Source organism: Ovis canadensis, chromosome 3, assembly GCF_042477335.2.
Source record: "Ovis canadensis isolate MfBH-ARS-UI-01 breed Bighorn chromosome 3, ARS-UI_OviCan_v2, whole genome shotgun sequence".
In the NCBI taxonomy this organism is placed as follows: domain Eukaryota; kingdom Metazoa; phylum Chordata; class Mammalia; order Artiodactyla; family Bovidae; genus Ovis; species Ovis canadensis.
The window spans coordinates 156,338,647-156,406,150 of NC_091247.1; the positions used below are offsets into that span (position 1 = coordinate 156,338,647).

The following is a 67,504-nucleotide window of genomic DNA, read 5'->3' on the forward strand; positions in this document are numbered from 1 at the left end:
CCTTTATGGCAGAAAGTGAAGAACTAAAGAGCCTCTTGATGAAAGTGAGAAAGGAAAGTGAAACTCAACACTCAAAAAGCTAAGACCATAGCATCTGGTCCCATAACTTCAGGGCAAATAGATGGGGAAACAATGGAAACAGTGATGGACTTTATTTGGGGGGGCTCCAAAATCACTGCAGATGGTAACTGCAGCTATGAAATTAAGACGCTCGCTCTTTGGGAAAAAAAAAAAACTATGACCAAACTAAACAGCATATTAAAAAGCAGAGACATTACTTTACCAACAAAGGTCCATCTAGTAAAAGTTATGGTTATTCCAGTAGTCATGTATGGATGTGAGAGTTGGACTATAAAGAAAGCTGAGCACTGAAGAATTGATGCTGTTGAGTTGTGGTGTTGGAGAAGACTCTTGAGAGTCCCTTGGACTGCAAGGAGATCCAACCAGCCCATCCTAAACGAAATCAGTCCTGAATATTCCTTGGAAGGACTGAAAACTGAAGCCGAAACTCCTACACTTTGGCCACCTGATGTGAAGAATGGACTCATTGAAAAAGACCCAGTTGCTGGGAAAGATTGAAGTCAGAAGAAGGGGACCACAGAGGATGAAACAGTTGGATGACATCACTGACTCGAGGGACATGAGTTTGAGCAAGTTCTGGGAGGTGGTGATGGACAGGGAAGCCTGGTGTGCTGCAGTCCATGGGGTTGCAAGAGTCGGACTTGACTGAGGGACTGAACTGAGCCTCTCTTGTTGCAGAGCATGGGCTCTAGGGCACGTGTGCTTCAGTAGTGGCAGTGCTCATACTCGATTAGCTGTTTATCTGAATTTCTCCTTAGTCCATTTTTAAGAAAACAAACAACAACAACAAAAGAACTTCTCTCGTTGTCCAGTGGTTAAGAATCCACCTTGCCAAAAAAGAAGCAGACACACAGAGAACAAATTAGTGGTTACCAGCGGGGAGAGGGAAGGAGGAAGGGTAACACTGGAGTAGGGAATTTTAAAAGGTTATTATAGGATTGTATGAAATGTGTGTGAAACTGCTGAAAATTGTAAAGCACTGTAAATTTTTTTAATAAAATAAAATACAAATTTTAATTTTTTTAAAAAAATCCACCTTGCAATGTGGGGGATGCAGGTTCGATCTCTGGTCAGGGAACGAAGATTCCACCTGCTGCAGATCAATTAAGCCTACATGCCACAGCTAGGACCAAATGCAGCCAATTAAATAAGCAAACAAAACAAAAAACCCAAGACTTTCCTTGTGGTTCAGTGGATAAGAATCTGCCTGCCAATGCAGGGGACATGGGTTCGATTCCTGGTGCGGGAAGATTTCACATCTGCTGGGCAACTAAGCCCAGGTACCACAACTACCGAGCCTGCATGCCTTGGAGACCAAGCGCCCTTACAGCCCATGTGGCACAGAGCCCTTGCTCCACAAGAGAAGTCCCTTCAGTGAGAAGCCTGACACTGCAACTGGAGAGTAACCCCCAGCTTGCTGCAACTATCGAAAGCCCAAGAACAGCAGCAAAGACCAAGCACAGCCAAAAGTAGAGAATAATTTTTTTTTAAAGAAATGTTTTAACAGTTTTATTGAGGTGTAAATAACATGCAATAAACTACACATTTTTTAAAGCATGCAATTTGATACATTTTTATGTATTCATACACTCATGAGGCCATCACCACAGTCAAAAGAATGAACATATTCTTCACTTCCAAAAGATTCCTCTTGTTCCTTCACCAGGCATGTGCTTTGAAAAGATTTTCTTCCAATCTTTTCATTATCGTAGCAGTGTTTTTTTTAAAAGCATAAGTTTTATAAATTATGTTAAATTTCAAGTTATTTATTTGTTGTTTTTTTGATTGTGCTTTTGCTTTTGTATCTAAGAAATCTTTGCCTAACAGGTCACAAGATTTTCTCTTATTTTTCTTCTTAAAGTTCTACAGTTTTAGGTTTTTCGTTTAGATCTAAAATCTGCCTTGAGTTATTTTCTGTATGTAGTGTGCAGTACTGATTCAAGTTCATTTTTTTTGCATACAGATGTCTAGTTGTTCCAGCACCACTTTTTAAAAGGCAATCCTTTCTCCACTACCTTTAAATTGCCTTTGCGCCTTTAAAATATTTTTCTATATTTACAGAAATGTTGCAAAAATAGTGCAAACAGTTCCATCACTAAGTTTCCCCAGTGTCAGTTTCTTAGTTTTGATAAATAGAGTTACATAAGATGTAGACATTAGTAGATTATTACTAACTAAATTCTAGGCTTTATTTAGATCCCACTAGTTTTCCCACTAATGTTCTTTTTCTGTTCCAGGATCCAATAGGGGCCATTACATTACATTCATTTTCTTGTCTCCTTATGTTTTCTTTCTTTTTTTTTTCCCCTTTGGTTTACTCATAAATCAAATAAAAATGCCCTTAGACCAAAGTCTTAACACAGATCAAAAAAAGAACATTGAGTATTATTCTAAAGTGCTAATAGTTGTGGCTATTAAAATTGTAAAGCAAAAAGCACTTCCTTGGCAGTCCAGTGATTAAGACTCCGTGTTCCCAATGCAGGGGGCCCGAGTTTGATCTCTTGTCAAGGAACAAGCCTGCATGCCATAACTGAAGATACTGCAAGAAGAAACAGACTCATTGCAGCCAAATAAACTAAAAAAAGAAGAAGAAGAAGAAAAAAAAAGGAAAGCCAACTGTATTTTAAAAAAAGATTTTAAAGCAAAACTATTTTCTTTTAGAGTTCATAATGAACACTGGCGTTCTTAAATAACAAATATTTCATAGGAATTATCAAGATAGCTGCTGCTTTCAATCCAGGAGCATTTGAGAAAATACTAAAATGAGAAAAGCTAATTTAACATTTATCCAAAACATGTTAATAAAAATTAATTTTAGAATCAGAAAACATGTATGAAATTAGGTGGTAAATAAGAGAAATCAGACAGCGAATAATAGCCCATTACTGGAGATGTTAAGATGTGGCAGCCCTGCTCAGTGGTTGATTGCTGTGTAATATGGTTAATACAGAAACCCTTATGAGTGATTTTTAACTTCCTTATCAACTGAAAACCAGCTGTGGCTTTATTCAACAGAGTGGGGCAACTCCTGGGTGATTTGAGCCTGTTGTTGAATGACATTTGTGATCAGTTTTATGATAAGAAAGCTATAACGAAAGATGTGAAAAAGTCTTCTTTTAAGACATGAACAAGTACACAACATGTGCTCTGTCTAGTTTCTTTACAATCATTGAGGAAAATGTAGTGACATTTTCCTCACTACTGGGATTTGTTGAGTTGGATTCAACATTTTGCAACTATTATTTGTGTTCTTTTCAGGTCCATCTGGCAGATGAAGTATTTTAAACATGCATGCCCACTTAGATGATCTACCCATGATAAAACTGTTCAAACATTGCAGCAGGAGTTCAAAAACATGCTAAGATCTCTGAACTATATTTTCAAAGACTTGAAGAGAAAACTGACAATAAAGAAAGTGCAACATGTTTTTTTCTAAAAGTTGATAAAGCTCAAATAAACTATTACAATTTTTAGACAAGCATAAATTTACAGGAAAGTTTAAAGAGAATATTATAAAGAACTATTTTTCCTGAATCATGTCAGAATGAATTGCTGAACTAATGCCCATTATATTCAGTTCAGTTCAGTTCAGTCGCTCAGTCGTGTCCAACTCTTTGCGACCCCATGAATCACAGCACACCAGGCCTCCCTCTTCATCACCGACCCCCGGAGTTTACCCAAATTCATGTCCATCGAGTTGGTGATGCCATCCAGCCATCTCATCCTCTGTCGTCCCCTTCTCCTCCTGCCCTCAACCCCTCCCAGCATCAGAGTCTTTTCCAATGAGTCAGCTCTTCACATGAGGTAGACAAAGTATTAGAGTTTCAGCTTCAGCATTAGTCCTTCCAATGAACACCCAGGACTGATCTCCTTTAGAATGGACTGGTTGGATCTCCTTGCAGCCCAAGGGACTCTCAAGAGTCTTCTCCAACACCACAGTTCAATTCTTTGGCACTCAGCCTTCTTCACAGTCCAACTCTCTCATCCATACATGACCACTGGAAAAACCATAGCCTTGACTTTTGTTGGCAAAGTAATGTCTCTCCTTTTTAATATGCTATCTAGGTTGGTCATAATTTTTCTTCCAAGGAGTAAGCATCTTTTAATTCCATGGTTGCAATCATCATCTGCAGTGATTTCGGAGCCCAGAAAAAGAAAGTCTAACACTGTTTCGCCATCTACTTCCCGTGAAGTGATGGAACCAGATGCCATGATCTTCGTTTTCTGAATGTTGAGCTTTAAGCCAACTTTTTCACTCTCCTCTTTCACTTTCATCAAGAGGCTTTTTAGTTCCTCTTCACTTTCTGCCATAAGGGTGGTGTCATCTGCCCATTATATTAGGTGTATTCTTATCAAATTATTTACTTTTAACGGAAGGATAATTGCTTCACAGTATTATGTTGGTTTCTGCCAAACATCAACATGAATCAGCTGTAGGTATACCAATGTCCCCTCCCTCTTGAACATCCCTCCCACCTCCTTCCCCATCCCACAACTCTAGGTTGTTACAGAGCCCAGGTTTGTGTTCCCTGAGCTGTATTCTTAGAAACAACAACATTCTCCTACATAACCACAATCAAAATTAGAGAACACTGATACTTTACTACCAACTCAAACCCAATTCAAGTGTTTATAATTATTGTGTTTTAGAGAAAAAGAATCCAATTTACTATCCACTATCTCACATTGACTTTGCCAATGTCTCTTTAGTCCATTCAGGCTATAACAGTTCCTAAGTATCTCTTGACTTTTATGACTTTGACAATTTTAAAATCACAGTAGTTTATTTTGTAGAAATGTCCCTCAATTTCAGTTAGTCGACTTTTCCTCGTGACTAGATTCAGGTTGTGTATCTTTGGCAGGAATATTACAGATACTAAGTTGTATTCTTTTCAATGAATCCTATCAGTTAGCACATGGCTTTCATTTGTCCCATTACTGATGATAATCACTTTGATCACTTCAATTAAGACAGTGTCTGTAAGGCACTTCCAATATAAAACTGTTTTCCCCTTGATCATTAGTAAGTACTTTGTGCAGAGATATTTGAAACTATGCCAATAACCCATTCCTTCTCAGTTCACCCATAAATTCAGCTTATTTGTTTATATCTATATAAGCTCATGCTTATTTTCACAGTGTGGTTCATAAAAGTTCATACAGTTCAGTTCAGTCACTCAGTCGTGTCTGACCATTTGTGACTTCATGGACAGCAGCATGACAGGCTTACCTGTCTATCACCAACTCCCGGAGCTTACTCAAACTCATGTCCATTGAGTCGGTGATGCTACCCAACCATCTCATCCTCTGTCGCCCCTTCTCCTCCCACCTTCAATCATTCCCAGCATCACCATCCTTTCAAATGAGTCAGTTCTTTGCATCAGGTGGCCAAAGTATTGGAGCTTCAACTTCAGTATCAGTCCTTCCAATGAATATTCAGGACTGGTTTCCTTTAGGAAGGACTGGTTGGATCTCCTTACATCCAAGGGACTCAAAGAAAGAGTCTTCTCCAACACCACACTTGAAAAGCATTAATTCTTTGACACTCAGCTTTCTTTATAGTCCAACTCTCACATCCATACATGGCTACTGGAAAACCCATAGCTTTGATTACATGAACCTTTGCTGGTAAAGTAATGTCTTTGCTTTTTAATATGCTGCCTAGGTTGGTCATAGTTTTTCTTCCAAGAAGCAAGCAGTCTTTTAATTTCATGGCTGCAATCACCATCTGCAGTGACTTTGGAGCCCAAGAAAGTAAAGTCTGCCACTGTATCCATTCTTTCCCCATCTATTTGCCATGAAGTGATGGGACCTGATGCCATGGTCTTAGTTTTCTGAATGTTGAGTTTTAATCCAACTTTTTCACTCTCCTCTTTCACTTTCATCAAGAGGCTCTTTAGTTCATTGCTTTCTGCCATAAGGGTGGTGTCATCTGCATATCTGAGGTTACTGATACTTCTCCCAGCAATCTCGATTCCAGCTTGTGCTTCACCAGCCTGGCATTTGACATGATGTACTCTGCATATAAGTTAAATAAACAGGGTGACAATATACAGCCTTGATGTACTCCTTTCCTGATTTTGAACCAATGTGTTGTTCCATGTCCAGCTCTGTTGTTTCCTGACCTGCATATGGATTTCTCAGGAAGCAGGTCAGGTGGTCTGATATTCCCATCTCTTTCAGAATTTTCCACAGTTTATTGTGATCCACACAGTCAAAGGCTTTGGCATAGTTAATAAAGCAGAAGTAGATGTTTTTCTGGAACTCTCTTGCTGATTTGGTGATCCAGCGGATGTTGGCAATTTGATCTCTGGTTCCTCTACCTTTTCTAAAAACAGCTTGAGCATCTGGAAGTTCACAGTTCACATCCTGTTGAAGCCTGGCTTGGAGAATTTGAGCATTTCTTTGCTAGCATGTGAGATGTGTGCAATTGTGTGGTGGTTTGAACATTCTTTGGCATTGCCTTTCTTTGGGATTGGAATGAAAACTGACCTTATCCAGTCCTGTGGCTACTGCTGAGTTTTCCAAATTTGCTGGCACACTGAGTGCATCATGTTTTAGGATCTGAAATAGCTCAACTGGAATTCCATCACCTGCACTAGCTTTGTTCATAGTGATGCTTTCTAAGGCCCACTTGACTTCGTATTCCAGGATGTCTGGCTCTAGGTGAGTGATCACACCATCATGATTATCTGGGTCATGAAGATCTTTTTGGATAATTCTTCTGTGTATCCTTGCCACCTCTTCTTAATATCTTCTGCTTCTGTTAGATCCATACCATTTCTGTCCTTTATTGTGCTCATCTTTGCATGAAATGTTCCCTTGGTATCTCTAATTTTCTTGAAGAGATCTCTATTCTTTCCATTCTTTTGTTTTCCTCTGTTTCTTTGCATTGATCACTGAGGGAGGCTTTCTTATCTCTCTGTGCTATTCTTTAGAACTCTGCATTCAAATGGGTATATCTTTCCTTTTCTCCTTTGCCATTCGCTTCTCTTCTTTTCTCAACTATTTGTAAGGCCTCCTCAGACAACTATTTTGCCTTTTTGCATTTCTTTTTCTTGGGGTCTTGATCACTGCTGCCTGTACAATGTCATGAACCTCCACCGATGGCTCTTCAGATACTCTGTCTATCAGATCTAATCCCTTGAATCTATTTGTCACTTCCACTGTACAATCATAAGGAATTTGATTTAGGTCATATCTGAATGGTCTAGTGGTTTCCCCTGCTTTCTTCAATTTCAGTCTGAATTTGGTAATAAGGAGTTCATGATCTGAGCCACAGTCAGCTCCCAGTCTTGTTTTTGCTGACTGTATAGAACTTCTCCATCTTTGGCTCCAAAGAATATAATCAATCTGATTTTGGTATTGACCATCTGGTGATGTCCATGTGTAGAGTCTTCTCTTGTGTTGTTGGAAGAGGGTGTTTGCTATGACCAGTGCATTCTCTTGACAAAACTCTGTTAGCTTTTGCCCTGCTTCATTTTGTACTCCAAGGACAAATTTGCCTGTTACTCCAGATATCTGTTGACTTGCATTCCAGTCCCCTATAAGGAAGAGTAAATCTTTTGGGGGTGTTAGTTCTAGAAGGTCTTGTAGGTCTTCACAGAACCATGCAACTTTAGCTTCTTCAGTAAAAGCATTACTGGCTGGGGCATAGACTTGCATTACTGTAATAGCAAATGGTTTGCCTTGGAAACAAACAGATTGATCTGTCATTTTTGAGACTGCATCCAAGTACTGCATTTCAGACTCTTTTATTGACTCTGACAGCTACTCCATTTCTTCTAAGGGATTCTTGCCCACAGTAGTAGATATAATGGTCACCTGAGTTAAATTCACCAATTCCAGTCCATTTTAGTTCGCTGATTCCCAAAATGTCGATGTTCACTCTTGACATCTCCTTGACTACTTCCAATTTGCCTTGATTCATGGACCTGATATTCCAGGTTCCTATGCAATATTGCTATTTACAGCATCAGACTTTACTTCCATCACCAGTCACATCCACAACTGAGTGTTGTTTTTGCTTTGGCTCCGTCTCTGCATTCTTTCTGGAGTTATTTCTCCACCAATCTTCAGTAGCATGTTGGACACCTACCGACCTGGGGAGTTCATCTTCCAGTGTCCTATCTTTTTGCCTTTTCATACTATTCATGGGGTGCTCAAGGCAAAAATACTGACGTGGTTTGCCATTCCCTGCCCCAGTGGACCACATTTTGCCAGACCTCTCCATCATGACCCATCTCTCTTCCGTGGTCCTACACAGCATGGCTCATAGTTTCATTGAGTTAGACAAGGCTATGGTCTATGTGATCAGTTTGATTAGTTTTCTCTGATTTTGGCTTTCATTCTGTTGGCCTTCTAATGGATAAGGATAAGAAGCTTATGGAAGTTTCCTGATGGGAGAGACTGACTGAGGGGGAAACTGGGTCTTGTTCTGATGGGCAGAGCTATGCTCAGTAAATCTTTAATCCAATTTTCTGTTGATGGGTGGGGCTGTGTTCCCCCCCTGTTCTTTGACCTGAGGCCAAACTATGGTAACAATGAAGATAATGGCAATCTCCTTTAAAAGGTCCCATGCATGCATTGCTGCACTAAGTGCCCCCGATCCTGCAGCAGGCCACCACTGACCCATGCCTCTGCTGGAGATTCCTAGACACTCAAGAGCAAGTCTGGGTCAGACTCTTTGGGGATCACTACTCCTTTCTCCTGGGTCCTGGTGCACACAAGGCTTTGTTTGTGCCCTCCAAGAGTCTGTTTCCCCAGTCCTGTGTAAGTTCTGGCAGCACTGTGGTGGGGTTAATAGCAACCTCCTCTAAGAGGGCTTATGTCATGCCCAGGTCTGCTGCACCCAGAGCCTCTGCCCCTGCAGCAGGCCACTGCTGACCTGTACCTCTGCAGGAGACACTCAAACACAGTCTGGCTCAGTCTCTGTGAGGTCTCTGAGTCCTGGTGCACACAAGGTTTGTCTGAGCCCTCTGAATGTCTCTGGCAGATATGGGGTTTGATTCTAAATGCGACTTTGCCCCTCCTACCGTCTTGCTGGGGCTTCTCTTTTGCCCCTAGACATGAGGTATCTTTTTTTTTTTTTTGGTGGGATCCAAAATTCTCCTGTCAACAATTGTTCAGCAGCGAGTTGTAATTTTGAAGTTCTCAAATGAGAAGATGAGTGCACATCCTTCTACTCTGCCATCTTCCTCCACCATGGACACCTTGGCTGAAAGACTAGTGCAGAAAGTGTAGCAAGAGGAGGAAGTTTGGGGAGATCGATGGTGGGGCTCCAGGTCCAGGGAGGCGAGGAAATGCACTGGAAGCCTGGTTGGTGGTCCTTCGCATGCCCAGTCTCGTCCGCTCACTCACTCCACTGAACAGGGGCCAAGCTTGGGGACAGTGGCACCTAAGGCCACAGTGGAGGTGCCCAGCCGGCAGGCCGGCCAGCCAGCTGCCTCAGCCCAAGAGGGGGAGAGCTCAGGGCAGGAGCTGGATGAGTGGGTCATGCTTTCTCTCCCTCAGGAACTGACAAAATCCTTTATTATCACTTTTTTTTTTTTTTTGCAGCTAACTGTATCCACAACATTCATTGTTGTGCCATAGGTCTCTAGAACTTTTCATAAAAAAGTGAACTTCATATCCACCCAGAAACAACTTTCTATTTCCCTCTCCTGCAAGCTCCTGGCAACCAATAGAGACGACTTTCTGTTTCCATTATTTTTATGGGAAATTTGGAATTGTAAGTTTCACTGGGGACTACACTAGATGTTTCATGAACGTGGAGTGATACAGTACTTTTCCGTTTGTGACTGGCTTATTTAACACAGAGTAACATCCTCAAGGCTCATTCATGTTGCACCACGACAGCATTTCCTTCTTTTTAAGACAGTAATATTCCATTGTTGTTTCTGTGGTGCACTGTTACAGCAGTGCTGGGAAACAAATACAGAATGTGTCTCCCCTGTCTCCTTGTTCCTTTCAGTTCAGTTCAGTCACTCAGCCGTGTCCGACTCTTTGCAATCCCATGGACTGCAGCCTGCCAGGCCTCCCTGTCCATCACCAACCCAGGAGCCTCCTCAGCAACTCATGTCCATCATGTTGGTGATGCCATCCATCCAACCATCTCATCCTCTGTCATCCCCTTCTCCTCCTGCCTTCAATCTTTCCCAGCATCAGGGTCTTTTCCAAGGAATCAGTTCTTCACATCAGGTGGCCAAAGTATTGGAGTTTCAGGTTTAGCATCAGTCCTTCTAATGAATATTCAGGACTGATTTACTTTAGGATGGACTGGTTGAATCTCCTTGCAGTCCAAGGGACTCTCAAGAGTCTTGTCCAACACCACAGTTCAAAAGAATCAATTCTTCTGCACCCAGCTTTCTTTATAGTTCAACTCTCACATTGATACATGACCACTGGAAAAGCCTAGTAGCTTTGACTAGATGGACCTTTGTCGGCAAAGTAATGTCTCTGCTTTATAACATGCTATCTAGGTTGGTCATAGCTTTTCTTCCAAGGAGCAAGCATTTTTTAATTTCATGGTTGCAGTCACCATCTGCAGTGACTTTGGAACCCCAAAAAAACAAAGTCTCTCACTGTTTCCATTGTTTCCCCATCTATTTGCCAGTTCTAAACAGAAGATAGAAGACACTTTGGTTCTTTCAGTTATCAAGTTCACTGCCCAGTATAATTCTCCACTTCTACAAAGAAATTCTATCATTAGAACTACCTACATGATTTCCCAAAAAGAACTAGATTCTAATTCCATATGCTAACTCACAAATTATCCTGAATAAATAAATATATATAAGGAGTATATCTGTGTGCATGCTCAGTCACTCAGTTGTGTCTGACTCTGCAACCTCATGGCCTGTAGCCCACCAGGCTCCTCTGTCCATGGGATTTTTCAGGCAAGAAAAATGGAGTGGGTTGCCATTTCCTTTTCCAAGGGATCTTCTCCATCCAAGAAAATGGAGGCAAATCAACTTCTCCATAGTATAAGTATGACTGTAATGTGTAAGACCAGAGTTATTGTGAGAGTTTGTGTCCCTGCCAAGTGTTTGCACTGTTAGAAACATAAGCTCTTCTTAAGTAGATAGACACAAAATTCTAGCAAAAGTTCATTATGCCCTTCAAGTCCCCTATGAGGACACAGGCTTACTATGTGAGAACAAATGGAGGCTCCATTGTTATGTCTATGGAGTCTTGATGAGGTCATTATATGAAGACTTTATATACTCTCACTACTCCTTGACCAGTAGTAGCTCACTGGGAGGTGGATATCTTGTAAAACTTTGGGCTTCTTGTGGAGGCTTCAATTATATACAAGGTAACATGTGGATGATGACCTTTTAAATGTGGCTTGGCCATTCCTGAATACAACATGACAGTAAGTTTGTGTAAGACTCCCAACATCCACTGAATAATAACATGCCCTTCTAGTTAGTTCCCATTTCTTTGCTTTTTACAACACTACTCTTTTAAGAACTTTCTCTCCAACCATTTCCTCCTGAATTCACTCCAGTCATAAGTTTATCTTCAACATTCCATTAAAATCATTCCACTCAAAGTCACCAGTGAATTAAAGATGTCAGACCAAAAGGTCAATTCAGTCTTCATTTTATCAAAACCCTCAGTAGCATGTGACACACTTCACTCCCTATTTTGTGAAACTTGGTTTCTGAGACAGTCAACTTCCCTTTCCCTCACCCTCTCCCTTCTTGCTTCCTCTGCTTTCCTTCCTCTTTATCCCTCACTCCCTCCTTGTCCTCCTGGTTTCACCCGCATCCTTCTCTCCCTTCTCTCCTCCTTTCTTCTTTGGTTCTCTTACCTCACAAGTTGCTATCTCTGTCTTTTTGGTTGCATCATTCTATTTCACCTATTTCTAGGCATAGGAGTCCCCTATGGTTCAGGCTGCTGACCTTTTTTTCATAATCCATCTTTCTCCTGGTGATCTCACCCAATCCCACTGCTTTAAATACTATTTAGACGCTGATACCACACACAATTGTATCTCTAGCCATAAAATTGTCATGAATTCCAGATATGCACAAACAAATGAGTACTTGCTATGTCCACTTGGTAGTCTAATCATTTTCTCAAACTCAACATGCCCAGCACAAAACTTTTTATTCCTTCTCTCATGAAAAAACCGTTCCCACCCCACCCTCCAGTCTTTATCTCAGTAGAATATGACTCCATTTTTTTTTTTACTATAGAGATATTCTTGATTTCTCTCACATTCACTTTTTGTCCATCAACAAATGAAGTTGACTTTATCCTTAAAATATATTCAGTCTAACTGCTTTATCACTGCTATTACCTCAATCAAACCACTTTAATTTCTAACCTACACTAATGATGCAAAATCATTCCAATTGTTCTGCCTGCTCCCACACCTGCTCCCTAACAGCTTCTTCTTCAGATAGCAACCAGTGATAAAAGGGGGATTTTGTCCCTCCTCTATTCATACCCTTCCATGTTTCCTGGAACAGCATGAGTAAAAGCTAAAATCTTTACATTCCCTATAAAGCCCTACCAATTCAAATACCTCCCAAAATCCATTTCCAACCATTCTCCTCTTCCCTCATTCTACTATCCTTTGCTGCTTCAAGGCAATGCCAAAGAATGCTCAAACTACCGCACAACTGCACTCATCTCACATGTTAGTAAAGTAATGCTAAAAATTCTCCAAGCCAGGCTTCAGCAATACATAAACCGTGAACTCCCTGATGTTCAAGCTGGTTTTAGAAAAGGCAGAGGAACCAGAGATCAAATTGCCAACATCTGCTGGATCATCGAAAAAGCAAGAGAGTTCCAGAAAAACATCTATTTCTGCTTTACTGACTATGCCAAAGCCTTTGACTGGGTGGATCACAATAAACTGTGGAAAATTCTGAAAGAGATGGGAATACCAGACCACCTGACCTGCCTCTTGAGAAATCTGTATGCAGGTCAGGAAGCAACAGTTAGAACAGGACATGGAACAACAGACTGGTTCCAAATAGGAAAGGGAGTACGTCAAGGCTGTATTCTGTCACCCTGTTTATTTAACTTCTATGCAGAGTACATCATGAGAAACGCTGGACTGGAAGAAACACAAGCTGGAATCAAGATTGCCAGGAGAAATATCAATAACCTCAGATATGCAGATGACACCACCCTTATGGCAGAAAGTGAAGAGGAAATAAAAAGTCTCTTGATGAAAGTGAAAGAGGAGAGTGAAAAAGTTGGCTTAAAGCTCAACATTCAGAAAACGAAGATCATGGCATCCGGTCCCATCACTTCAGGGGAAATAGATGAGGAAACAGTGGAAACAGTGTCAGACTTTATTTTGCGGGGTTCCAAAATCACTGCAGATGGTGACTGCAGCCATGAAATTAAAAGACGCTTACTCCTTGGAAGAAAAGTTATGACCAACCTAGATAGTATATTCAAAAGCAGAGACATTACTTTGCCGACTAAGGTCCGTCTAGTCAAGGCTATGGTTTTTCCTGTGGTCATGTATGGATGTGAGAGTTGGACTGTGAAGAAAGCTGAGCGCTGAAGAATTGATGCTTTTGAACTGTGGTGGTGGAGAAGACTCTTGAGAGTCCCTTGGGCTGCAAGGAGATCCAACCAGTCCATTGTGAAGGAGATCAGCCCTGGGATTTCTTTGGAAGGAATGATGCTAAAGCTGAAACTTCAGTACTTTGGCCACCTCATGTGAAGAGTTGACTCACTGGAAAAGACTTTGATGCTGGGAGGGATTGGGGGCAGGAAGTGAAGGGGATGACAGAGGATGAGATGGCTGGATGGCATCATTGACTCAATGAACGTGAGTCTGAGTGAACTCCGGGAGTTGGTGATGGACAGGGAGGTCTGGCGTGCTGTGATTCATGGGGTCGCAAAGAGTCGGACACGACTGAGCGACTGAACTGAACTGAACCCCCATCTCAGCCTGCCCACCTAGTGGTAGGTGCTTCCAACATGCTAGGGCCCCATTCTCTCCCAAGAAGTCTTGTTCTGGTCATCTCCATCTTAGCTAATTTCTTCAAGAAGCAGATTCCAACTGAGGTCATCATTCCAAAATGTGGAATCCGTTAGCATGAATAGCTGTTTTTTACAACAGTTTTTGAAAAAAAGGATGTACCATATCACATAAAGAAGATAGAAATGGCTTGGCACAGGCTTGGCACAGGTATAGAAGATAGAAATGGCTTCGCAGGTAAGTGCAAAACCTCACCCAGAATGGCTCTAGAGGCAGAAAACTCCAGAACAGTCTGCTCAGTGAGGGAGGGTGACTATTCTGTCTACATCCATATACATTGATTGTATCGCCCACTGCATCCCATCTAAGAAAACGAATACACAGAATGTACTTTTGTGTAGCCTCACATGTAACTCAAATTTCAGAATGCTTATCTTGGTACTGGCCATTGTTGGTAACTGCACTTCTCCCAACACCCACTCCATTGCCCTGGGACACTGCTGACCAGGCAGTCATCTTCCTTTAAGCCGTACTGTATTTTAAGGCTGTTCTGAGAGAAAGTAGTGTCATAAGCTCACTTCTGATAAATATAAACCTTATGTTTTACATTCATGTTATTTGAAAGTTTGAAATAAAACACATCAAAGCAATAGTAGTTTTAAAATACGCTTTTCCAAGCTACACATGCTTCTTTCCTTCTTGCTGACAATCTGATAGACCAGGAGACTGGTTATAACATTATCTATCTCTTACCGCCACAGCCTCAATGGACTATCTCCCCCTTCAAGTCAACTCATACTCAAACGAATCTTCAGATCTAAATATGAAATCAATTGTTTTAAAGTAGCACTTGTAATGTTTTTGAAGATGTACCTTAAGTAGCTTATACATTTGTTAGAAGCATTATCAAGTTATGATGGTAGCTTGATCTAGAATTCAGCTGGACTTATGTAACAATAGGCTATTTCTACCATTGAAATTTTAATGTGTATTAAATATACCTAAAATGTACATTAACAGTTCAAACCATTCCTATTCCTATTTTCCTAAGGTGGCAAATACGATATGCCACCTTAGGAGCCTCCTGCGGCATTCTCCCTTCATTGCATTCCACTGCCTCCCTGCCTCCAGAACTACTATGCTAAGTGCTGTTCATGATTTCTTTGATCTTTTCTACTGTTTTCCTTACATGCTGCTGCTGCTGCTAAGTCGCTTCAGTCGTGTCCGACTCTCTGCGACCCCATAGACGGCAGCCCACCAGGCTCCCCCGTCCCTGGGATTCTCCGGCAAGAACACTGGAGTGGGTTGCCATTTCCTTCTCCAATCATGAAAGTGAAAAGTGAAAGGGAAGTCGCTCAGTCGTGTCCAACTCTTCACGACCCCTGGACAGCAGCCCACCAGGCTCCTCCGCCCATGGGATTTTCCAGGCAAGAGTACTGGAGTGGGGTCCCATTGCCTTCTCCGATTTTTCTTACATAGGAATCTCTAATACACACTCAAAATTTTACCTGTTTTGGAACTTCAGATGAATAAAATAATACTGTGTGAATTCTTCTGTAACTTGCTTCCGTTGCCCATTTTTCTATTGAATTTCTGTTCTCTTATAAATCTGTAGTTTATTATATATTCTTGATATTAATCCTTTGTCAGTTTTATGTTTCAAGTATCTTTCCCCACTTTGGGGCTTGCCTTTTCTCTGTCTTTGTGGTGTCTTTTAACAGAAGTTCTTAGTTTAATTTATTCACATTTATCAGTATTTTCCTTTATGATTTGTACTTGCATCTTAAGAAATCTTTCTCTAAAAGAGAATTAATTTTATAAAATAAATAATAATTTTATTCTCATAAAATTATTTTTCTGTGTTTCCTTCTTAATAGTCTAGCCTTGCCTCTCCCATTAAGCCCACATTTAATCTACTTAGAATTAATATTCATATGTAGTATTAGGTTAAGATCTCATTTTTCTATTCCTGTATAATTCATAGCAATTTCCATCTTAGCCTAAACTCTACTTTTCCTATACATACGGCTTCTGATACCTCTATATTGTTCCATGGCCTATTTATTTATTCCTGTAGAAAATCTGCACTATCTTATTATAGGTATTCATATGTGATGGAGCAACTCTTCCCTTGTCTCTTTCTTGGTTATCATTTGCTTTTAATTCCATATAAAGTTTAGAATTAGATTGTCATATCCAGTAAGATGTGAAAAACCTCTTGGAATTTTAATAGGCTTTGCATTAATGCTAAGTCACTTTGGAGGGAATTGTCATACTTACTACATTAAACTTTCCTGTTCATGAACTTGATATGTCTGTTGACTTTGGGTCTATATTAGTGCCTTCCGTTAAAAGTTTTAAAACTTTCTCCAAAAGGGCTTGCACATGTTTCATTAGATTTAATACTAGCTACTTTATATCTGGTTTCTGTACTGATGTTGATTCTGATACTTTATCTGTAGTCTTCACACCGTCCCCCGTCTTCTGTAAGTAATGGCCGCTAAGTCCCACTGTCACATGCTCTAGATCGGCTCTTCTGATCCTAAGTGGATTACTGCTTTGCTACTGAATCTTCCTAAATTTATTTCCTCATCTGTAAAATGAGGAACACCAATGGAATTGATTTGATGCTTACATTAAAAATACCACATGGGAAAGTGGCCAGTATGCACTTGTCCTTTCAACTGCTTTCTTCCAAGACAACACATGGTTTTCTTTCTTTGTGTGCTCATGGAATTTTGCACATTGCAGTCATTTTGAGTATTTCTTGGGTATGTATTATCTTATTTTCTGACTCTCAAAGGGCAGAAAGAGTTTTACTTGCTTTATATCTCCTTTCTGAATGCAATGTATAGTATTCCATGCTATATGTGGCATTCAGAAAGGGGCATTTTGTTTTCTTCCTAGGGTTAAAAACAAAACTGATATCACATAGCTAAGTAAAATTAAGCCTACAATCTTACACCTACCCTGAGAATTCTATTCATAATGATATTACATGAACCGTGAACTTGCAGATGTTCAAGCTGGTTTTAGAAAAGGCAGAGGAACCAGAGATCAAATTGCCAACATCCACTGGATCATGGGAAAAGTAAGAAAGTTCCAGAAAAACATCTATTTCTGCTTTATTGACTATGCCAAAGCCTTTGACTGTGTGGATCACAACAAACTGTGGAAAATTCTTTAAGAGATGGGAATACCAGACCATCTAACCTGCCTCTTGAGAAATCTGTATGTGGGTCAGGAAGCAACAGTTAGAACTGGACATGGAACAACAGACTGGCTCCAAATAGGAAAAGGAGTACATCAAGGCTGTATATTGTCACCCTGCTTATTTAACTTCTATGCAGAGTATATCATGAGAAATGCTGGACTGGAAGAAACACAAGCTGGACTCAAGATTGCCAGGAGAAATATCAATAACCTCAAATATGCAGATGAAACCACCCTTATGGCAGGAAGTGAAGAGGAACTAAAAAGCCTCTTGATGAAAGTGAAAGAGGAGAGTGAAAAAGTTGGCTTAAAGTTCAACATTCAGAAAACGAAGATCATGGCATCCGGTCCCATCATTTCACGGGAAATAGATGGGGAAACAGTGGAAACAGTGTCAGAATTTAATTTTTGGGCTCCAAAATCACTGCAGATGGTGACTGCAGCCATGAAATTAAAAGACGCTTACTCCTTGGAAGAAAAGTTATGACCAACCTAGATAGTATATTCAAAAGCAGAGACATTACTTTGCCAACAAAGGTCTGTCTAGCCAAGGCTATGGTTTTTCCTGTGGTCATGTATGGATGTGAGAGTTGGACTGTGAAGAAGGCTGAGCACCGAAGAATTGATGCTTTTGAACTGTGGTGTTGGAGAAGACTCTTGAGAGTCCCTTGAACTGCAAGGAGATCCAACCAGTCCATTGTGAAGGAGATCAGCCCTGGGATTTCTTTGGAAGGAATGATGCTAAAGCTGAAACTCCAGTACTTTGGCCACTTCATGCGAAGAACTGACTCGTTGGAAAAGACTTTGATGCTGGGAGGCATTGGGGGCAGGAGGAGAAGGGGACGACAGAGGATGAGATGGCTGGATGGCATCACTGACTTGATGGACATGAATCTGAGTGAACTTTGGGAGTTGGTGATGGACAGGGAGGCCTGGCGTGCTGTGATTCATGGGGTAGCAAAGAGTCGGACACGACTGAGCGACTGAACAGAACTGAACTGATACTCTTCAAAGAGATGTTAAATATATTCCCTAATTAATCTGTATATAAATAGAAAATATGTTGCTACAAAATTCCTTCCCTTCTGTTTTTATGTGCACTAAGCAAATTTAGAAAGATTTTCAACATAAAGATAGAAAGGTTTTATTAAAGCTTTCATCAAAATAATCAGAGCATATTCTCATCATCATCTGATCTTTTGGTTTGTCTATACTGCTGTGACTTAACAGAAACAATGGTAAAGAAAAGAATCTTTCAGATCTTGGATGAGAGCCTGGCTTGGATTTGTCAGCTCTTGAGTTTGCCCTTAATTGGTTGTATTACTTGGGGTCTGAATGCATACACTTAATTGTTTCCTCAATTACAAGATGAAATTACTAAATTATGACTTATTCTTTTATTTCTTACATAAAGTTGTCACTAGATGACAGCACGCTAACATTTAAAAAATTTTTTAATACAATATTTTTTAATGTTTGAGTTTAAAGCTAAGCTAACATAAAAAAAATCACAAAATATTTTAAAAGATACCAATTTTCACCACTAAAAATCAGTATATTTTAAAGCACCTATTACTGAAAAAGATGTGAAGAAATATGCATTTTCACATACAGCTGTGGTGAAGGTTAGAGAGTAACATCATGTGTCAAAAATTCAATTGTTCAGATAAACAAATAGAAAAACTCCACAAAAAATAAAATTAAGAAAAAAAGAAAAACAAATTGCTCATACATCTTAAATCAAGCACCACAAGAAACTGCTTTTTGGAAAATGCGTTTAGATTTACTTATAAAGAGATTCATTATAGTATCCTTTATACAAATAAAAAATGTAGTGAAATAACCTGAATATCCAATGATAAGAACTGATTAAAATACCCTCCACGTAACCTGCCATTCATGGGAGTTGCAAAGAGTCAGACACAACTGAGCCACTGAACAACAACAACAACACATAACCTAGCATTACAGTTTGTCTATAAAACTGACTTACTCACACATTTATGTCCAGGAACTTTTATTACTAATTACTTTCCATGAGACCCAGTGCATGTGTTCCTAAACTGCATCAATAGTACTTTTTCCTGTGATTTCATAGCTTAATATTATGTAAACCAACAAAACATGAGTGCAAACACAAAGAAAATTTTGTTAAATGGTTTAGAAAGACTGGCTAAAGATGAGTTGCTTTAAAAATCACAGCTGGTGCTTGCTTTGGCAGCAAATATACAAAAATTGGAATGATACAGATAAGATGAGCATGGTCCCTGCACAAGGATGACACACAAATTTGTGAAGCATTCCATATTTTTAGACATGAAAGCCCATTTTATGACATAAAGATAATCATAGTTGATAAAGAAGTACATTCATTACTGAGAAGTACATTCATTACTGAGAAGTACATTCATTAATGAGAAAGGGGTCAATTCTCCAAGAAGACATAACAATTCTTAATGTTTATGTGCCTAACAACAGTGTCAAACTACAAGAGGCAAAAACAGAACTCAAGGAAAAAATACATCAATAAAATCATAGTTCAGAATGTCATACTATAAACCCAACAAGATGGCTATTATAAGAAAAAGAGAAAATAACAAGTTTAATCAAAATGTCTAGAAATTTTCATGCATGGCTCATGGAAATATAAAATGGTACAGCTGTTGTGGGCTTCCCTTATAGCTCAGTCAGTAAAGAATCTGCCTGCAGTGCAGAAGACCTGGGTTCGACTCCTGGGTTGGGAAGATCCCCTGGAGAAGGAAATGGCTACCCACTCCAGTATACTTGCCTGGAGAATCCCATAGATAGGGGAGCCTGGCAAGCTACAGTCCATGGGGTCGCAAGAGTCGGACACGATTCAGCGACTAAACCACCACCACCACCACAGTTGCTGAGGAGAAGCTTCAGGGTTCTTGAGCCACCAGGAAGATAGTTGCGGTAAAGTGAAGTGAAGTCGCTCAGTCGTGTCTGACTCTTTGCGACCCCATGGACTGTAGCCTACCAGGCTCCTCAGTCCACGGAATTTCCCAAGCAAGAGTACTGGAGTGGGTTGTCATTTCTCCAGGGGATCTTCCCAACCCAGGGATCAAACCCAGGTCTCCTGCATTGCCAGCAGACGCTTTACCGTCTGAGCCACCAGGGAAGCCTCAGTTGCGGTAAAAGGGAGTCTAAAATGATGTTGTACCTGCAGGGCTATTTGCAAGATGAAAGGTTACCAGGGCAGTTCTTACAGTAAAGGGGATGATCCAGCACAGAGGGAGAAACTCAGGATCGGGAAACCCTCAGCCTAAACTGGAGTAGGGGGAGGGCTGTGATGAAGACTGCATGTGGAGACACTGCCATCGGCAGGAGCAAGGCCCTTCATCCCAGTGATAACGGGGAAGGAAGGGAGGGTGAGCCCACGGAAAGACATGAGCTCTGTTATGGTGGCCAAGAGGGGAGGGTTTTATATGAGTTGCTTCTGTTCTGTCAGTGTAATGTGAGGCTGGGTCGTCTACCACGGGCAGAGTGTGGAAGGCCAGTGGTTGGCGTGTGCGCCAGGACTTTGAAATGAGAGAAGTAAATAGTGACAGTCATTTTGAGGAATTGGGACACCAACACAGGATTTCAGAGAAGTGACTAAGATGGGCAGGCTGATTAGAGGACCCATTTGAGATTTGTGTTTATGAATTTAGTGTGCGGGAAATTCCCTGGAGGTCCAGTGGTTAGGGCTCCAAGCTTTTGCTGTGGAGGATGCAGGTTCAATCCCTGGTCAGGGAACTAAGATCCCACAAACCTAATAGCACCGCTAAAAAAATTTAAAAATAGAGATCTATCAGCATGCTTATGTATTTTTCTTCAGCAATATTTAGCTATTTCTGGGTTTTGTAAGAACTTTCTTTTTAAGATGATATATACCCTATCTCTTTATGATTAAATCCATTGAGGAAAAAATGTTACTTAATGTGAATGTGCATTCTATGATTAAAGAGAATATACACACAGAAAAAAATCTAGCTGTTTTGGTACAGGTGAGGATGTAGGAAATACTAAGTGTCAGATAATCTTTTTCTCAAATATATATGTATGTATTTTTTCAGAGACACTAAATGACTTAACAAAGAAAGACAAAGTATAAATTGCAAAGCTTTTACTGAAAATGTACTTTTTATAGCATTCATGATTTCACACCTGTGATTAACTAGCAATGATTTCAATACTTACAAACTCTTCTGCCTCTGAATTTGTCATAATGCATGAAACTAAGCTTATAACATTAAGAAAAAACAACAGCTCATCTAATCCATCTTTATATCCTTCATGACAGCAAGATGCACAATTGAGTTCTTTAAAAGGGCTAAAAGTGATTGACATAAATTCTGAGCTTATTTTTAAAGCTGTGTAAATGCAACATTTTTAAGACAACATTTAAAACAAAGGTCACACTTTATGAAAACAAAATTCTTAAATCAGGCTTTCTTCATTTTTAGTCATTTGGCATTCTGCTCCATTTAACATTTTATATTGCCCAACAAAGAGTGATTATCTTTTACTGTTTTTGGAGATGACTGAACAGATGACCGTGTTACATGCCTACTACACAGGTGGGATCTTGCCTAAGATCAGTTTGCTTAAAGATATTATTTTGCTATATTTTTGTTGAATATTGGGGAGTACTTGTATGATTCAAGATTAAGTCTGTGCTATTTCTTTACGAACTGAATGCTCTGGATATATATTTGATAATTAAGATTTTAGACAAATATTCACCAGCATTAGGTCTATTAAACTGAAATACACTGTGGGCCTAATATCAAATAATAAATACATGAAGTAACATTAAGTATCTTAAAAGACCACATGATCCTTCTTCTGTAAAAAAACATTATTTGTTTGAAAGTATGACCTTTCCCTCAACTATTACTTCCTTAATATGAAAAAGAGACAAAATGGGTTGAAGTAAAAACTCCAGCATTACACTCCACAACCCTGAATGTAACTGGTGAGATCTTGGTTTTGACAATGACTTCTCCATGCCACCCTGTAGAGAAAGATGAAACAAATGATAATAAGGTTGAAACACAGCTTCACTGTATTACATATATTTCAAGTCCTTTGGGGAAACAACATAGTTTATCAATACATGAAATAAAAGCTACAGACAGATCCAAGTATTGCTATTTATTAACTGGAGACATGTATACCAAGGACTTCACATCTCCCCCAAACCTTCGCTGGGGCACAGAACATCTGAGTACAAATGTTGAGTCCTGTGTAGTTCACAGCACAAATGCAAAGTGCATTCCATATTTACTTAATTACAAAAATAATGTCAAGATATGACAAGGAATTAGTATAAGGTGGAGAATCTTAAAACCTCTAGAAATTCCCAAAAATAAATTGAGGAGTAAAAGAATAAGATTTTGAATCAGTTAAAGTAGATTGTTCCTATGTTATACACCATTTAGCATGAATCCAAAGCTGCAATTTTCAGTTCTCAGTACCATACTTTGATCTTTGGAAATATTCTCTCACCTCTTTCATAACAATAGGATAAAACAGCTCTCTCCTTTAATACTTAACACATACCACACTCTGTAATGGGAACTAACATAGTGTTGTACATCCATTATATTTCAAACACAAACAAACAAAGCAATAAAGTCTTAGAAAAAGAGGTCAAATTTGTGGTTAGGTAGAGTGAGGGAAGGGGAATTGGATGAAGGCAGTCAAAGGTACTACAAACTTCCAGTTATAAGATAAATAAATACTAGGGATATAATGTGCAGCATGGGGCTTCCCTGGTGGCTCAGCAGTAAAGAATTTGCCTGCAATGCAGGAGATACAAATTCAGTCCCTGGGTTAGGAAGATCTCCTGGAGGAGGGAAGGGCAACCTGCCTCAGTATTCTTGCCTGGAATAATCCCATGGACAGAGGAACCTGGCAGGTAACAGTTTATTGATCACAAAAGTCAGACAGGACTTAGTGACTAAAGAGCAAAAACAAATATAAAGCATGATAAATATAATTAACACTGCTATATTTTATATATGAAAAGTGTTAAAAAGAGAGTAAATCCTAAGAATTTTCACCACACACACAAATTTTTTTATTTCTTTAATTTTGTATCCATGTGAGATAATGGATGTTCACTAAATTTATTGTGATACTGTTTTCTGATGTAAGTCAAATCATTATGCTATACACCTTGAACTTATATAGTGCTTTATGTCAATTACATCTCAATAAACTGAAAGGGGAAAAAAAAACACATACCATGCTCTAATGCCTTGTGGATCACTGACAACCCTCTTTGCACATGCTACAGCTTGAGTGATGTCATCTTGCAGCAAAGCTGAAAAAGAGGTGGTGAGAAGTGAAAATAACATTCATAGAAATGTTAAGTTTAGACTCAGCCAGCTTTATTCTGTTAGGCTGAGGAAAGAACAACTAAAATAATTTTTAAGGGTCTGTTTATCTGTTTATGTTGGGAGAAACTCTTCATTCCATCCCATTTGGCATCTGTTTCTCATTTACCAAAGTCATTGGAAGCTCTGGAATTATTAATTAGCATGATAGAAGGTTTTCTTTTTACTAGGAACTATTAAAAAAAAAAAAAAGACAAACAAGCAGAAACTGGTCTAGCAGGTTTTTGCTCAGCAATTCAACACTGGAAATTGATTCTAAAGAAATAATAAGAGATGTACTGAAAGATATGTATACAAACTGTTTCATACCAATTAATAAGGGCATAAATGGAACTAGCCTAAATGTTTAACAGTAAGAGTTAGGTGGATACATTATAGAGTATTTATATTGTGAAAATCTATTCATTTTTAATAAACAATAAGGATTGGTATTTGTTGACAAAAATAATTTTGTGTAATAAAGACAAAATTGTAAAGCAGTGAATATAGTACAATTTCACTTCTGTTATGTGGGTACAAATGTGTATAATATAGCTTTACATTCATGTCCGGGATTGTTGTGTATTCCAAAAGAACATGTGGATACTAAAATTTCCCAATGGTCATACATGTCTGGGTAGTAAGAATTTTTATTCAATGACAACAGGTTATTCCAGAATACAAATTTTTTTAAATAAATTAACTGGATACAAAAGTATATTCTTAGACTCATCTTCACTATTAGGATTTGTAATATTTAAAAATTTAGCAGTATCAATTCTGCTATATTTCTCCAATATTTCAGGCACTAAAGATTCTACATGCTTTGGGAGGTTCAAAAAAAATGTAGGGGATATATGTGTACCAATGGCTGATTCACACTGAGATTTGACAGAAAAGAACAAAATTCTGTAAAGCAATTATCCTTCAATAAAAAATAAATAAATTAAAAAAAATTTTTTTTAAGATTCCACATGCTTTCTCTATTTTAAAAGGAAATCAATAGAATACTTGTTTCACCTCAATTAAGCAAATTTAGAAATTAACTTGTTAGAATGACAATTTTTATATAGGAGCTGTGTTTTTGGAGATTCGTTCTAAAGAATTTATAAATGAAATGTCATAATGTTTCTAATTCACCTTAAAATCACTCAGCAAAAAAGAAGTTTATATACATATATATATATATATACACACACATAAGTAAATATGCCAAAATGTTAACAACTGTTAAAGTACGTGATGAGCATATTGATGCTTATTATAGTAATGTTTCTAATTGTCCATATATTTAAAATATTTTATAGTAAAAAGTAAAAACAATTTTTTAAAAATACCACGCATATTCCTCCACTTTGATTAACTAGTAATTCTTTTGTTTTCCAATAAAGGAAGGTAGATTTTTTAAAAAAGACCACCCAACAAAATTATCACTAATCCTCCCCAAACAAGGAAAGTAGGAGGAATGGCATTGTTTTACAAAGTATCAATACGTCCAGTTACCATAAAGTGATAGGTCATTCCAGCAACTCCTGTATGTTAGCAAACAGCAAACTTTTATGATTAGAAACTTAAGAAATTAGGAGGAGGAGAATAGAGTTTCTAGATATTAAAATGGAGTTTTTATAGGTCCCTGATGAACCCTTCAAGATTTTTTTATTTCTATTGAATCTTGACCTATAGGATTGTTCCAATTTTCCCATAAGATGTTTATGGAAAAACCTGAACGAACTTTTTGGATAACTCAATAGGTATAACCAGGTGAGTCCTGTGCCATCACTCCACATTATCTTGTCTTACCGCTGCAGGGTATATGACAGGCATTAACTGCTCCTGGGGTTTTGCCATCATTACACCACCAGTGGCTATTGATTTGAAATATCCCATAATCAGTGCTTCTGTCTCCACTATTGTAGTTTGTAGCTTGTGTGTTATAACTGCTTTCCCATCTGGCCAAACACATCCCTGAAAAAAACATATTTTGAGTAATAAAGAGTGAATCATGTGACTTACAGTTCATAGCATAATCAGTTCTACTTAACTAGTTCTATTTTACTAATGACTTACTTTACAAGTATAAAGATGCATTTTACTTGTAAAGTGTTTTAACACTTTGGTGTTAAAGGTCCCTTCAGAGAATTCTTTTATTAGCAAATGATTTGGTAATACAAATGAAAAAGATAACATATTTTTAAAAATATCTTCCATTGCTATTACACTTTCCTTACTACTAACACCCAGGTAGGATTAAGCCTAGAACACAAAAATCAACAGAGTTGTTGAGTGGATTTGGTCATTAGCAGCAGATGCATATGCTAATGGAAAAATGCTTTTTATCAGAAAAAAATAAGGATTTTCTGGGAGAAAGAAAATTTATGATACCGAAAGTGAATTTGGGTATCAAATTATAATGCAGGCAAGAATCATAGAATAGGAAAGGCTGGGTCATCCATCCATCCATCTAGCAATTGGCTAACTCATTCAAAAATATTTATGGAGGAGAAATGTCTGAAATCAGTACGAAAACTACAGTGATGACATTGACAAATATGGACTAAAATACAAAGGAAATTTTCCTTACGGCACATCTTAAATTCTGTGGAAGAAAATGAAAAATAATTAATGAACTAGAGTCAGAATAATAAAATGTCATTTCATGCTGCATTTCAGGGATCCTTATATAGATATTGATTGAGGGGAAATAGTTCTACTGTCCCTGTTTTAAGAGTTCAATGGAATTTTTAAAAAACCTTGATGTTAAAAGTGCAACATCATGTTAGGGGGATTAAAAATGAGAAAAATACTGCCTTATTCAGAACCCAAGATCCAAATTAGAAATGGCTAGAGTCAAACAACAAGGGCTTGACAGACATGTTCCAGGTGCTAAAATGTATCTTATAGTCAGTCTACATGTGCCAGTTGTCGAATTTAGCAGCACTAGAGGAGTACATGGGAACCTTGCATGCTTAGAATGATGTAGAATTTGACCCACCATGCCTCATTCCTTCACCTGGTACATCTGATTCTAAAAGAACAAGTTGATACTTTTAACCATTGTAAGTGTATAAGCTTTTGAACTGTGGTGTTGGAGAAGACTCTTGAGAGTCCCTCAGAGTGCAAGGAGATCCAACCAGTCCATCCTAAAGGAGATCAGTCCTGGGTGTTCATTGGAAGGACTGATGCTGAAGCTGAAACTCCAATATTTTGGCCACCTGATGCGACGAGTTGACTCACTGGAAAAGACCCTGATGCTGGGAAAGATTGAGGGCAGGAGGAGAAGGGGACGACAGAGGATGAGATGCTCGGATGGCATCACCAACTCAGTGGACATGGGTTTGGGTGGACTCCGGAAGTTGGTGATGGACAGCGAGGCCTGGCGTGCTGTGGTTCATGAGGTCGCAGAGTCGGACACGACTGAGCGACTGAACTGAACTGAACTGAACTGAAGTGTATAAACCCTCCAAGAAAGAAAAAACATTCACTCAAAGACCCTTTCTTTTTGTTCATCCTCTATTAGTATCTGTTCTACACCTGGCTAACTATTTGAAAGGATGAAAAAGAGTTAACTTACAGTTTGCCAGGCTGATTCCCCTAAAGCCATCCATTCCAAATCTTTTCAGAGTTCTGGCAAGCTCACATCTCTCAAAGACCTTGCCTTGGACAGCGACCGAAAGGAGGAGAAGCCCCAGAATAAGGAGAGCCTTCATGTTGACTGAGAAGCCAGACCTCCAGGCTGACCAGGGGAGCTGGCCCTGCTTTTTAACATCTTTTCACTTCCTTCTTATGCGACTGGTTTGGGAGCTCCACCCTCTGAGACATGCGGAAAACAGGAAATGTTTATTGGTTCACTAACTTTAAAATTTTCTTTCTTATGTTTGAAGAGGGACATTCTGACGTCCTAAGAATTAATCTGCAATAAAATAGTGAAATGACATTACTTAAAGACATTGCTCAGGACTAACTGGGATTAGCACTATTGCCAAAAGTGGAACTTTTTCCTATTTTATTATGAATTTGAGCAAGTATAAAAAAAAACCTGAATGAACATTTGACTCAACTGAAAATGAATTCCAATCTTTCATTAAATCTTTTTTCATTAAGTTGCTTTATGTGCCTTCTGTATGTTGCCTTCGTCTTTTTCCTTTAAGATTATTTTATATACACTTTCCACAAAAGAACACTGCATGTTGTTCAGATAGGTATATAGTACAACACTATGTTGTTCGGCCAAATTCCATTGCTAACTTCTTGGTTACTCTTGTAAATTCTTAATTTATAAATCAATGTTTCGCTATTAGAAGTAAGCCTCATGCAAATAACATTCTTAACTCCATGAACTGTGAACTTCCAGATGTTCAAGCTGGTTTTAGAAAAGGCAGAGGAACTAGAGATCAAATTGCCAACATCTGCTGGATCATCGAAAAAGCAAGAGAGTTCTAGAAAAACATCTATTTCTGCTTTATTGACTATGCCAAAGCCTTTGACTGTGTGGATCACAACAAACTGTGGAGAATTCTTCAAGAGATGGGAATAATAGACCACCTAACCTGCCTCTTGAGAAACCTGAATGCAGGTCAGGAAGCAACAGTTAGAACAGGACAGGGAACAACAGACTGGCTCCAAATAGGAAGAGGAGTACGTCAAGGCTGTATTCTGTCACCCTGCTTATTTAACTTCTATGCAGAGCACATCATGAGAAACGCTGGGCTGGAGGAAGCACAAGCTGGAATCAAGATTGCCAGGAGAAATATCAATAACCTCAGATATGCAGATGAAACCACCCTTATGGCAGAAAGTGAAGAGGAAATAAAAAGCCTCTTGATGAGAGTGAAAAAGTTGGCTTAAAGTTCAACATTCAGAAAACGAAGATCATGGCATCCGGTCCCATCACTTCATGGCAAATGGATGGGGAAACAGTGGAAACAGTGTCAGACTTTATTTTTGGGGCTCCAAAATCACTGCAGATGGTGATTGCAGCCATGAAATTAAAAGACACTTACTCCTTGGAAGAAAAGTTATGACCAACCAACATAGCATATTCAAAAGCAGAGACATTACTTTGCCAACAAAGATCTGTCTAGTTAAGGCTATGGTTTTTCCAGTGGTCATGTATGGATGTGAGAGTTGGACTGTGAAGAAAGCTGAGCACTGAAGAATTGATGCTTTTGAACTGTGGTGTTGGAGAAGACTTTTGAGAGTCCCTTGGACTGCAAGGAGATCCAACCAGTTCACTCTAAAGGAGATCAGCCCTGGGTGTTCTTTGGAAGGAATGATGCTAAAGCTGAAACTCCAGTACTTTGGCCACCTCATGCGAAGAGTTGACTCATTGGAAAAGACTCTGATGCTGGGAGGGATTGGGGGCAGGAGGAGAAGGGGACGACAGAGGATGAGATGGCTGGATGGCATCACTGACTCGATGGACATGAGTTTGAGTGAACTCTGGGAGTTGGTGATGGACAAGGAGCCCTGGAGTGCGATTCATGGTGTCGCGAAGGGTCGGACATGACTGAGCAACTGAATTGAACTGAACTGAACTCCTTTCTGACAAAGCCTTACTTCACGTTTTCATGTTAGAACATAAAGTCATTGTAAAGCAAGGGAATTTTACAGCAACAAAAACCAAAAAACAAAAAAACAGAATATGCCACCCCAAGAATCTTCCCCTTTGACACAAGAAAAATTTTGAGCTGAAGGCAATGCAGAAGAAGAAGATCCAAGAAAAGTTCTCTGTTCTCCCCCTATTTTCCTGAAAGCAGCACATAAATTTGTGCAAGAATTAATCATCAATATCCCTAGACACATATTAGGCCCAAGTAAGTGCGGGGGACGACCCGTGAAGGGTTAAGTCTTGGGAGCTCCCTGGCAGGTATGCCGGGCCCTAGGACACGTGCCTAAGCTCCCTGTCCCGCCACCCTCAAGAGTTTTTATAACCCTTAAGGCTCCAAGATGTTTGGTTTCGGCAACATTTCATAGAAGATAGATTATCTTATTGTGTATACTTCATAGAAGATAGATATTCTGATTGTGTTCTATATACAATGGTAAGGGTCTGGTGATTGTATCCTGAGATTAAAAAACAACCTTGTGAGTGCCTTAAGTCACGTACTTTACCCTATATATACCGCAGCACAATAAAGCAAGGTATCAGCCATTTTGGTCTGATCCTCTCAACCCCATCTTTTGTCTCTCTCTTATTTTCTTAGCGGGGACGCTCCATTCTCTCCCTGTGCAGGTGCGACTCTTGCTTGTGCTGGCCGCGGCAGGTGGCGCCCAACGTGGGGCTCGAGCTCGACAGTTCTCCTCGCCACTACTCTTATTAATTGAAAAGAGTGAGTATATGAGTAAACAAGTGAATTAAATTGAGGAGGAGTAGTAAGGTATATAGTTGAGAGTATAAATATGGGACAGACGCATAGTCGCCAGTTGTTTGTGCATATGTTATCTGTAATGTTAAAACATAGGGGAATTACTGTTTCTAAACCTAAATTAATCAATTTTCTTTCATTCATCGAGGAAGTTTGCCCTTGGTTCCCCAGAGAATGTACAGTAAATCTAGAGACATGGAAGAAAGTAGGGGAACAAATCCGGACTCATTATACTTTACATGGCCCTGAAAAAATCCCTGTCGAAACTTTATCCTTTTGGACACTAATCCGTGACTGCCTGGACTTTGATAATGATGAATTAAAACGTTTAGGAAATTTATTAAAACAGGAAAAAGATCCTCTCCATGTTCCTGATTCGGAACCCAGGTATGCTGTTCCCGAGGGGGTTGAAAGCGACCCTCCGTTTTCTAACTTATTGCGTCCTTCGGATAATGATGATTTACTTTCATCCACAGATGAGGCAGAATTAGACGAAGAAGCTGCTAAATACCATCAAGAAGATTGGGGTTTTTTAGCACAAGAAAAAGGGGCGTTAACATCTAAAGATGAATTGGTTGAATGTTTTAAAAACCTCACTATTGCTTTACAGAACGCAGGAATCAAGCTTCCTAGTAACAATGCCAAATCTCCTTCTGCTCCGCCTCTTCCCCCTGCTTATGCTCCTTCTGTTGTGGCTGGTCTCGATCCCCCTCCAGGGCCCCTTCCACCGTCTGAGAACATGTCTCCGCTACAGAAGGCATTGAGACAAGCACAGCGACTTGGTGAGGTTGTCTCTGATTTTTCTCTTGCTTTTCCTGTCTTTGAAAATAACAACCAGCGTTATTATGAATCACTGCCTTTTAAACAACTGAAAGAGTTAAAGATTGCTTGCTCACAATATGGTCCTACTGCTCCATTCACCATTGCTATGATAGAAAATTTGGGTACTCAAGCTTTACCCCCAAATGATTGGAAGCAGACAGCTAGGGCATGTCTCTCAGGGGGAGATTATTTACTATGGAAATCTGAATTTTTTGAACAATGTGCTCGTATAGCCGATGTTAACCGACAGCAAGGTATACAGACCTCCTATGAAATGTTGATTGGTGAAGGCCCTTACCAGGCTACTGATACTCAACTTAATTTCTTACCTGGTGCATATGCACAAATATCAAATGCGGCTCGGCAGGCGTGGAAAAAACTTCCTAGCTCCAGTACTAAGACAGAGGATCTTTCAAAAGTCCGGCAGGGACCTGATGAGCCTTACCAGGACTTTGTGGCACGGCTCTTAGATACTATAGGTAAGATAATGTCAGATGAAAAGGCTGGGATGGTGTTAGCAAAACAATTGGCTTTTGAAAACGCTAACTCTGCTTGTCAAGCTGCTTTGAGACCTTATCGAAAAAAGGGAGATCTGTCTGATTTTATTCGCATTTGTGCTGACATTGGACCCTCCTACATGCAAGGCATTGCTATGGCAGCAGCATTACAAGGAAAAAGCATAAAGGAGGTACTTTTCCAGCAGCAAGCCCAGAACAAGAAAGGACTTCAAAAGTCAGGTAATTCGGGTTGCTTTGTTTGTGGTCAGCCTGGCCATCGGGCTGCAGTGTGCCCTCAAAAACAACAAAGCCCTGTTAACACTCCTAATTTGTGCCCACGCTGTAAAAAAGAAAAGCATTGGGCGCGGGATTGCCGTTCCAAAACGGATGTTCAAGGTAATCCTTTGCCCCCGGTTTCGGGAAACTGGGTGAGGGGCCAGCCCCTGGCCCCGAAACAATGTTATGGGGCAACACTGCAGGTTCCAAAAGGACCATTGCAGACCTCTGTCGAGCCACAAGAGGCAGCGCGGGATTGGACCTCTGTGCCACCTCCTACACAGTATTAACTCCCGAGATGGGGGTCCAAACCCTTGCCACAGGAGTGTTTGGGCCTTTACCTCCAGGGACAGCTGGACTGCTTTTAGGGCGCAGCAGTGCATCTTTAAAAGGAATACTTATTCATCCTGGTGTGATTGACTCTGATTATACAGGAGAGATAAAAATATTAGCCTCCGCTCCTAACAAAATTATTGTAATCAATGCAGGACAGCGTATAGCTCAACTTCTTTTAGTTCCATTAGTCATACAAGGAAAAACAATTAACCGAGACCGTCAAGATAAAGGTTTCGGGTCCTCTGATGCCTTTTAGGTGCAAAATGTTACCGAGGCACGACCAGAACTTGAGCTACGCATTAATGGTAAGCTTTTCCGCGGAGTGCTTGATACAGGGGCCGATATTAGCGTTATTTCTGATAAATACTGGCCTACTACATGGCCTAAACAGATGGCTATTTCCACTCTCCAGGGTATTGGCCAAACTACCAATCCAGAACAGAGTTCATCCCTTCTTACTTAAAAAGATAAAGATGGACATACAGGCCAATTTAAACCTTATATTCTGCCCTATCTTCTAGTTAATCTATGGGGGCGTGATATATTGAGCAAAATGGGTGTTTATTTATATAGTCCTTCACCCACTGTGACAGATTTGATGTTAGATCAGGGCTTACTTCCAAATCAAGGTTTAGGTAAACAACATCAAGGCATCATTTTGCCCCTTGATTTAAAATCTAATCAAAACCGAAAAGGCTTGGGGTGTTTTCCCTAGGGACCTCTGATTCTCCTGTGACACATGCCGATCCTATTGATTGAAAATCTGAGGAACCGGTATGGGTCGATCAGTGGCCCCTAACACAGGAAAAACTTTCTGCCGCACAACAGCTGGTGCAGGAACAGCTGAGACTTGGGCATATTGAACCCTCTACCTCTGCTTGGAATTCCCCAATTTTTGTTATTAAAAAGAAGTCTGAAAAATAGAGATTGCTACAAGATCTTCGTAAGGTAAATAAAACAATGATGCATATGGGAGCCCTACAACCTGGGTTGCCCACTCCTTCTGCTATACCTGATAAATCCTATATCATTGTTATAGATTTAAAAGATTGTTTTTACACTATTCCTCTTGCACCTCAAGATTGCAAAAGATTTGCTTTCAGTTTACCCTCTGTTAATTTTAAAGAGCCTATGCAACGCTATCAATGGAGAGTTCTCCCGCAAGGAATGACTAATAGCCCTACGCTGTGCCAAAAATTTGTTGCTACAGCAATAGCTCCGGTTCGTCAACGTTTTCCTCAGCTATATTTGGTTCATTATATGGATGATATATTACTAGCTCATGCTGACGAACATCTATTGTATCAAGCTTTTTCGATTCTAAAACAACATTTAAGCCTTAATGGTCTTGTTATTGCTGATGAAAAAATTCAGACTCATTTTCCTTATAATTATTTGGGTTTCTCCTTATACCCTCGCGTTTATAATACCCAATTAGTAAAACTGCAGACTGACCATTTGAAAACTCTAAATGACTTTCAAAAACTTCTAGGAGACATTAATTGGATACGCCCTTACTTAAAATTACCCACTTATACCTTGCAGCCATTATTTGACATCCTTAAAGGTGACTCTGACCCTGCGTCACCCCGAACACTTTCTTTAGAAGGACGAACTGCTTTACAATCAATAGAAGAAGCTATTAGACAACAACAGATTACTTATTGTGATTACCAACGATCATGGGGTTTGTATATACTTCCTACCCCCCGAGCACCCACAGGGGTTCTCTATCAAGATAAACCTTTGCGATGGATATATCTATCTGCTACTCCAACTAAACATCTGCTCCCTTACTATGAACTTGTTGCAAAAATTGTAGCAAAGGGACGTCACGAGGCCATCCAATATTTTGGTATGGAACCCCCCTTCATTTGTGTTCCTTATGCTTTAGAACAACAAGATTGGCTTTTTCAATTTTCAGATAATTGGTCTATAGCTTTTGCAAATTACCCGGGACGGATTACTCATCATTACCCTTCTGATAAATTGTTACAATTTGCTAGCTCTCATGCCTTTATTTTTCCAAAAATAGTTCGCCGACAACCTATTCCCGAAGCGACACTTATATTTACAGATGGATCTTCTAATGGAACTGCAGCTTTAATCATTAACCATCAAACCTATTACGCACAAACCAGTTTTTCTTCTGCTCAAGTTGTGGAATTATTTGCAGTCCACCAAGCGTTGCTAACAGTACCTACTTCCTTCAATTTATTTACAGACAGCTCCTATGTGGTCGGTGCCTTACAGATGATTAAAACTGTTCCAATTATCGGCACCACCTCTCCTGAAGTTCTTAACTTATTTACATTGATTCAACAGGTTCTCCATTGCCGCCAACACCCCTGTTTCTTTAGACATATTCGTGCACATTCCACCCTTCCTGGTGCCCTGGTACAAGGCAATCACACTGCGGACGTTCTTACTAAACAAGTGTTTTTTCAATCAGCTATTGATGCAGCCCGAAAATCCCATGATTTACATCACCAAAATAGTCATTCTTTACGGTTGCAATTTAAAATTTCCAGTGAAGCTGCACGGCAAATTGTTAAATCTTGCTCTACTTGTCCTCAATTCTTTGTTCTCCCTCAATATGGTGTCAACCCTCGAGGTTTACGCCCTAATCACCTCTGGCAAACAGATGTTACTCACATTCCTCAATTTGGGCGTCTTAAATATGTTCATGTCTCTATTGACACTTTTTCCAATTTTCTCATGGCCTCCCTTCACACTGGAGAATCGACACGTCACTGTATTCAACATTTGCTGTTTTGCTTTTCTACTTCAGGAATCCCACACACCCTTAAAACAGATAATGGACCTGGTTATACTAGCCGTTCTTTTCAACGTTTTTGTCTTTCTTTCCAAATTCATCATAAAACAGGAATTCCTTATAATCCACAGGGACAAGGTATTGTGGAACGAGCCCATCAACGCCTTAAACATCAATTATTAAAACAAAAAAAGGGGAATGAACTGTATAGCCCCTCACCGCAGAACGCCTTAAACCATGCTCTTTATTTTTTTTTTTTTTTTTGGTATTTTCATGTGTTTTTTTTTTTTTTTAATTTTTAGTTTTTTATTTTTTAAATTTTAAAATCTTTAATTCTTACATGCATTCCCTAACATGAACCCCCCTCCCACCTCCCTCCCCAGAACATCTTTCTGGGTCATCCCCATGCACCAGCCCCAAGCATGCTGCATCCTACGTCAGACATAGACTGGCGATTCAATTCACATGATAGTATACATGTTAGAATGTCATTCTCCCAAATCATCCCACCCTCTCCCTCTCCCTCTGAGTCCAAAAGTCCGTTATACACATCTGTGTCTCTTTCCCTGTCTTGCATACAGGGTCGTCATTGCCATCTTCCTAAATTCCATATATATGTGTTAGTATACTGTATTGGTGTTTTTCTTTCTGGCTTACTTCACTCTGTATAATCAGCTCCAGTTTCATCCATCTCATCAGAACTGATTCAAATGAATTCTTTTTAACGGCTGAGTAATACTCCATTGTGTATATGTACCACAGCTTTCTTATCCATTCATCTGCTGATGGACATCTAGGTTGTTTCCATGTCCTGGCTATTATAAACAGTGCTGCAATGAACATTGGGGTACATGTGTCTCTTTCAATTCTGGTTTCCTCGGTGTGTATGCCCAGAAGTGGGATTGCTGGGTCATAAGGTAGTTCTATTTGCAATTTTTTAAGGAATCTCCACACTGTTCTCCATAGTGGCTGTACTAGTTTGCATTCCCACCAACAGTGTAGGAGGGTTCCCTTTTCTCCACACCCTCTCCAGCATTTATTGCTTGCAGATTTTTGGATCGCAGCCATTCTGACTGGTGTGAAGTGGTACCTCATTGTGGTTTTGATTTGCATTTCTCTAATAATGAGTGATGTTGAGCATCTTTTCATGTGTTTGTTAGCCATCCGTATGTCTTCTTTGGAGAAATGTCTATTTAGTTCTTTGGCCCATTTTTTGATTGGGTCGTTTATTTTTCTGGAGTTGAGCTGCATAAGTTGCTTGTATATTTTTGAGATTAGTTGTTTGTCAGTTGCTTCATTTGCTATTATTTTCTCCCATTCAGATGGCTGTCTTTTCACCTTGCTTATATTTTCCTTTGTTGTGCAGAAGCTTTTAATTTTAATTAGATCCCATTTGTTTATTTTTGCTTTTATTTCCAGCATTCTGGGAGGTGGATCATAGAGGATCCTGCTGTGATTTATGTCTGAGAGTGTTTTGCCTATGTTCTCCTCTAGGAGTTTTATAGTTTCTGATCTTACATTTAGATCTTTAATCCATTTTGAGTTTATTTTTGTGTGCGGTGTTAGAAAGTGATCTAGTTTCATTCTTTTACAAGTGGTTGACCAGTTTTCCCAGCACCACTTGTTAAAGAGATTGTCTTTACTCCATTGTATATTCTTGCCTCCTTTGTCAAAGATAAGGTGTCCATATGTGTGTGGATTTATCTCTGGGCTTTCTATTTTGTTCCATTGATCTATATGTCTGTCTTTGTGCCAGTACCATACTGTCTTGATGACTGTGGCTTTGTAGTAGAGCCTGAAGTCAGGCAAGTTGATTCCTCCAGTTCCATTCTTCTTTCTCAAGATTGCTTTGGCTATTCGAGGTTTTTTGTATTTCCATACAAAGCTTGAAATTATTTGTTCTAGTTCTGTGAAAAATGTGGCTGGTAGCTTGATAGGGATTGCATTGAATTTGTAAATTGCTTTGGGTAGTATACTCATTTTCACTATATTGATTCTTCCAATCCATGAACATGGTATATTTCTCCATCTATTAGTGTCCTCTTTGATTTCTTTCATCAGTGTTTTATAGTTTTCTATATCTAGGTCTTTAGTTTCTTTAGGTAGATATATTCCTAAGTATTTTATTCTTTTCGTTGCAATGGTGAATGGAATTGTTTCCTTAATTTCTTTTTCTACTTTCTCATTATTCGTGTATAGGAATGCAAGGGATTTCTGTGTGTTGATTTTATATCCTGCAACTTTACTATATTCATTGATTAGCTCTAGTAATTTTCTGGTGGAGTCTTTAGGGTTTTCCATGTAGAGGATCATGTCATCTGCAAACAGTGAGAGTTTTACTTCTTCTTTTCCAATTTGGATTCCTTTTATTTCTTTTTCTGCTCTGATTGCTGTGGCCAAAACTTCCAGAACTATGTTGAATAGTAGTGGTGAAAGTGGACACCCTTGTCTTGTTCCTGACTTTAGGGGAAATGCTTTCAATTTTTCACCATTGAGGATAATGTTTGCTGTGGGTTTGTCATAAATAGCTTTTATTATGTTGAGATATGTTCCTTCTATTCCTGCTTTCTGGAGAGTTTTTATCATAAATGGATGTTGAATTTTGTCAAAGGCCTTCTCTGCATCTATTGAGATAATCATATGGTTTTTATTTTTCAATTTGTTAATGTGGTGAATTACATTGATTGATTTGCGGATATTGAAGAATCCTTGCATCCCTGGGATAAAGCCCACTTGGTCATGGTGTATGATCTTTTTAATGTGTTGTTGGATTCTGATTGCTAGAATTTTGTTGAGGATTTTTGCATCTATGTTCATCAGAGATATTGGCCTGTAGTTTTCTTTTTTTGTGACATCTTTGTCAGGTTTTGGTATTAGGGTGATGGTGGCCTCATAGAATGAGTTTGGAAGTTTACCTTCCTCTGCAATTTTCTGGAAGAGTTTGAGGAGGATAGGTGTTAGCTCTTCTCGAAATTTTTGGTAGAATTCAGCTGTGAAGCCATCTGGACCTGGGCTTTTGTTTGCTGGAAGATTTCTGATTACAGTATCAATTTCCGTGCTTGTGATGGGTCTGTTAAGATTTTCTATTTCTTCCTGGTTCAGTTTTGGAAAATTGTACTTTTCTAAGAATTTGTCCATTTCTTCCACGTTGTCCATTTTATTGGCATACAACTGCTGATAGTAGTCTCTTATGATCCTTTGTATTTCTGTGTTGTCTGTTGTGATCTCTCCATTTTCATTTCTAATTTTATTGATTTGATTTTTCTCTCTTTGCTTCTTGATGAGTCTGGCTAATGGTTTGTCAATTTTATTTATCCTTTCAAAGAACCAGCTTTTGGCTTTGTTGATTTTTGCTATGGTCTCTTTTGTTTCTTTTGCATTTATTTCTGCCCTAATTTTTAAGATTTCTTTCCTTCTACTAACTCTGGGGTTCTCCAACTCTTCCTTTTCTAGTTGATTTAGTTGTAGAGTTAGGTTATTTATTTGACTTTTTTCTTGTTTCTTGAGGTATGCCTGTATTGCTATGAACTTTCCTCTTAGCACTGCTTTTATAGTGTCCCACAGGTTTTGGGTTGTTGTGTTTTCATTTTCATTAGTTTCTATGCATATTTTGATTTCTTTTTTGATTTCTTCTGTGATTTGTTGGTTATTCAGAAGTGTGTTGTTCAACCTCCATATGTTGGAATTTTTAATAGTTTTTCTCCTGTAATTGAGATCTAATCTTAATGCATTATGGTCAGAAAAGATGCTTGGAATGATTTCGATTTTTTTGAATTTATCAAGTTTAGATTTATGGCCCAGGATGTGATCTATCCTGGAGAAGGTTCCATGAGCACTTGAAAAAAAGGTGAAATTCGTTGTTTTGGGGTGAAATGTCCTATAGATATCAATTAGGTCTAACTGATCTAATGTATCATTTAAAGTTTGCGTTTCTTTGTTAATTTTCTGTTTAGTTGATCTGTCCATAGGTGTGAGTGGGGTATTAAAGTCTCCCACTATTATTGTGTTATTGTTGATTTCCCCTTTCATACTTGTTAGCATTTGTCTTACATATTGCGGTGCTCCTATATTGGGTGCATATATATTTATAATTGTTATATCTTCTTCTTGGATTGTTCCTTTGATCATTATGTAGTGGCCTTCTTTGTCTCTTTTCACAGCCTTTGTTTTAAAGTCTATTTTATCGGATATGAGTATTGCCACTCCTGCTTTCTTTTGGTCTCTATTCGCGTGGTATATCTTTTTCCAGCCCTTCACTTTCAGTCTGTATGTGTCCCTTGTTTTGAGGTGGGTCTCTTGTAAGCAGCATATAGAGGGGTCTTGTTTTTGTATCCATTCGGCCAGTCTTTGTCTTTTGGTTGGGGCGTTCAACCCATTTACGTTTAAGGTAATTATTGATAAGTATGATCCCGTTGCCATTTACTTTATTGTTTTGGGTTTGGGTTTATACACCCTTTTCGTGTTTCCTGTCTAGAGGATATCCTTTAGAATTTGTTGGAGAGCTGGTTTGGTGGTGCTGAATTCTCTCAGCTTTTGCTTGTCTGTAAAGCTTTTGATTTCTCCTTCGTATTTGAATGAGATCCTTGCTGGGTACAGTAATCTGGGCTGTAGGTTATTGTCTTTCATCACTTTAAGTATGTCTTGCCATTCCCTCCTGGCCTGAAGAGTTTCTATTGACAGATCAGCTGTTATCCTTATGGGAATCCCCTTGTGTGTTATTTGTTGTTTTTCCCTTGCTGCTTTTAATATTTGTTCTTTGTGTTTGATCTTTGTTAATTTGATTAATATGTGTCTTGGGGTGTTTCGCCTTGGGTTTATCCTATTTGGGACTCTCTGTGTTTCTTGGACTTGGGTGATTATTTCCTTCCCCATTTTAGGGAAGTTTTCAACTATTATCTCCTCAAGGATTTTCTCAAAACCAAGCTCCACCCAAGGGCCAACAAGTTCCAAAACAAGACATACCACGCAAATTCTCCAGCAACACAGGAACACTCCCCTGAGCCTCAATATACAGGCAGCTCAAAATTATCCCAAAACCTTTGATGTCTCATAACCCATTACGGGTCACTCCATTGCACTCCAGAGAGAAGAAACCCAGCTCCACCCACCAAAACTCCAACACAAGCCTCCCTAACCAGGAAACCTTGACAAGCCACTGATAGAACCCCACCCAAAGTTAGGAAGCTCCATAATAAAGAGAACTCCACAAATTATCAGAATATAAAAAGGCCACCCCAAACGCAGCAATATAACCAAGATGAAGAGACAGAGGAATACTCAGCAGGTAAAGGAACAGGAGAGTTGCCCACCAAACCAAACAAAAGAGGAAGAAGTAGGGAATCTACCGGAGAAGGAATTCCGAATATTGATAGTGAAAATGATCCAAAATCTTGAAATCAAAATGGAATCACAGATAAATAGCCTAGAGACAAGGATTGAGAAGATGCAAGAAAGGTTTAACAAGGACCTAGAAGAAATAAAAAAGAGTCAAAATATAATGAATAACACAATAAATGAGATCAGAAACACTCTGGAGGCAACAAATAGTAGAATAACGGAGGCAGAAGATAGGATTAGTGAAATAGAAGATAGAATGGTAGAAATAAATGAATCAGAGAGGAAACAAGAAAAACGAATTAAAAGAAACGAGGACAATCTCAGAGACCTCCAGGACAATATGAAACCATGCTCTTTATGTTTTAAATTTTTTCACTTTAGACGCAGAAGGCAATTCAGCAGCCCAGCGTTTTTGGGGAGAACGATCCTCATGCAAAAAACCACTTGTACGATGGAAGGATCCACTTACCAATCTGTGGTATGGGCCAGACCCTGTACTAATATGGGGACGAGGGCATGTTTGTGTTTTTCCACAGGATGCCGAAGCGCCGCGCTGGATTCCGGAAAGGCTGGTACGCGCGGCAGAGGAACTCCCTGACACATCAAATGCAACGCATGACACTGAGCGAGCCCACGAGTGAGCTGCCTACCCAGAGGCAAATTGAGGCGCTGATGCGATATGCTTGGAATGAGGCTCATGTACAACCTCCAGTGACACCTACTAATATACTGATCATGTTATTATTATTGTTACAGCGGATACAAAACGGGGCGGCTGCGGCTTTTTGGGCATACATTCCTGATCCGCCTATGATTCAATCCTTAGGATGGGATAAAGAAACAGTACCTGTATATGTTAATGATACAAGTCTTTTAGGAGGAAAATCAGATATTCACATTTCTCCTCAGCAAGCCAATATCTCCTTTTATGGTCTTACTACTCAATACCCTATGTGCTTTTCTTATCAATCACAGCATCCTCATTGTATACAGGTGTCAGCTGATATATCCTATCCTCGAGTGACTATTTCAGGCATTGATGAAAAAACCGGAAAGAGATCGTACCGTGACGGAACCGGACCCCTCGACATTCCGTTTTGTGACAAACATTTAAGCATCAGCATAGGAATAGACACTCCTTGGACTTTATGTCGAGCACGAATTGCATCGGTGTATAACATCAACAATGCCAATACCACCCTTTTATGGGACTGGGCACCTGGAGGAACACCTGATTTCCCCGAATATCGAGGACAGCATCCACCCATTCTCTCTGTAAACACTGCTCCTATATATCAGACAGAACTATGGAAACTTTTGGCTGCTTTTGGTCATGGCAATAGTCTATATTTACAGCCCAATATTAGTGGGAGCAAATATGGTGATGTGGGAGTTACAGGATTTTTATATCCCTGAGCTTGTGTTCCTTATCCATTCATGTTGATACAAGGCCATATGGAAATAACACTGTCATTGAATATTTATCATTTAAATTGTTCTAATTGCATACTTACTAATTACATTAGAGGTGTAGCCAAAGGAGAACAAGTTATAATAGTAAAACAACCTGCTTTTGTAATGTTACCTGTTGAAATAACTGAAGAATGGTATGATGAGACTGCTTTAGAATTGTTACAACGCATTAATACGGCTCTTAGCTGTCCTAAAAGAGGTCTGAGCCTGATTATTCTGGGTATAGTATCTTTAATCACCCTTATAGCAACTGCTGTTACTGCTTCTGTATCTTTAGCACAATCCATTCAAGCTGCTCATACTGTAGATTCCTTGTCATATAATGTTACTAAAGTAATGGGAACTCAAGAAGATATAGATAAAAAAAATAGAAGATAGATTATCAGCTTTATATGATGTAGTTAGAGTTCTAGGAGAACAAGTTCAGAGCATTAATTTTCGCATGAAAATTCAGTGCCATGCTAATTATAAATGGATTTGTGTTACAAAAAAGCCTTACAATACTTCTGACTTTCCGTGGGATAAGGTGAAAAAACATCTACAAGGAATTTGGTTTAATACTAATGTTTCTTTAGATCTTTTACAATTGCACAATGAAATTCTTGACATCGAAAATTCTCCAAAAGCTACTTTGAATATAGCTGATACTGTCGATAATTTTTTACAAAATTTATTTTCTAACTTTCCTAGCCTTCATTCACTGTGGCGAAGTATAATTGCTATGGGCGCGGTTCTGACTGTTGTGCTTATCATAATTTGTTTAGCTCCTTGCCTTATTCGTAGCATTGTTAAAGAATTTTTACATATGAGAGTTTTAATACATAAAAACATGTTGCAACACCAACATCTTATGGAGCTTTTAAAAAATAAAGAGAGGGGAGCTGCGGGGGACGACCCGTGAAGGGTTAAGTCTTGGGAGCTCCCTGGCAGGTATGCCGGGCCCTAGGACACGTGCCTAAGCTCCCTGTCCCGCCACCCTCAAGAGTTTTTATAACCCTTAAGGCTCCAAGATGTTTGGTTTCGGCAACATTTCATAGAAGATAGATTATCTTATTGTGTATACTTCATAGAAGATAGATATTCTGATTGTGTTCTATATACAATGGTAAGGGTCTGGTGATTGTATCCTGAGATTAAAAAACAACCTTGTGAGTGCCTTAAGTCACGTACTTTACCCTATATATACCGCAGCACAATAAAGCAAGGTATCAGCCATTTTGGTCTGATCCTCTCAACCCCATCTTTTGTCTCTCTCTTATTTTCTTAGCGGGGACGCTCCGTTCTCTCCCTGTGCAGGTGTGACTCTTGCTTGTGCTGGCCGCGGCAGTAAGGACTAGAGAACTCTGGAAAACAACCTATACTGACTAGCTATTATTTTCCATTAGTTTCTGATGTATTTATTGTACCACTACTTGCTGCCCTTGGAAGCCCAGTGCTCTTTGCCTCTGTCTTGTAGTTCCCCTAAAAATATATTGTTCTTTGGTTAAGATGATCTGTAAGTCCAAGTCCTATACACCTCTTTGAGTTACTCATCACTTTCATTTCTCATAAGTATATATGAGATGTACATGTTAATATAATCATTTCCTTTTCTCTTGTTAAGCTGTCTTTTTGTTACAGAGTCCCAGCCAAAAACCTAAAATAGTGAAAGGAAACAAACATTTCCCCCTGTACAGTTTCTGGTGAGGAGGATGGGACCGTGAAAGGCTAGAACACTCCATTCTCCCTGGAGACTGCAGTTGAAATATGGGATAACAGACAGCAGACCAGCAGAAGGTACAGATTCTTACCATGTCAGTCTCCCAGCTCTTTCTCTGTAGTGCACAGACAAGAGAGGAGGATAAAACTTTCTCCTTTTCCCTTCCTTTCCAAATTCACAGTGGCAGAAGAAAAACATTTGTGAAAACAGACCTTGAATTTTGATTCTTGTGAATTTGTGTTTGTTAATCAGCCCCTATGGTTACTGACTCTTAGCCTCGCAGGAAGAGTTACGTTTTCCTTTGTCATCTGTCATAAGGATGAAAAACCATAAGATGAGAATCTCCATTTGTTTTGTTTTCTCTTCTGAGAACTTGGCTTTGTCACCAGTGAGAATACTCCCTTTGTGGGGTTGGGGGGGTGCAGGTTGTCAGGCTTGCATCAGGAGTTAGTCAGCCAGCCAGCTAGCAGCCTAAGACATGAAGGGACAGGCAATATTCTCTTTGTCCAACCATGCTGGCTGTCAGGGAAGTTTGTCTTAATGAAGTGTCTCAGGTCATAAGAGGCCTTTAGGGCCTCTACCTTTGCTGCCTGGTTTGTGAAGGAAAAATTCTCCTCTCAGTATCACCTTTCTGGTAGCATAGGTTAGGAGGTCAGTTATGTAAGGTGTCCCACTTTGCAAGACATAGAGCTTTCTTTGTCACCTGAGACAAGGAAGGTCTTTGTTTCTTAGGCTTTCTCTGGAGTGGCTCTGCATCTTGAGAGGCCTACGGTTTCTTAAGGGACAGCTCTTGCATCCTAATAGTATAAGTTCTAATATTGGTTTTAAGCTCTTGTAAGCCCTAATATTGGTTTTAAGCCATGAAAAAGACTCACTGGCTCAGACTCACAATTGGAATAGATATATTGAAGACTTGAACTTTTAGACCTAAAAGGACTTTTAAGATAGCTCTCATCTTAAACAAGTGTCCTACAGGTACCAATGGGAAGATCAAATTGAGAAAAAAAAAAAAAGGAAAGAAAGAGAGAAAAGATAGAAATAGATACAGAAGATACAGGGTTTTCCTGGTGGCTCAATGGTAAAAAATCTGCCTGCCAATGAGGGGGACCCTGGGTCAGGAAGATCCCTTAGAGAAGGAAATGGCTACTCACTCCGGTATTTATGCCTGGAAAATCCCATGGACACAAGAGGAGCCTCGTGGGTTACAGTCCACAGGATTGCAAAGAGTCAGACATGACTGAGCGACTGTGTGAAAGAAAATGAAACACTTCCTTAACTTTCTCAACAAGGTTAGGAGGGGAATATCAGAGGACTGTCAAGAGCTACAGTTGGCACTCAAGCAGGTATAAAACTTACAGAAATATTGATAGCCAGGAAATAGCTTTGACAAAGGTCCAGAAAAGGCACATGAAGGTTTGATTTATTGTCCTTTACTTTGTAAAGCCAACCCCATCAGGTCCATATATCCCATATTTTGGGCCTGCACTACCAAAAAAATGTCAAAATTATTGAGTTATCCTATCCTACTGTTAAACAAAGGAAAAATGTAATAATAATGATCTTAGATTTCTGATAAGGGCAAATATACCCTTGAGTTCCATCTCACATAAAACCTACAGTCCCGTCTCTGACCCTTGGAAATATTGATCTTATTGTATCTTTGAAATGTAAGCACCCAAAGAGATCATTGTTGCTAAAGCAATTCAGTTCAATTCAGTCACTCAGTTGTGTCCGACTCTGTGACCCCATGAACCACAGCATACCAGGCCTCCCTGTCCATCACCAACTCCCGGAGTCCACCCAAACCCATGTCCATTGAGTTGGTGATGCCATCCAACCATCTCATCCTCTGTCGTCCCCTTCTCCTCCTGCCCCCAATCCCTCCCAGCATCAGGGTCTTTTCAAATGAGTCAGCTCTTCGCATCAGGTAGCCAGAGTATTGGAGTTTTAGCCTCAACATCAGTCTTTCCAATGAACACTCAGGACTGATCTCCTTTAGGATGGACTGGTTGGATCTCCTTGCAGTCCAAGGGACTCTCAAGAGTCTTCTCCAACACCACAGTTCAAAAGCATCAATTCTTCAGCACTCAGCCATCTTCACAGTCCAACAATCACATCCATACATGACCACTGGAAAAACCATAGCCTTAACTAGACAGATCTTTGTTGGCAAAGTAATGTCTATGCTTTTTAATATGCTGTCTAGGTTGATCATAACTTTCCTTCCAAGGAGTAAGCGTCTTTTAATTTCATGGCTGCAGTCACCATCTGCAGTGATTTTGGAGCCCCGAAAAATAAAATCAGCCACTGTTTCCACTGTTTCCCCATCTATTTCCCATGAAGTGATGGGACCGGATGCCATGGTCTTAGTTTTCTGAATGTTGAGCTTTAACCCAACTTTTTCACTCTCCTCTTTCACTTTCATCAAGAGACTCTTTAGTTCTTCACTTTCTGCCATAAGGGTGGTGTCATGTGCATATCTGAGGTTATTGATATTTCTCCCGGCAATCTTGATTCCAGCTTGTGCTTCCTCCAGCCCAGCGTTTCTCATGATGTGCTCTGCATAGAAGTTAAATAAGCAGGGTGACAATATACAGCCTTGATGTACTTCTTTTTCCTATTTGGAACCAGTCTGTTGTTCCCTGTCCTGTTCTAACTGTTGCTTCCTGACCTGCATTCAGGTTTCTCAAGAGGCAGGTTAGGTGGTCTGGTATGCCCATCTCTTGAAGAATTCTCCACAGTTTGTTGTGATCCACACAGTCAAAGGCTTTGGCATAGTCAATAAAGCAGAAATAGATGTTTTTCTGGAACTCTCTTGCTTTTTCCACGATCAAGCAGATGTTGGCAATTTGATCTCTGGTTCCTCTGCTTTTCTAAAACCAGCTTGAACATCTGGAAGTTCACGGTTCACATATTGCTGAAGCAATTACAGGACCGGAAACAAACAAATATGAGAGATAGTTTTTTAAGAAAACAAACCGTTTGATATTTTCATAAGCTCCCTTGCCCCAAATTTTGTCCATAGCCTCCACAAGATTATTCATTAAAGACAAGTAAAATTCTTAATAGTCTTTTCCACAAATATTGGCAAAAGGCTTTAGCCACCTGAGTGGGTAAATTTAACTTGTTCTATCTGCCAAAAATGCCATTTAGGTCTTCTATAAGCTAGAAAGTTTTTGTACTACTGTACTGGATATGTGGCTAAAATTTTTAAATGAAAGCTATGAGATCACAGTTTGCATCTGTCTCTATCTATATATCCATGTATATCTATGTATGTATGTTATGTATGTGTGATATTTTTATTCCTCTAGATAGTATTTGTAAAAACTTGTGAAAGATCTCTATTTAACTGGCTTAAAGACAATACAAGCACTTATTTAAACTAAGACTAGTTAAATAAGTTCATGTTGTCTCTACTTTATGCTTGAAATTATAAAATTTTAAATTCTACCTAAGAACTAAATTTACAATAGAAATTATTTCCTTAATGTATGTCAATATGGTAGAGAAAAAAGTCATCTTTAAATTATTAGGTTCTTTACTTCTGTAAGTTTTGCTACTTGCCTAGTTTGTCAACAAGGAAAATAACTTAAAATGGTTAATTTTTAATATCATTAAATTTTCATGGCAACTCTAGCATAATTGTTAAGTACACGTGAATTAAATAGATATAAGTGGTAGAAATGTTTGTAAATGAATTTTGTAGGTATCATTAATAAAATGTGTCTGCTTAAAAATAGTTTCCAAAATCTTTTTGTAACATTAACTTTAAACGATATTCATAGATATCTAGTTCATTTCCAAATAAAATAGTGAAATATTAATTGCCAAACACATGTTTAAGTTTATATGCTTTTCACCTCTTATTACAGAGAAACTAAAGGTATTTGGGTCTGTTAATAACATGTTGTTTTTACCACTTAAAAAAAAATTGTACTATAAAAAGGCATATGTCTTTAAAAATCACAAAGTGATATATTCCTGGAAATTCCCTGGTAGTCCTGTGGATAGGACTTGGCGCTTTCACTGTTGTGGTCTGGGTTCAATTCCTGGTTGGAGAACTAAGATCCTGTGGCGTCCACACAGCACAGCCAATAAATAAAGACATAAAAATTTAAAAGAGCAAATAAGATAAAAGATAAGGGTTCTAGTAAACAGGATTTTAATACAGGAGAAAGGCGAAGGGAAATTATTGAGATGAAGGCAACAGTAACCCTAAGGACAGGCTTCCCTCGTGGTGCAGGGGATAACAATCCTCCTGCCAACAGCGGGCATGCGGGTTCGATCTCCAACTGGGAAGATTCCACATGCCGGAGCAACTCAGCCCGGGTGCCACTACTCCTGAGCCTGCCAGTGGCAACTATCAAAGCCCAGGTACCTAGAGCCTGTACTCGGCAACAGAAGCCAGCACAGTGAGAAGCCCAGGCACCACAATAAAGAGTAGCTCCCCACCCACTGCAACTAGAGAAAGTCCACGTGCAGCAGCAAAGACCCAGCACAACAAAAAATAAACATTAGTTGACTAATTTTTAAAAACCCTACTACAAATGTGTGTTATAGACAAGCTTAAAAAAAAAAATGTCCTGGAATGTTTGAAACTATTGAAAGGAGTTTGACAACTCTGACTGAGATCTGGGGCGATGAATTAATACATGAATAAGTAAATGGAAGACTATGCAACCAAAAAGTAAGGCAATTCCAAGAAAACTAAAACACAAGAAAAGAAGAAATACAACCAAATTATACGATCATAGTATACTCATCTGTGAGAGTTTGTACATGCTTGTAAAGGGGAACAAGACATGGGGAGTCCAGAGAGCTAAATCTTCACCTTCCTTGGTGGAAATCAGTAGAAAATATCCATGACTGAAAATAAAAAATGAATAGAATAATCATACTCTTGACATATATGGCCATAATAATAAAATAGAACTAAAGAAGCTAAAAATAGCTAAGAAGTTGAAAGACATTGCCTCTAGTGTTGGGAATTGGATAAGAAAGTTTAGGGCTATCTTTCAGCATTTAACTTATAACACCTCATTTGACTTTTAAAAATGTGCGTATGTATTTTATGATTAAAAAAATTTTTAAACATCTTATGTAAGAAAAAGGACTAAAAGATACACACCAGAATGTTTACACTGACACTTTTCAGAATTTTATTCAACTTGTATATTTTGGCATTTTCCAAGTTTTGTTCTTTCAGCATATATTACTTTTATAATTAGCAAAATAATAAATAATTACACATACAGAGAGGAGTGTGCAGAATCACTAAAAAAAGAATGATTTTTTTGAAGTCCTCAACATTCCTCTGTGTATATGAACTCACCCATATTGGTAGAAATATTCTGCCAATTAACTTTAAATTTATCCTTCTTTCATGCAGCTCATCTGTACCCAGATCAGTGGTCTCTTAAGCTTCCATAGAAAGGAGTTAAATATTAATTTTCAATGAACTTCATGAGATGCATTAAAATGGCATATAAGCTATAGAAAAAGAAACATGAGAGAATATGTCAGAACAATGCTGTTTTGTTTAGGATTTTTATTGTATCATTAACTTTCTTAAAAGACTGAAAAATACTCTTACAAGAATAGAATTTATATTTCTTGGAATAAGAGATAAGTTGCCAAGCTCTTGGAACACTGTCCCATCCAGGCCTTCATTTGGGAGATTATATTATTGAAGGAGGATAAAGCAGGAAGAAACATTTCCTGAGGCCTGGGGTACTTGAGGAGGCAAATTTGGCCAGATCTGAGATGATAGTGGTGACAGGCTTGAGAAGTGGCAGGGCCCTGCATCCCACTCCATGGGGGTCCCAGAGCAATGGTAAGAGGTCTCTTGGATGGCATGCAGCTGCTGGGAAAGTGAACATGAATTGCTCTCCCTTGGGAATCAATAAAGCTTAAAAAAATATATTTATTTATTTGGTTATGCTGGGTCTTAGTTGCAGCAATGTGAACTCTTAGTTGCAGCATGTAGGATCTAGTTCATTGACCAGGGATTGAACCCAGGCCCCCTGCATTGGGAGCACAGAGTCTTAGCCACTGGACCACCAGACAAGTCCCTCAATGAAGCTTCAAGAAGGGGCTTCTGCCTTCGAGTGAACCATGTCAGCCTGGGTAATTATCATCATATGAACATCTCAGTGATGGACTGAAACTCTAAGGTCTTCCTCAAGTTTTCTGGGCTTTGTCCTTTCTTGAGATGCTTGTAAGCTCCTGGGCAGGGGATAAGCTAAAGTTTTACAACACCATCACGGACTCACCTTTTGGGGAAATGGGGCTTAGAGACAAATTTTGTTAGATTTAGAAAAATAAAGCAAAGTGATGGTTCTTGCACCCATTTATAGTATAGCAAATTTAGACGCTCTGCACTATTTGACCTAGACTTACCTTCTCTGAATGTGACTGGAGAGTGGGAAGTGAGATGGTTCTTGAGAGCCCTAGAGATGAAACTACTTTCCTGAAAATGGCTCTTCGATTTAATGATTTTGGTCACCACTGACCCTGGAGGTAAGCCACGGTGTTTTTAATTTTCAGCGACTCAGACCTCTCTGTCTTGATAATCTTTTTTCACTATAATCTATCCCATCATTTTTTGCTGTTGTTGTTCCTGCAATCTGGTTTTTATTTTCTTGTCATTCAGTCACTCAGTTGTGTCGGACTCTTTGCAACCCCATGGACTGCAGCATGCCAGGCTTCCCTGTCCTTCATTATCTCCTGGAGCTTGCTCAAACTCATGTCCATTGAGTTGATGATGCCATCCAACCATCTCATCCTCTGTTGGCCCCTTCTCCTCCTACTCTCAATCTTTCCCAGCATCAGGGTCTTTTTCAATGAATCAGCTTTTCGCATCAGGTGGCCAAAGTATTGGAGCATCAGCTTCAGCATCAGTCCTTTCAATGAATATTCAGTACTGATTTCCTTTAGGACTGACTGGTTTGATCTCCTTGCAGTCCAAGGGACTCTCAAGAGTCTTCTTCAATACCACTATTCAAAAGCATCAATTCTTAGGCACTCAGCTTTCTTTATGGTCCAGCTCTCACATCCATACATAACTACTGGAAAAACCACAGCTTTGACTACATAAAACTTTGTTGGCAAAATGATGTCTCTGCCTTTTCTAAATTAAAATCTATTTGTGTCAATACATGAAGGACATGAAAAACTATATGAAAATAGCATAACCTCAGAAAGTATCAATAACTGACACTGGTGAAAAAAAAAGACTGTATTAATGAAAAGAGGCATTGGAATGAGTTTTGTCAAAGATTGTAAATAGTCACTTGCTATAAAGCAGTGCCGTTCCGTGGTCAGGGCAGCTGCACTCCTCTCATTAGCCAGCTGACACTGTCCTTGTGTAGTTTGGCTCTGGGGTGCAGAGGACCTAGTCTCATCTCTGCTGTGGCAGCATGGCTGCTAGGAGAATTTGGAAGGGTGGGTGAGTTGGGAGGGCTGGGAGTAAGGTGGAGGACATAACTGGGCTTTCCCAGGGAGCCCAGATGCTGAAAGCTTAAGATGGAGTAATTTCTTATTCAACTAATGGAGATATGTAATGGCCCTGTGAAACAGGACCAGCATTCAGCTGCTCCCAGCAAGTCCAGCATCCTAGCCACAGGTCAGAGTGGCTCTCCGTGGGGACATTCCCTGACTCAGGGCAGTGCTTCACCCTAATCCAAAGCTGGCATTTTGTTGGCCAGGTTCTTGGGTCATTGAAAAATGGTAAATGATTTGTGTTTGCCTAATCCAAACCAGTGTGTCTTTTTCAAGGATTAGTGATCACTTTCTGTTCTTTTAGCTCTCAATGTCTCTGTAATTTAAGTTCCCGCTCTTTGCAAAATAGATCAAACAAGCAAGATGCTTTCCTGCATCTCATAACACCACCCAAACTCCAGAAATCATCTAACTTTTGTACTTAATTTACTATGTAGTCTTGGTGTTTTTGTGTTTTGAGTCAGATACTCAGTTCATGGGCTTTCCAGGTGGCTCAGAGATTAAGAATCTGCCTGCCAAGCAGGAGACGTGGGTTTGATCCCTGGGTCAGGAAAATCTCCTGGAGAAGGAAATGGCAACCTACTCCAGTATTCTGGCTTGGGAAATCCCATGGACAGAGATGCCTGGCAGGCTACAGTCCTTAAGGTCGCAAAGGAATCAGACACAACATAGCGACTAAAAAACAACAATCTGTTCATACTGAGAAAAATACTACTACTTAATATACACAAGAGAAATTATTTCCACTGTGGTGTCAATACTGTGCTATAAAAGTTATTGTGGTCTTGCACAGAGCCACAACTTACTGACCCATGAATTGATCTTTAAGCCTAAAACAGTACCAGCCTAGTAATATGCCAGGTACTTTACTGCTAATCACAGAGGAGATTCTACCATTCCTCACCCTTGCCATGCATCACTCTCTTTCGTCTTTGTTCCTGCTGTCTCCTCAATGTGCTGTGCAGACAATGGAAGAAATAATAGGTGCTGGTGTCAAAGACAACGCTGGGGGGTGAGCAGAACCAGACCTAAAAGCTTAATCCCTGAAACAGTAAAGTTCAGCAATTAATCCCAAAGACAATGGAAACTATTCATGAGTATTAAACTGGAAAGTAACTGGATCAAAATCTTAAAACAAAGTAAATTAACACTCTCGATTGCATTCAGGGACTGCTGCTAGAAAACTATATGAGTAATTCAGATAGCAGATGAAGTGGGAAGTGGATAATAGAACTAGGAGAATTCAAGAGATATTTAGGAGGTTTGAATAATCAAGACTGGAGACTATTTTGAGACACAGGGATAAAAGGAAAGGTATATAATGTTAGCTTTTTTTTTACTCAAATGCTTGCAATGTGTTAGCCACTTAATAAACATTATTTATAATTCTTTCAGGGGTCTTAAAGATAGGTATTATGTCCATTTTACAAATGAAAAACTATGTCTCCCAGAGAAGAAAAGTCCTGCCCAGAGACATACAGATGGTGAGCGGGGGAGCTGGGAGTTAGATTCAGGTCAGGTCCATGGTCTTTTCAGTTTACCTCCTTACCTTGAAGTTCAAGTGAAAGGGAAGAAATTCTCTCACAACACAATTCTCACCCCTTAACACACTGTAACTTCTTTGTCTACCTCTTGCTGATTTTAGTTCCCAATATAATTATACAAATCCATTTTATGTGTTTTAAGTGTTATTTTCATCTAAGAGGTTGATCTAACTCCAGGCAATGCCATTAAACAATCAGAGACTATTTCAAAATCAGTATTCTTTTTTTGTTAATCAGAGATGTTATTTATTTTTGGCTGCCTGGGTCTTAATTGCCACAGGTGGGCTCTCTCTAGTTGCAATGAGTGGGGGCTGCTCTCTAGCTGCGACTAGTGGGGGCTACTCTCTAGCTGCGATGAGTGGGGGCTGCTCTCTAGCTGCGATGAGTGGGGGCTGCTCTCTAGCTGCGATGAGTGGGGGCTACTCTCCAGCTGTGACGAGTGGGGGCTGCTCTCTAGCTGCAGTGCTTGGGCCTCTTGTTCCCATGGCTTCCCTTGTTGCACAGCACTGCTCTAGGCACTCTGGCTCCAACAGCTGTGGCTCCCAGGCTCTAGAACACAATCTCAGCGGTGTGGCACTGGGGTTATCTGCCTGGTGGCACATGGGATCTTCCTGGACCAGGGATCAAACCCATGTGCCCTGCATTGGCAGGTAGATGTTTAACCACTGGAGCACCAGAGAAGCCCCTAAAAATCAATTTTCTTAATGTGAGGACAACTGATAATTGTGGAAAGTTTTTTATTTCTTTGTGCATACTTTCTTTGTACTATTATTTCTGTTACATTTAAACTTTCAGAGTCAATGAAATTATTTCACTTCCCTTTTTCACATTATGAACAGATATTTCCCTTCCCACATTGGTCAGGTTACAAAAATCCTTTCTCAATTTACACAAAAATTGGGCATTCATCATTGAGAAATTGTAATGAAATAAGTAACTGATTTTTCAAACATGTGATAAAACATAATCTTGTTGACAAAGAGATGGGAATGTTCCTATTTTCGTTTCCTCTTTCTAGAAGAGTATTCTGATTTCATTTCTCTGTTAAGTATGACTTTTGAGTTTAAGGTTTGATCTTTTTATTTGTGCCAAATCAACTGCATATCATTAAAGTTCTTTCACTGAACTAAAACGCAGTGATTTCAATCTGTAAATTAGCTCTGGTAACATTACAAAATGCTGAGGAGAAGAGAAGAAATAGTTGGAAATATGGGAATAAGGTAATGTACTTGGATCGTATTTTTTTTCCCTTTCTTGACAAACAAACATTTTATTTCTCCTCTTAAGAAGCAAATAAGATAATATGCTCAACTTCATATTAACAACAATTTATCTGTACACACTGAATTGAAGATGCTTCTGTTCTCTCTTTGGCATCACTCTAAATGAAGATGCAGCCACAAATTATTTCACCCCAACACCTCACCTCAAGTCAATATCATACCTCTGTAAGGTGGCTGGTTGCTGGCATGTGAGTGGTCTATTTCCAGCTCTGTTAAATAGGGAGTGAACTCACAAACACAGCATCATTTTTCACACTGTCTCACATGAGCTGAACCAGAGATTATGAGGGCTAGTATCAGTGCTTTATACATTTATTTTGGAAAATAATTTCCTTGACTGCTGATTCAAAAGGATTTTCAATTAAAGAGTAACTTATTCATAGTAAATGAGAAATACTGTAAGAATATGGAATGATAAACTCTGCATACAGAATCTATGTGTTATCTTAGTAATTTTTATGTAAATCTCAAACTATTCTAAAATTAAAAGTTTCAGCTCAGTTCAGTTTAGTTCAGTCGCTCAGTCATGTCCAACTCTTTGCGACCCCATGAATTGCAGCACGCCAGGCCTCCCTGTCCATCACCAACTCCTGGAGTTCACTCAAACTCACATCCATCAAATCAGTGATGCCATCCAGCCATCTCATCCTCTGTCGTCCACTTCTCCTCCTGTCCCCAATCCCTCCCAGCATCAGGGTCTTTTCCAATGAGTCAACTCTTTGCATGAGGTGGCTAAAGTACTGGCATTTCAGCTTCAGCATCACTCCTTCCAAAGAACACCCAGGACTGATCTCCTTTAGAATGGACTGGTTAGATCTCCTTGCAGTCCAAGAGACTCTCAAGAGTCTTCTCCAACACCACAGTTCAAAAGCATCAATTCTTCAGCGCTCAGCTTTCTTCACAGTCCAACTCTCACATCCATACATGACTACTGGAAAAACCATAGATTTTTTTTTTTTTTAAGTATAAGAGAGAACATAGTATGTTTGGAAATCCCCTTTGAAGTGGGGAGTGGAAGTGAAGAATTTGGCTAGGTAGGCAAAAGACCTTTTATGCTATTCAAAGGAGATTCAATACATAAATTGTATAGGCTGGATGAGGATTCCTAGATCTGTGGATGGGCTTCAGGGGTGTTGCAAAACCTCCTGAGTTGTATAAGATTATATTGTCTGTATGTGTATATGTATGTTTTTCTCTGAAGAAAGTTAAAAACTTTAATTATTATTCAATTATTCTTAAAGGGAAAAGCACATAAAATGTGTTAATAATCACTGCTGAAGGTAATGTTGAAATTGAAATGTTTCAAGCAAAAGATGTGAAATAATTCTATTTTTGTGTGCAAAAAAGATCCCTTCTTGGTAGTCCAGACTACAGTGATAATGTGTATGTATTTGGAGAAGGAAGGCAGGAGTTAAAGCCAAGATGGTGATAAAGACCATGACCTTCAGACTCTTTTGAATTGTGGTCTACTTTGCAGGGGAAAGGAATGACCCCATAAGATACCCTACCCTACTGTTGCCACTTTCCTGAGAAAAAAATTACTGAGTCTTTCGGATGAAATGTCATTTTTGTAAACCAAAGTTTGATGGGATTATATATACATCTACTTTATCATTGTAGATAAATGCACTGTACAAAAAAGGTCTCAATGACCCATATAACCACAATGGTGTGATCACTCACCCAGAGCCAGACATGCTGGAGTGTGAAGTCAAGTGGGTCTTAGGAAGCATCACTACAGATAAAGCTAGTGGCAGTGATGGAATTCCATCTGAGCTATATAAAGTCCTAAAAGATGATGCTTTAAAGTTCTGCACTCAATATGGCAGCAAGTTTGGAAAACACAGCAGTGGCCACAGGACTGGAAAAGGTCAGTTTTCATCCCAATTTCAAAGAAGGGCAGTGCCAAAGAATGTTCAAACTACAGTACAACTGTACTCATTTCACATGCTAGCAAGGTAATACTCAAAATCATTTAAGCTAGGCTTCGACAAGATGTGAGTCGAGCAATTTCAGATGTACAAACTAGATTTAGAAAAGCAGAGGAACCAGAGATCAAATTGGTAACATCCGTAGGATCATAGAAAAAGCAAGGAAATTCCAGAACATCTACTTCTGCTTCATTGAGCACGCTAAAGCCTTTGATTGTGTGGATCACAACAAACTGTGGAAAACTCTTAAAGAGATGGGTATATTAGACCACCTTACCTATCTCCTGAGAAACCCGTATACAGGTCGAGAAGCAACAGTTAGAACTGGACATGGAACAATGGACTGGTTCAAAATTGGGAAAGGAGTATGTCAAGGCTGTATATTGTCATCCTGCTTATTTAACTTACATGTGGAGTACATCATGTGAAATGCTGGGCTGGATGAAGCTCAAGCTGGAATCAAGATTGCCAGAAGAAATATTAATAACCTCAGATATGCAGATGACACCACCCTAATGCCAGAAAGCAAAGAGGAACTAAAGAGCCTCTTAATGAAGTTGAAAAAGGAGAGAGAAAAAGTTGCTTAAAAGTCAACATTCAAAAAACTAAGATCATAGCATCCAGTCCCATCATTTCATGGCAAATAGATGGGGATGGTGGGGGGAGGGGTGGGGATGGAAACACTGACAGATTTTATTTTCTTGGGCTCCAAAATCACTGCAGATGGTGACTGCAGCCATGAAATTAAAAGATGTTTGTTCCTTGGAAGAAAAGTTATGACAAACCTAGACAGTGTTTTAAAAAGCAGAGACATCACTTTGCCAACAAAGGTCTGTCTAATCAAAGCTAAGGTTTTTCCAGCAGTCATGTATGGAAGTGAGAGTTGGACCATAAAGAAGGCTGAGCAATGAAGAATTGATGCATTTGAACTGTTATGCTGGAGAAGACTCTTCAGAGTCCTTCGGTCTGCAAGGAGATCAAACCAGTCCATCCTAAAGGAAATCAGTCCTGAATAGTCACTGGAAGGACTGATGCTGAAGCTGACGCTCCAATATTTTGGCCATGTAATGCAAAGAACTGACTTATTGAAAAAGACCCTGATGTTGGAAAACACTGAGGGCAGGCGGAGAAGGGAATAACAGAGGATGAGATGGTTGGATGACATGAGTTTGAACAAACTCTGGGAGATAGTAAAGGACAGAGAAGTCTGGCATGCTGCAGTCCAGGGGGTCACAAAGGGTCAGACATGACTGAGAGTCTGAACAACAACATGGGTCACTATGCACCAGCATCCTGGCAACAGAGAAGAAAAACTCCTCCCCCCGAACAGGGATTCCCACATGCTGCAGCAGCAACTGTCTCCAGGCAGGTGAAAGGTAAAGCCCACTAACCTCTTCTGGAGAAGGACTGAGGCTTAGCAATAGTGACAGCAGCTTTACGATCAACAGGTCATTTTCTTGAGCTGTCTGGGATGTCCAGTTTCAGGATGAAGTTAGAGTAACTATAGATACCGTGGACTGAGTAAGTATCCTTGGATTCTTTGAACTTCAAAGGAAGAATTGTTTAATAAAGAAGATAGAACACAATTTCCTGTTAATGTGGCCAAGTGGGATCTTAATTAGGAAAACATCTCTGAATGGTGAAGCCCAACACTAAGGCAGGCCACCTTTCAGGATATAGAAGTAGCTATAATTCTATTGAGTTATCTACCTGTAACTCAGGTACTGGATACATATCCTTTCTTTTCAACCTCCTCTTACCATGAAGAGGTTATCTATGGCTGAATTAGCACCATCGGAGCCCACATTTCCTATAAGTGATATAAACTTGGCTCCAGGTGCTTTATACATATGTGCCCTAGTAACCTATCTGAAAAAAAAAAAAAAAAAAGGAAAGATTACAAAGCTGCACTAATCTCTATGATCCTGGCCAAGATCATTCTCATGAAGTTATACTTTATAAAGTACATGCTTATGCTCATAATTTATACTCTATGAAGCTCAATCTTTTCTTCTATAAAATGAGAGTACTAATGTTCATCCCGTAGCTTTGTTGAAATCACACCATGAAGATTACAGCAAAATTTAAACAACCAAATGACAGCTCCTTTTCTACCCTCTTAGTTCTTTCTCCTCTCTTAACAAGAAAAACAAATTATTATTTTAATATATCACATGCCATAGCATTTACATAGAACACTCTTGATGATCTCAACAAACCACAAACCCAGAGGTAAGAAGATTTTATCATAGTTGATGAATCTTATACTACAATAAGAGTGAGAGAAAACAGAAAATTTGTTACCTTCGTGGCATCTATTTATTAGTTGATTTTTGAAGTGTTTGAGGAAAAATAAATAATAAGAAATACCACCTGGAAAGACCACTATTAAAAACTTAGCACAGTAATCAAGATAGCATAATACTGAAGGAAAAATAAGACACATAGGTCAATGGAACAGAACAGAAAGCTCAGAAACAGACTCATACAAATATGCCCAGTTAATTTTTGACTAAAGAGCAAAAGCGACTAAATGGAGGATGGACAGCCTTTTCAATAAATGGAACTAGAGAAATTGAGATTCATCAGCAAAAAAAAAAAAACTTGACCTAAAAAATATCACACTTTATGCAAAATTGTACTGAAAACAAAATTTTAATTTAAACTATAAAACTTATAGAAAATAACATAGGAGAAAATCTTTCAGACCTAGAATTAGGTAAAGAATTCTTAGGCTTGACACCAAAAGCATAACTCATAAAAGGACAAAACAGATAAATTGACCCTCATCAAAATAAACTTTTGCTCTGCAAACAGACCCTATTCAAAGGATAAAAAGACAAATTAGAGACCAGGGGAAGATTTTGCAAATCACTTATCAAAATTCTTTTGTCTAGAACACATAAAGATCCTTCAAATCTCAACATTTAAAAAACAATAATCTAATTAGAAAACTGGGCACGGACAAAGAAAAGACATTCACAGACATTCCTCCAAAAAGGACAGGTATACAGCTGGCAAATAAACAACTGACAAGACTTTAACATTATCATCCATTAGACGGACGCTAATTAAAACTACAGTATCCTGTCAAAATTAACAATGGACTTATTATACAACTTAGCAATCCACTTTTGGGTATTTATCCTAGAGAAATGTCTTCTTTCCACATAAGAACTTGCATATGAATATTCGTAGCAACTTTATTCTTAAATCGCCAATAACTGTAAACTATCCAAATTTCCTTGAGGTTCCTTAAGATGTTGTTTGTATCAATAGTTTGCATCTTTTTTTAAATCACTGAGTAGTATTCCATGGTGTTTAACGAGTTTGTTTAACCATTCACCCATTCAACGAAACCTTACTAGTTTATGGTTTTTGGCTATTAAGAATAAAGTTGCTATGAATATTCATATACTTCTAAATATCACTTGGGTCAAAGAAGAAATCTCAAGAGAAATGAAAGAATTGTTTAAACTAAATAAAATAAAAATACAGCTTATGAAAATATATGAAATACACTGAAAATAGTGCTTACAGAGAAATTTATAGCATTAAATACATATATTAGTAGAGAAGAAGACGTAAAATTAAAAAAAAAAACACTAAAAAAAAAACAAACCCTAATATTCTACCTTAGGAAACCAGAAAAACAAGAACAATTCAAGCCAAACCAAATGCACAAGAAAAGAAATAATACAAATTAGAGCAGAAATCAATGAAATTGAAAATAGGAAAATAGAGAAAATCAACAAAACCAAAATCTGGCTCTTTGAAAAGATCAATAAAATTGATAAACTTCTAGTAGGCTAAGAGTACAAGAGAAGACACAAATTACTAAATTCTGATACATGTGCTGATCAGTCCAAGAAGAACTTTGAAAAATTATGCTAAGTGAAAGAAGCCAGTCACCAAGGACTACATATAATATGATTCCACCCATATAAGATGCTCATCCCAGGGAAGTACACAGAAACAGAGAGCAGATTGGTGACTGCCAAGTGCTGGGGTTAGGAGTCAGTAGGTGATAGCTGAAGGATACTTCCTTTCTTTTTGAGGTGATGAAAATGTTCTGAAATCAACTTTGGTGACAGGTATATGTATCTATGAATATATTAAAAACCACTTAAGCGTACACTTCAAATGAGTGAATTGATGGTATGTGAACCATCTCAATAAAGGCATCTAAGAGAAACAACAGAGTGCAAAAAATTGTATACAACAGGCTAAATTTTGTAAGAAAATAATGAGGGGGGGTGACAAAATGTTTCAGAACAAAAAGCTTATCTATGCATACTATTTCAGGGAGGACCCAGGAAACAGAATATATCTATTGCCTCCAAGGAAGAGAACTGGTGACTGAAGGACATGCTTGGAGGAAACTTTACATTGTATTATCTTTTTGTATTTTCATATGCCATATTATTAGGCAGATTTACCATGAAACTAATGAAGCTTAAACTTGGGGCCCCTCACTTGCACAGGCTCTTCATAACGCCCCAAGAGGGCCCTAAAACATACTTACCTGTTTGTAAAACTTATGTTCATGTTTGTAAAATTTCCAAAAATGAGATGTGTTAACCTCCAACAACTCACCTTGCTATTTCTTTCCACTCCAAATTCCCCTTCTTTCACTTCTCCTTTTGTGATGTGTGAGGAAAGAAGAAAGAATCTGGCTGCAAACATTTTTGGGAGCCCATGCTCTGCAACAAGAGAAGCCACCTTAGTGAGAAGCCTGAGCATGGCAACTAGGGAGTAGCCCGTGCTCGCTACAACCAGAGACAGCCCAAGGGTAGCAAGACCCAGTTCAGCCAATAAACAAATAAATGAAATTTTTAAAAAAGAAATGTTTGACCAGTTTTATTGAGGTATAAATAACATACAAAAACCGCACTTTAAAGTATACAATTTGATATGTTTTTATATATGCATACACCCATGAGGCCATCACCACAGTCAAAAAAAAGATCATATTCTTCACCTTCAAAAGATTCCTCTTGTTCCTTCATCAGATATGTGCTTTGCAAAGATTTTATTCCAATATTTTCATTATCTTAGCAGCATCTTTTTAAAAGCAAAAGTTTTATAAATTGCACTGAAGTTCAATTTATTTATTTGTCCTTTTCTTGAGTATGCTTTTGCTGTTGTATCTAAGGAACAAGTCACAAGATTTTTGCTTATTTTTCTTGGAGGAGTTCTATTGTTTTAGGTTTCTCATTTAGGTCTACAATCCATCTTGAGTTATTTTCCGTATGTAGTGTGCAGTGTGGATTCAAGTTCATTTTTTTGCATACCGACATCTAGTTGTCCCAGCACCACTTGTTAAAAGGCCCATCCCTTCTCCGCTACATTGCCTTTGTGCCTTTAAAACATTTTTCTGTATTTACAGAAAAGTTGCAAAGGTAGTACTGACAATTCTGGCACTGAGTTTTCCCAATGTCAGTGTTCTAGTTTTGGCTAATGTAGTTTTCTCTTAGTTTTGTCTACGTAAGATATAGACATTAGTAGATTACTATTAACTAAGTTCTAGGCTTTATTTGATCCCACTAGTTTTCCCACTAACGTTCTTTTTCTGTTCCAGGATCCAACAGGGGATACCACATTATATTTGTTTTCATGTCTTCTTAGGTTTTTTGGTTTACACATAAATAAAAATGCACTTAGACCAAAGTCTTCAACAGGAACAAGAAAGAACATTTACTCTGAAGTGCTAATAGTTGTGGCTATTAAGATTTTAAAGCAAAAGGGACTTCCCTGGTGGTACAGTGGTTAAGACTCCATGCTCCAATGCAGGAGGCCCAGGTCTGACCCCTAGTCAAGGAACTAGAGCCTGCATGTTGCAGCTAACAGCATACGTGCCACAATTAAAGATCCTGGATGCAGCAACTAAGACACATCACAGCCAAATAAATTTTAAAAGGAAGTTCAACTGTATTAAAAAAAAAGATTTTAAAGCAAAAGAATTTTCTTTCAGAGTTCATAATGAACAGCGGCATTATTAAATACCAAATATCTCATGGGAATCATCAAAATAGCTGCTGTTTTAATCCAGGAGCATTCGGAAAAATACTAAAATGAGAAAAGCTAATTAATATTTATCTAAAACACTTTATTAAAAATTAAAATGGAAAAATATGTATAAAATTAACTGGTAAATAAACAAATCAGACAGCAAGTAATAGTCCGTTACTGGAGATTTTATTTCAGATGTAACAGCCCTGCTCAATTGTTGATTGTTGTGTAATATGGTTAATATAGAAAACCTTATGAGTGATTTTTACCTTTCTTATCAACTGACAACTAGCCATGGCTTTATTCAACAAAGTGGAGCAACTTCTTCATGACTTGAACCTGTTGTTGAATGGTATTTGTAGTCAGATGTATGGTAAGAAAGCTATAATGAAAGACGTGAATAAAGCATTTTTTTAAAACATGAACAAGTACAGAACATGTTCTCTGTCTAGTTTCCTTAAATTCACTGGAGAAAATGTCACATCTTTGATATTAGGATTTGTTGAGTTGGATTCAACATTTTGCAACTATTATTTGTGTTCTTTTCAGGTATAATTCTCCACTTTTACAAAAGAATTCTGTTACTAGAATTGCCTACATGATTTTCCAAAAAGATTCCAATTCCATATGCTAACTCACAAATTATCCTAAATAAATAAATAAATATAAGGAGTACACAGGCGTGCTTGTTCAGTCCCTCAGTTGTGTCCAACTCTGAGACCCCCTGGACTGTAGCCCACCACACTCCTCTGTCCATGGATTTTTCAGCCAAGAATACTGGAGTAGGTTGCCATTTCCTAGTCTAGGGGATCTTTCCAACCCATGTACCTGGAGGCTAATGAACTTCTCCAATGTGCAGCAATATGTGAGGCTAGAGTTATGGTGAGAGTTTGTGTCCTTGCCAAGTGCTTGGATTGTTAGAGGCTCTTTTTAAGTAGATAGACACCGAATTCTGGTAAAAGTTCATTATGCCCTCCAAGTCCCCTATGAGGACACTGGCTTACTATGTGAGAACAAAATGAAGGTCCATCATTAGGACTGTGGAGCCTTAATGAGGTCACTATTCCAGAACTTTATAAACACACTCACTACTCCCTGACCAGCTCATTGGGAGGTGGCATCTTGTAAAAATGTGGGCTCCTTAGGAGCTTCAACTTTATACAAGGCAACACATGGAAGATGGCCTCTCAAATGTGGCTTGGCCATTCCTGAATACAACATGACACTCAGATTGTGAAAGACCCCAGACATCCACTGATTAACAACATTCCCTTCCAGTTACTTTCCCATAAAATGTTTTCTCCAATCATCCCCTCCTGAATTCAGTTCAATCATCTTTTATCCTTACCACTCCATTAATATCATTCCACTCAAGGCAAGGTGAAGTTGCTCAGTCATGTCCAACTCTTTGCGACCCCGTGGACTGTAACCTACTAGGCTTCTCCGTCCATGGGATTCTCCAGGCAAGAATACTGGAGTGGATTGCCATTTCCTTCTCCAGGGGATCTTCCCAACCCAGGGATCAAACCCGGGTCTCCCACATTGGAGGCAGATGCTTTAACCTCTGAGCCACCAGGGAAGCCCAATTCCACTCAAAGTCACCATGAGTTCCAGATGTCACATCCAAAGGTCAACTCAGTCTTCATTTTATCAAAACCGTCAATAGTGTGTGACACACCTCACTCCGTTTTGAGAAACTAGGCTTCCGAGACACCTTCCTTTTCTTTCCCTCTCTCCCTCCTTTCCTCTCCTTTCCTTCCCTCTCTATCCCACACTCCCTCCTTGTCTCCCCACACTTCCATCTCTCTTCTTTCTCTCCTCTCTTCCTTTCTTCCTTGGTTCTCTTACCTCACGAGCTGCTGCCTATCTTTTTGGTTGCATCATTCTATCTTCCCTATTTCTAGGTACAGGAGCCCCCTTTTTCAGACTGTTGACCTTTCCTCTTTATCCATCATTGTTCTCCTGGTGATCTCACCTGGTCCCACTGCTTTAAATATTATTTAGACACTGATACCTCACACAGCTGTACCTCTAGTCATGAAATTGTCCTGAATTCCAGATATGTACATCCAAATGAGTACCTAGCTCCACTTGGTAGCCTAATTGTTGTCTCAAACTCAACATGTCCAACATGAAACTTTTTATTTCTGCTCCCACCAAAAAAAAAAAAAAAAATCCCACTCAACCCTCCAGTTTTATCTCAGTAGAAAACGATTCTATTTTTTTTATTTCTTAGGTCAAAGACTATAGAGATATCCTTGATTTCTTTCTCTCTCATTCAGCTTTCGTCCATCAACAAATGAAGTCAGCTCTACCTTTAAAATATACTGCCTTACTGCTTCTTCACTATTGCCTCAATCAAACCACTTCAATTTCTCACCACGCTAATGCAAAATTGCCAGTTGGTCTGCCTGCTCCCACAACTGTTCCCTACCCATTTCTTCTCCAGATAGTGACCAGTGATAAAAGGGGGATTACGACACTCCTCTACTCATACCCTTCCATGCTTCCTGTCACACTGTGAGTAAAAACTAAAATCTTTACCATTCCCTATAAAGCCCTACCCAGCCATGCCCCCAAACATCTTCCTAAATCCATTTCCAACCATTCTCCTCTTCCCTCATTCTACTAGCCTTTGCTGCTTCACTTACCCCTCAGGGCATTTGCACTTGAATGCAAATATTCCCTCCACTAGAATGGTCTCCTCCTTGCTATACACACAGCTGACACCCTCACTGTCTTTGCATCTCTGTTCAAACTGCACCTTATAAAGGCCTTCCCTGATGAACCTGTATAAAAATACCCTGCTTTACTTCACTTAATAACTTTAACACCAGTTGGTAACTTTGACTTTAAAAACAAGCTCCAAGAGAAGAAGGATGTTATCTGCCACACCCAGGGCTGCATGTCTAGCTCCTAGATCTGTGGTCAGCGGTCAGCACACTTGTTAAATGAACGAATCTCTCCTACCTGGAGAGAGATGCTAACTAGACAAATTCTGATTTGAACACCATATTTGACCTCACATAAACCCCTCTTCCCAAGGTATCCTAAATACTGCAGCAACACCTCTTTTGGTGTTGCTAACCCCGGAAAGTGCACATATAAAGACACTTAAAAAGTTAAGTTCCTGAGCGATGTCTTCTTCAGCCAATTTAGCTCCATAATATTCAAAAAGAACTCAGTCATAGATAGGCACCCTCCAAACTGAGGAAAATAAATCCACTGCTTCAAAGAAAAAGTATCTTTTCTTCACTAATCTTAAGATGAAGGTTTTTTTTTTTTTTTAAATGTGGCCCTAGAAGAGTGCCTGGCATTTAGTAAGCACTCAGTAATTGGTAACTAAGGCCTTTTCTCAGTTCAGTTCAGTGCAGTGCAGTTGCTCAGTCGTGTCCGACTCTTTGCGACCCCATGAATCGCAGCACACCAGGCCTCCCTGTCCATCACCATCTCCCAGAGTTCACTTAGACTGACAACCATCGAGTCCGTGATGCCATCCAGCCATCTCATCCTGGGTCATCCCCTTCTCCTCCTGCCCTCAATCCCTCCCAGCATCAGAGTCTTTTCCAATGAGTCAACTCTTCGCATGAGGTGGCCAAAGTACTGGAGCTTCAGTTTTAGCATCATTCCTTCCAAAGAAATCCCAGGGCTGATCTCCTTCAGAATGGACTGGTTGGATCTCCTTGCAGTCCAAGGGACTCTCAAGAGTCTTCTCCAACACCACAGTTCAAAAGCGTCAATTCTTCGGCACTCAGCCTTCTTCACAGTCCAACTCTCACATCCATACATGACCACAGGAAAAACCATAGCCTTGACTAGACTGACCTTAAGACATTCTTCACTGCCATCCGTATACCAGCTTCCCTAACCCATCTTAGCCTGCCACCTAGTGGCAGGTGCTTCCAACACTACGCTGCTGTTGCTGCTCTAAGTCACTTCAGTCGTGTCCGACTCTGTGCGACCCCACAGACCAGCAGCCCACTAGGCTCCACTGTCTGTGGGATTCTCCAGGCGAGAACACTGGAGTGGGTTGCCATTTCCTTCTCCAATACATGAAAGTGAAAAGTGAAGTCGCTCAGTCGTGTCCAACTCTTCCCGACCCCATGGACTGTAGCCTACCAGGCTCCTCTGTCCATGGATTTTCCAGGCGAGAGTACTGGAGTGGGGTGCCACTAGAGCCCCATTTTGTCTCAAGATGACTCTAGCTCTGGTTATCTCCATCTTAGCTAATTTTTGCAAGAAGTAGACTGCCTCTGTTGTGGGAGTCATTAGCATGAATAGTTGTTTTTCAAACAGTTTTTGAAAAAAGGAGGCACCACATCACGAGGAGGACAGAAATGGCTTGGCACAGGTATATTACTAAATACAAAATTTCACCCACAGTGGCTCTAATGCTGCTGCTGCTAAGTCGCTTCAGTCGTGTCCGACTCTGTGCGACCCCACAGATGGCAGTCCACCAGGCTCCTCCATCCCTGGGATTCTCCAGGCAAGAGTGGCTCTAGGAGGCAGAAAACTCCAGAATGGTCTGCTCGGTGAGGGAGGGTGACTATTCAGTCTACGTCCATATACATTGATTGTATCGCCCACTGCACCCCATCTAAGAAAATGAATACACAGAATATACTTTTGTGTAGCCTCACATCTAACTCAAATTTCAGACTGTCTATCTTGTTACTGACCATTGTTGGTAACTGCACTTCTCTCAACACCTATTCCAGTACCCTGGGACACTGGTCACCAAGCAGTTGGCTTCCTTTAACCCGTACTGTATTTTCAGGCTGTTCTGAGAGAAAGTATTGTCATTAGCTCACTTCTGATAAATATAAACCTTACGCTGCTGGAAAAGACTCTTGACAGTCCCTTGGACTGCAAGATCAAACCAATCAATCCTAAAAAAAATCAACCCTGAATATTCACTGAAGGACTGATGTTAAAGCTCCAAACTTTGGCTACCTAATGTGACGATCCAACCCACTGGAGAAGATCCTGATGCTGGGGAAATTGAGGGCAATAGGAGAAAGGTGCAGCAGAGGATGAGATGGTTGGATGGCATTACCGACTCAACAGACATGAGTTTGAGCAAACTGTGGGAGACAGTGAAGGACAGGGGAGCCTGCCGTGCTGCAGTTCTTGGGGTCAAAGTCAGACACTGACTTAGCAACTGAACAAAAACAATGCTTTACATTATTTGAAAATTTGAAATAAAACATAAAAGCAATACCAGTTTAAAATACACTTTTCTAGACTATACATGCTTCTTTCTTGTTAAGAATCTGATTAGACCAGGAGAGTGGTTATAACATTATCTGTCTACCATCACTTTGCCCTCAACAGATTGTGCTCATACTTCAAGTAAACTGGTACTCAAATCAATCTTCAAACACAAATAGGAAATCAGTTGTTTTAAAGTAGCATTTGCAACATTTTTGGAGATCTACCTTAAGTATTAAATACTTGTTAGTGACATTATCTAGGTATGATAGCAAGATCTAGAATTCAGCTGGACTTACACAACAGGCAATTTCTATAACTGCAATCTTATTTTGTATTAAATATACCTAACGCCAAAGAATGCTCAAACTACTGCACAATTGCACTCATCTCACACGCTAGTAAAGTAATGCTCAAAATTCCCCAAGCCAGGCTTCAGCAGTACGTGAACCGTGAACTTCCTGATGTTCAAGCTGGTTTTAGAAAAGGCAGAGGAACCAGAGATCAAATTGCCAACATCCGTTGGATCATCGAAACAGCAAGAGAATTCCAGAAAGACATCTATTTCTGCTTTATTGACTATGTCAAAGTCTTTGTGTGGGTCACAATAAACTGTGGAAAATTCTGATAGAAATGGGAATACCAGACACCTGACCTGCCTCTTGAGAAACCTGTATGCAGGTCAGGAAGCAAGTTAGAGCTGGACATGGAACAACAGACTGGTTCCAAATAGGAAAAGGAGTACGTCAAAGCTTGTATATTGTTACCCTGCTTATTTAACTTATATGCAGAGTACATCTAA

General features: G+C 39.3%; 2 protein-coding genes, 1 long non-coding RNA gene, 1 other non-coding gene and 1 pseudogene across 5 annotated transcripts; 3 read left to right on the plus strand and 2 right to left on the minus strand.

The window, feature by feature from the left end:
• The first annotated feature begins 19,460 nt into the window (after positions 1-19,460).
• On the plus strand, positions 19,461-19,563 carry LOC138438390 (U6 spliceosomal RNA). The gene has a single exon (XR_011256329.1). It is a non-coding gene; the product is annotated as a U6 spliceosomal RNA (small nuclear RNA).
• A 1,802-nt stretch (positions 19,564-21,365) lies between these two features.
• Positions 21,366-27,866, minus strand: LOC138437379 (lysozyme C, kidney isozyme). The gene is made up of 4 exons (XM_069584598.1): positions 27,209-27,866; positions 25,438-25,602; positions 23,507-23,585; positions 21,366-22,271 (listed from the first exon to the last, which is right to left on the minus strand). The coding sequence occupies exons 1-4, from the start codon at positions 27,342-27,344 to the stop codon at positions 22,205-22,207; spliced, it is 447 nt and encodes a 148-aa protein (XP_069440699.1). The 5' UTR covers positions 27,345-27,866; the 3' UTR covers positions 21,366-22,204.
• Positions 27,867-29,875: 2,009 nt separating this feature from the next.
• Positions 29,876-42,759, plus strand: LOC138437378 (endogenous retrovirus group K member 9 Env polyprotein-like; annotated as a pseudogene).
• On the plus strand, positions 31,896-32,189 carry LOC138931506 (deoxyuridine 5'-triphosphate nucleotidohydrolase-like). The gene has a single exon (XM_070292325.1). The coding sequence runs from the start codon at positions 31,896-31,898 to the stop codon at positions 32,187-32,189; it is 294 nt and encodes a 97-aa protein (XP_070148426.1).
• A 1,852-nt stretch (positions 42,760-44,611) lies between the features above and the next one.
• LOC138437380 (uncharacterized) lies at positions 44,612-60,182 on the minus strand. Of its 2 annotated transcripts, XR_011255923.1 has the most exons (4): positions 60,076-60,156; positions 51,626-51,764; positions 48,554-48,711; positions 47,367-48,087 (listed from the first exon to the last, which is right to left on the minus strand). It is a non-coding gene; the product is annotated as an uncharacterized lncRNA (long non-coding RNA). The 2 variants fall into 2 exon arrangements; XR_011255924.1 differs by lacking the exon at positions 51,626-51,764 and having other exon boundaries at positions 44,612-48,087; positions 60,076-60,182.
• Between the last annotated feature and the right edge of the window lie 7,322 nt (positions 60,183-67,504).

Bases quoted from the DNA above. Each gene is read 5' to 3' on its own strand.
- LOC138931506 (XM_070292325.1), top strand. From the start codon at position 31,896: ATGGGGGTCCAAACCCTTGCCACAGGAGTGTTTGGGCCTTTACCTCCA.
- LOC138437379 (XM_069584598.1), bottom strand. From the start codon at position 27,344: ATGAAGGCTCTCCTTATTCTGGGGCTTCTCCTCCTTTCGGTCGCTGTC. The intron at 23,586-25,437 runs GTAAGACAAGAT...CCTCTTTTTCAG, and splicing joins CTGTCATATACCCTGCAGCG to CTTTGCTGCAAGATGACATC. The intron at 22,272-23,506 runs GTATGTGTTTTT...CTTTCTCTACAG, and splicing joins CCACAAGGCATTAGAGCATG to GGTGGCATGGAGAAGTCATT.